This window comes from Apium graveolens, chromosome 8 (genome assembly GCF_009905375.1).
Source record: "Apium graveolens cultivar Ventura chromosome 8, ASM990537v1, whole genome shotgun sequence".
Taxonomy (NCBI): Eukaryota; Viridiplantae; Streptophyta; class Magnoliopsida; order Apiales; family Apiaceae; genus Apium; species Apium graveolens.
In genome coordinates, this window is record NC_133654.1 from 60,299,367 (window position 1) to 60,371,455 (window position 72,089).

Consider the following 72,089-nt stretch of genomic DNA (forward strand, 5'->3'; position numbering starts at 1 on the left):
CGTAGTAGTACAACCCCACCATTTTCTACATGTAGAGGAGAACCTGTCGGATTTACTTGTCAACCGAACACTGAACTCCTAAGGAATGGACCGCCTTAGCGGAACTTCCAGGCCATTTGGGCCAATAAAATAAGGCTGGGTCGGCGCTACTCGGCCACTTACGCCACTCCTAGTTCAGATGAAATCCATGACTCTGAAATATAAAGCTCGTTCCCCCTTTCCCCAAGTAGAAACTTGTTGATACGGCTTCACCAAGAAGTCGTATCTAGTTGGAAAGGAAAACTCACCGATATTTCCCAGGCGATGCCTGTTAATGGATTAACTTGTTCCAAGAATTTTACTTCCCGAATATTGGGTAAGTAATCAAAAACTCTTTTACCAAGACAGCAACCTTGTTGCGAATATAAAATACACCACAGAGCCGGATTCCCCAGGTTTTGAGCGAGTATTTAAATCCCCTTACAAAGGAAGATCTTAAATATAAAAATGAGTTTTGGGATCCGCTCTAACTTTTAAAAAATCATTTTGAAGACTCGAAAACACTTTAAAGAGTGTTTGGAGTAAAACTGATTTAATGAAGTAAATCAGTCCCCAGAATATTTAGAAAATGACTGAATGTTAATATTTAAATAATATTCTCATAAAGAATAATCTTTATAAAAATAATTGAAGTAGAAGTATTAAAACTTATACTTGAAACGAGTATTAAATAACCAAAGATATACTTATATGAAAGTACTATCTTTATTTGAATAATCGAAAATAAGTTTGATTATTGACACCTTATTCTTTAATAAAATAAAGAATATATCTCAGCAAATAATCGGAGTCATAGATCCTCAAATGAATATTCAAAAATATTCAATAAATAATATAAACTGAGTCATAAGCCTTCGAATGAATATTCAAATAATATTCAGATAAATAAACAAAAGGAGTCATACGCCTTCGAATAATATTCGAAATAATATTCAATAATAAAATAAAGTTTAAAGTTATCGAATAAACCTTATTCGATTATTAGTTTGGAAAAACTATAACCATATATATATATAAATATATATATATATATATATCCATATCCATATATACAAAAATCTACTCGGGATCCTCGACTCCCGGTTTTAGAAAATATTTTCACCTTTGGGTCCCTATACTAAGGGTATATGCAAGTTACCGCTATCCTCTAGCATAGGTATTATCAACTGAACCAACAGATATATATTTCAAGAATATGAAACAGACATGCATATATACCATATCACATGCTACAATATATCGCAAGAATTTGCTAAATAACCAATATGCATTTATCGCAAGATCATGCATATACAAATGTATACATCACAACAACAGTATAACGGATAGAATACTTGCCTGAGCGACTTGGGGGTGAGAAAGGCTCGGGACGAGTCTGGTAACCTATAAACAACAAGTAAGTTGGAATTAAACCAAAATCACTTGTAAATCTATACTTTAACTAACTTAGACTCTAACGCTTGTTTTGCGCTCACCGATTCGCTTAAGTCACTCGGGTACCCTCGGCTCCACCATTTTTAATAATTTAACCTTTACGAGTTTTAAAGCGATTCCTTCGCGAGTGTCTTACCAACTTCCTAACACACTTACCATAAATGTTTCATACATTAATTAACCCTTTTTGGTCTTTAACCTATGTTTCAAAGTAAGGCGAGGGAAAAAGTTTCGTTCGCGAAACGCCGTTACCTGAAACGGTCGTTTCTCCTAAACCGTGCATCGGAATCGAACGAACTACATATCAAAACGAAGCTCGTAACATGAGCTATCTAAACATGGCAGTGGTCATAATCTAGCATGGGGTTCTCGGGTCCTAATGCTATGCACAAAAACAGTCCAAAGAAAATCGGACGTTACGACGGCTATGTTTACGCGATTTCCCAATTTTAAACCATACAAAACCAACCACAAACCAACCTCAAATCCAACACACAACAAACATCCATCCTTATCACATCATAACAACCCCAACCAATTCAATTTAATCATTCATACTTATGCTTAAACTTAACTTTAATCATACTTAAGTTCTTTTAAATCAAAACCACAACAATTACCATTCCATTTCACTACCATTCCAAATCCCAAACTCTAAATCATAACAACAAACTACAATATCAACCCACTAATCAAAATCATCTTATAATATATAGGAATCTAGGGTTTGGAGATGGTATACCTTCCTTGAAGTGGTGGGTGGAGCTAGGAAGCCTTAAGAAGCTTTGAGAAGTCTTAAGAATGCTTGGATCTTCAAGAAAAACAAGAAAAAGTTCAAGTTAAAAACTTGAAAACACTATTCATTGTCTTCCTCTTTGATTAAATGAAGAAGATTGAGAAAGAATTAATGGTTTAAACTCATGATATAGTCCTAACTAAGCATGAAGATGATTAGGGAATTATCTTACCAATTTAGGAAGCTTGGATCTTTGATTTTGAAATTCTATGCCTTTAAAAATGCTAAAAGCCGAGAGCAAATGAAGAACTCATGCCTTGGTTGCTTTTGATTTTTGATGAGAATGATTTTTACTTGGCTTGGTTGACTTGTTTTGTATTTGATTTAGTCAATTACTTTCTTGCCCTTGAAATTGTGTGGTTACAAAGCTACCACACCTCCTTCCTTCCCATGTCATGCTTATGTCATCCTCATGATGTCATCCTCCCTTCCTTGTCCTCTTTCTATTGGTTGGATGACATCATCCCCCCTAATCCCTTTGATTAACTTCCTAATCGTTTGCCTAATGACCGCTGATCTGTTATACGGTTTGCTTAACTTTCGTTCTCGTTTATCATTTGAAGGATCATACCCGGGATCTTATTACTTAGGTTCCCTTAACCTTTCTCAATACATTATATTCCTTTTTATGATCCTCTATTATAATCCTTTAATTTAAATCCTTTTTATCCTGTTACCTTATACTCAATTCTCTCCGTATCTTGTGGATTTCCGGGAAAAACCAAAGTGTTCAGAATTGGATTCTGACGATCTTTACATACACTTATATACTTCATAGAGTACTAATAATATCCCAGAATATCCATAATAGAACCCCTACATAGTGTGGCATGAAAAGTTTCTTCATTCAGCTAAAACACTATTCACAAGGGTTACAAAAAGTTGAAAATTTTGGGGTTATTACAGTTGTCACGGTCTTTCTTTCCACAATATCACTTCACTTAATTAATAATAAATAACCTCATGCTGTGACCCCATACTAACACACACCACAACCCGTTATAGTCTCAGAGATGAAATTGAAATAAGTACAAGTCTTTGAATCCACCATTTAAAAGTTATTACAACCCAAAATGATTACTTGATAAATTTACAGTTAATTGCCATTATATGCCACAAGTTATAATTATACATAATTTGATTCTCAAAAGTAGATGGTCTGAACTACAATGGATCTACCTCTGCAGCTATAGCAGCTACAACATCATCAGGAAGATGCGGGACGCTTCCCACGCGCTTGCGCTGGGTCTGCTGGAGTCTGGCCATCTCTCCTAACTGTTGTTGTGTGATGAAGAAATAAGCAAGAGTGAGCCTTACAGCTCGCAAGATAATACATAGTGATAACAATAATATAAGTATCTAAATGGATACTTACTAGAATCTTTATCGTGTGTAAGATAATTACTTACTAGATATAAGTAAAAACAAGGAATGAAGTTACCAATACTTCACTACACTTATATCCTTTATAAAGCTACTTGAACTACCACCGTTCAAAGTACTATAAGTTTTAAAAAAAAACATCCCATAGATGAGACCACAAGTTAAGACTTGAATAGATTCAATCTTTGAAATATTATTGAATGAAAAAAGTTACGAGATACTTTATTTAGTCCCGATATATATATATCCACATATATATCTCTTTAAACATTTCCTGGAACCTCTGTTATGTAAAGTATGAACAGAGTTTGAAACATCCAATGAATTTTGGAAAGGAAAAGAATTTTGGCATAAACCAGATATCTTGCTGATCAGGCAAAGATACCAATAAGTAACCTTTTCTACTTGTAGATGGATGAATCCCCCACCGGTCATCACCCTGGCCACATAAGGACCTTGTGCTGGACCGCCACCCGGCCTCTTACGTGTTGATGGACTGCCACCCAGCCACTTACACTTTCATAGACCGTACCCCGACCTGTCGCTTATGCCGACTCAATTAGATGGGCTTACTTCCCGAACATTGGGCAAGTAATCAATTCATTTACCAAAACTGCAACCTCGTTGCGAATATAAAATACACCACAGAGTCGGATTCCCCAGGTTTTGAGCGAGTATTTAAATCCCCTTAAAAAAGGAAGATCTTAAATATAAAAATGAGTTTTGGGATCCGCTCTGACTTTAAAAATCATTTTGAAGACTCGAAAACACTTTATAGAGTGTTTGGAGTAAAGCTGATTTAATGAAGTAAATCAGTCCCCAGAATATTTAGAAAATGACTGAATATTATTATTTAAATAATATTCCCATAAAGAATAATCTTTATAAAAATAATTGAAGTAGAAGTATTAAAACTTATACTTGAAACGAGTATTAAATAACCAAAGATATACTTATATGAAAGTATTATCTTTATTTGAATAATCAAAAATAAGTTTGATTATTAACACCTTATTCTTTAATAAAATAAAGAATATATTTCAGTAATAAGCAGAGTCATAATACCTCGAATGAATATTATAAATAATATTCATTAAATAAAATAAAGGAGTCATACATCCTCAAATGAATATTCAAATAATATTCAATTAATAAAATAAAAGGAGTCATAAGCTCTCGAATGAATATTCAAGATAATATTCATTAATAAAATAAAGTTAAAGTTATCGAATAAACCTTATTCGATTAATAGTTTGGAAAACTATTACCATATATATATATAAATATATATATATATATATCCATATCCATATATATAAAATCTACTCGGGATCCTCGACTCCCGGTTTTAGAAAATATTTTCACCTTTGGGTCCCTATACTAAGGGTATATGCAAGTTACCGCTATTCTCTAGCATAGGTATTATCAACTGAACCAACAGATATATATTTCAAGAATATGAAACAGGCATGCATATACCATATCACATGCTACAATATATCGCAAGATCATGCATATACAAATGTATACATCACAACAACAGTATAACGGATAGAATACTTGCCTGAGCGACTCGGGGTGATAAAAGGCTCGGGACGAGTCTGGTAACCTATAAACAACAAGTAAGTTGGAATTAAACCAAAATCACTTGTAAATCTATACTTTAACTAACTTAGACTCTAACGCTTGTTTTGCGCTCACTGATTCGCTTAAGTCACTCGGGTACCCTCGGCTCCACCATTTTTAATAATTTAACCTTTACGAGTTTTAAAGCGATTCCTTCGCGAGTGTCTTACCAACTGCCTAACACACTTACCATAAATGTTTCATACATTAATTAACCCTTTTTGGTCTTTAACCTATGTTTCAAAGTAAGGCGAGGGGAAAAGTTTCGTTCGCGAAACGCCGTTACTTGAAACGGTCGTTTCTCCTAAACCGTTCATCGGAATCGAACGAACTACATATCAAAACGAAGCTCGTAACATGAGCTATCTAATCATGGCAGTGGTCATAATCTAGAAGGGGTTTCTCGGGTCCTAATGTTATGCACAAAAACAGTCTAAAGAAAATCGGACGTTACGAGGGCTATGTTTACGCGATTTCTAATATTTTAAACCATTCAAAACCATTCCAAATCAACCTCAAATCCAACATACAACCAACATCCATCCTTATCACATCATAACAACCCCAGCCAATTCAATTTAATCATTCATACTTATGCCTAAGCTTAACTTTAATCATACTTAAGTTCTTTTAATCAAAACCACAACATTTACCATTCCGTTTCATTACCATTTCAAATCCCAAACTCTAATCACAACAACAAGATACAATATCATCCTACTAATCAAAATCATCTTATAATATATAGGAATATAGGGTTTGGAGATGGTATACCTTCCTTGAAGTGGTGGGAGGAGCTAGGAAGCCTTAAGAAGCTTTGAGAAGTCTTAGGAAAGCTTGGATCTTCAAGGAAAACAAGAAAAACTTCATGTTAAAAACTTGAAAACACTATTCATAGCCTTCTTCTTTGATTAAATGAAGAAGATTGAGAAGGAATTAATGGCTTAAACTCATGATATAGCCCTAACTAAGCATGAAGATGATTAGGGAATTTACTCACCAATTTAGGAAGCTTGGATCTTGGATTTTGAAAAATCTTGCCTTTAAAAAGTGAAAAAGCCGAGAGCAATGAAGAACTAATGCCTTGGTTTCTTTTTTTTTTGATGAAGAATGAATTATTTGGCTTGGTTGGTTGTAGTTTTGTATTTGATTTAGTCAATTACCTTCTTGCCCTTGAATTTGTGTGGTTACAAAGCCACCACACCTCCTTCCTTCCCATGTCATGCTTATGTCATCCTCATGATGTCATCCTCCCTTCCTTGTCCTCTTTCTATTGGTTGGATGACATCATTCCCACTAATCCCTTTGATTAACTTCCTAATCGTTTACCTAATGACCGCTGATCTGTTATACGGTTCGCTTAACTTTCGTTTTCGTTTATCATTTGAAGGATCATACCCGGGATCTTATTACTTAGGTTCCTTTAACCTTTCTCAATACATTATATTCCTTTTTATGATCCTCTATTATAATCCTTTAATTTAAATCCTTTTTATCCTGTTACCTTATACTCAATTCTCTCCGTATCTTGTGGATTTCCGGGAAAAACCAAAGTGTTCGGAATTGGATTCTGACGATCTTTACATACACTTATATACTTCATAGAGTACTAATAATATCCCAGAATATCCATAACAGAACCCCTACATAGTGTGGCGTGAAAAGTTTTCTCATTCAGCTAAAACACTATTCACAAGGGTTACAAAAAGTTGAAAATTTTGGGGTTATTACAGTCTCCCCTCCTTAAAAGGATTCCGTCCCGGAATCAAACAGAAAACAAATGGGGGTACTTTTCTAGCATTGTGCTCTCTAGTTCCCAAGTTGATTCTTCCACGTTATGATTCTGCCATAGTACTCTGACTAGCTTGATCACTTTATTCCGAAGCAACAGCTCCTTCTTATCCATAATCCTTACTGGCTTCTCCACGTAAGTTAGATCTGGCTGCATATCCACCTGCTCGTACTCCACTATGTGTCTGGCATCCCGATGATACCTCCTTAGCATTGACACATGGAACACATTATGAACTTGTTGCAAATTAGGGGGTAGGGCTAGCTCGTAAGCTAACTTTCCAATCCGTCTTAATATCTCAAAAGGTCCAATGTATCTTGGGCTTAGTTTTCCTTTCTTTCCGAACCTCATTAATCCCTTCCAAGGGGATACTTTCAACAGTACTAAGTCCCCTACTTCATATTGCTTGTCCTTTCGGGCTAGGTCTGCATATTTCTTCTGTCTGTCTCGGGCTGCTACAAGTCGCCCTCTGATAAGATCTACTATATCTTTGGTCCTTTGGACCACTTCGGGTCCGAGCATCTTCCGCTCTCCTACTTCATCCCAGTATAAGGGAGATCGACACCTTCTTCCGTACAGGGCCTCATAAGGCGGCATTCCGATGCTAGCATGAAAGCTATTGTTATAAGAAAACTCGATCAACGGCAAGTGATCATCCCAACTTCCTTTAAGGTCTATTGCACAGACTCTCAACATATCTTCTAGTGTCTGGATGGTCCTTTCACTCTGTCCATCCGTCTGGGGATGGTACGCGGTACTCATATTTAACTTGGTCCCCGCACACTCCTGAAAGCTCCTCCAAAATCTGGAGTTTAACCTGGGGTCTCGGTCTGAGACAATGGACGCTGGGACTCCATGTCGTGTCACTATTTCCTTAAGGTAAATGTCCACCAGTCTATCGACTGTGTATCTTTCATTGATAGGAATGAAATGAGCTGACTTTGTCAGTCGGTCTATAATTACCCAAATGGCGTCGTGATTGGCTTTCGTCCTTGGCAAGCCTACAACAAAATCCATCGCTATCTGTTCCCATTTCCATTCGGGAATCTCCAGGGGTCGCAAAAGTCCACTGGGTCTCTGGTGCTCTGCCTTTACTCTTTGGCAAGTCAAACACTTGTTTACCCATTCTGCTACGTCCCTCTTCATGTTGGGCCACCAGTAATATTCCTTCAAATCCCTATACATCTTGGTACTTCCCGGGTGAATGGAATACCTTGAACTATGGCTTTCATCAAAAATCTCATCTTTAAGTTCTTGAACATTCGGAACCCAAATTCGGTAGGAGTACCTCATTATCCCTTTATCATCTTTCTCAGTATGGATCTCCTCTCCAGTCATTGACTCTCTGCCTTCATTCATTATTTTCTCCTGGCACAATCTGATCTTTTCCAATAACTCTGGCTGCATTGAGATCTCAAAAAGCTTTTCAGTTCCGGTTCCGGTTACCTTTACTTCTATTTCCATTCTCTCAAAATCCCTTATCAACTCTTCCGAAGTCGTTATCATTCTGAGTCTTTCCTTTCTACTAAGGGCATCAGCCACCACATTGGCTTTCCCTGGATGATAGAGAATCTCACAATCATAGTCCTTGATTAGTTCTAACCATCTCCTCTGGCGCATGTTGAGCTCTTTCTGTGTAAATATGTACTTGAGGCTCTTATGGTCTGTGAAAATCTCGCACTTCTCTCCATACAAGTAGTGCCTCCAAAATTTTAAAGCAAATACTATTGCCGCGAGCTCAAGGTCATGAGTAGGATATCTAACCTCGTATTCCTTCAGTTGTCTCGATGCATACGCAATAACTTTACCGTGCTGCATAAGCACACATCCTAATCCTTTGTGCGACGCGTCACTATATATCACAAAATCTCCTTTTCCGTCCGGCAATGCCAATACCGGAGCCGTTATCAACCTTTTCTTTAATTCCTGAAAACTGTTCTCGCATTTCTCCATCCATTCAAATTTCTCTGTCTTACGAGTAAGTCGTGTCAAAGGGGCTGCGATCTTCGCAAAGTCCTGTACAAATCTTCGATAGTAGCCGGCCAATCCTATGAAACTCCTTACCTCTGTGGGTGTAGTTGGCCTTTCCCAATTTGAGACCGCCTCTATCTTGGAGGGGTCGACCAATACTCCTTCTTTATTGATCACATGTCCTAAAAACTGTACTTCATTCCGCCAGAATTCACACTTCGAGAATTTGGCATATAACTGCTCCTCTCTGAGTATTCCTAGAGCTATCCTCAAATGCTCTGCATGTTCTGCCTCAGTCCTTGAGTAGATCAAAATATCATCGATAAAAACTATCACACACTTGTCCAAGTACTTCTTAAATACTCTATTCATTAAATCCATGAAAGCCGCTGGGGCGTTGGTTAATCCAAAGGACATTACCAAGAACTCATAATGCTCATACCTGGTACGGAACGCTGTCTTGGAAATATCTTCGGGTTTAATCTTTAGTTGGTGATATCCAGTTCTCAGGTCGATCTTGGAAAAATAAACAGCATCCTTTAGCTGGTCGAACAGATCGTCTATTCTAGGTAATGGGTACCTGTTCTTTATGGTTAGCTTGTTCAACTCTCGATAGTCTATGCACAACCTCATGCTCCCATCTTTCTTCTTAACAAATAAAACTGGTGCTCCCCACGGAGACACACTGGGTCTTATCATACCCTTATCCAAGAGTTCCTGCAATTGGATAGCTAATTCCTTCATTTCTAACGGGGCTAACCGGTAAGGTGCTTTTGAAACTGGCGCCGTCCCTGGGGCCAACTCAATAGCAAATTCAATCACTCTATCGGGTGGTAATCCCGGAAGGTCTTGTAGGAATACATCTTAAATTCGTTGACTACTGGAATATCTTGTAAGTTGGGCACCTCCTTCTGCGTGGTCACCACATAGGCTAGGTAGGCCTCACTTCCTTTTCGTAGCATCCTTTTGGCCTGAGCCATAGTCAAAAATTTCTGCGTCTGCCTCTTTCCTCTAAATATAACTTCTTTCTTCCCGGGGATATTTAACTTAACTTTCTTCCCTTTACAGTCTATCTGAGCATCGTTGCTAGATAGCCAGTCCATTCCCAAAATCACATCAAACTCCCCTAATTTAAAAGGAATCAGATCAACACTGAAAGATTGCTCCCCTATGCCTATCTCACAGGCGGGGTGAATCTGGTTAACAGGAATAATTTCATGATTGGCTATTTCTACTTGTAAGGGTTCTATCAAGGGTTCAGCCTTAAGTCTTAACTTACGCGCAAGGTCCTTTGATATAAAAGATTTAGTTGCTCCCGAATCAAATAAAACATTTGCACTGACTGAATTTAGAGAAAGGTTACCTGCTATCACATTTGAATCTTTCATAGCATCCTGGACTGTAATGTTGAAAGTCCTCGCAGTAGGTGGCTTATTGGAAGCAGCCCTGCTTGCTCCCGAAGCTGCTGGTTTGTTCATTGGGCATTCCCTCTTCCAATGACCTGGACGTCCGCACTGATGACAAGTGGCGGTTGGAACGACGGTAGGGGTTGATAATGGGCACTTATTTGAGTAGTGGCCTTCCCGACCGCACTTAAAATAGGTTACTGGCTTTCCTTTACACTCCCCAGTGTGATTCTTTCCACATATGTTACAGGATGGCAATGGGGGTCGAGACTGGTTGGAATAGGACATTCTTGACTTCTGGTCGCCCTGGCTCACACTCACACTCATTGGCCGCTTAAACCCAGTGTTCCTTCCTGGTAGGGACACTGCTCCTCGATTAAATCTAGTTGGGAAGCTCCTTCCTGCGGAACCTCCACCCATGCTCATACTTTTCCTCTTTATTCCTTTCTTCTCTCTTTTCTTCTGCATCTGTTCACTTCCGACTTCTACAATCGTTGCCTTTTGCACCAGAGTGGCATAGTCCGTAAGCTCAAGGATTGCCACCCTATTCTGAATCCACGGTTTCAGTCCCTGCTGAAACCTCCTAGCTTTCTTTTCCTCGGTGCTCACAAACTCCGGCACAAACCTTGATAACTCAGTAAATTTCGCTTCGTACTCTGCTACAGACAAGTTATTCTGCTTTAGCTCCAAGAACTTGAGCTCCATCTGGTTTTCCATAAACCTCGGGAAATACTTCCCCAGAAACAACTGACTAAATCTCTCCCAGGTTATAATAGCGTCTGTCTCCATATTTTTCTTGGCCTCCCACCAGTAGTTAGCTTCTCCTTTCAGAAGGTAGGTAGCAAATACAGTTTTCTGTGCCTCATCGATACTCAAAATCTCAAAAGATTTCTCCATCTCCTTTAACCATGCCCTTGCCTCAACTGGGTCGGCTGATCCGTGGAACTCTGGGGGCTTAAGGGACTTAAAAGCCCTGAAAGAGTTTGCCACTGCATTGTTACTTCCTTGAGGGGGTGGGTTGGGTTGACGTTCCAAATTCTGCCTTAGGAGTTGCATGAACTGGCTCATGGGATCCATGCCTGGGTTTGGTACTGGTTGCTCAACCTCGGTTTCTCCTTCTTCAGCCTCTATCTCAAATCCCTCAACATCATATGTTTCCTCTTCCTCTTCATACAGGGAGTCATCCTGTTCCACATAATCCTCATCTTCCTCTTCACTGTGTTCTTGGTTTCTATTGTCCTGATTATGGCTTCCCTGGTCCTCAGATCCAGGGTTCGCCCTAGTTCCAATCTTTCTTGGCGGCATGATTCTGATAATAATAAAAACAATTATTGGGAAAATTCAACGTTAGGTCACAATCATATACAACATTGTGCCTTGCACAGCTCTTATAATGGGGAGAACGTATATCGCAATTCTATTATTTTAAGAAAGTTCTAATACGAAGTGCAGCAATAATAATGATAAAAACAGTGATCCCGTCACTATGGAACTGAACCGAAAGGAAACAAATATATACATAATGCGAGAAATACATAGTTTGATCTGGTCAAAAGTACAACAGTGCTACAGTCATCTGTCCCAAAAGTGATACACAAGAGTCTATCTGTCTAGTCAGAAAAAGGGATGCTATATACAAGTCAACTATCCCGGAAAATTGGCTCTTACTAAGGCCTCGGCTAACTAGACAACTAGACTATTCCATCATCAATCCTGAATCACACACCGGAGCGGGTCAGCTCCCATACCCTTTCCATCGCACGACGGAAGATATAGTCGGCCTGCCGCCTGGAGATCCTACCATGCCTGTCCCCCTGGAGCGATCTGAGCCTCGCTCGGGATGTGAGCTCTATCCCCGTAAGCTCCCTTCTCAAGGATCGGGGTATAGAAGCCCTAGTCTCATAAGCTCGGGTACGCCTACCCGCCCTCTCTGCATCCAACTCCCTCATGGCCTCATCTAGTCGGCCCTCGGCAATAGCCACTCGGGTCCTCAATACATCCTGAACATATCCATGAGCTAACGAAGACTGCCTGTGGGCAGGGTCAAGAGATGGTGAATCCGGAGCCGCTGAGGGTGCCTCCTCGGTCTGCCTAGGCTCGGAAGTATGGGTCTCTGAGCTGTCATCATCAGGAATCCAAGATAGTGGTGGAGGGGTAGGGGCTCTGACCACCGGAAGTGTGGGTAATGGGATACCAGCATACACTACCATAGGTCCAACACGCTCCTCAGCTACTGGGACCTCATCCGGGTCCTCCTCATCTGGAATAGCAATAACCTCTGTCTCTGACTCCTCTGAGGGGTCCTCCTCATCTGAAATAGCAATGACCTCCGTCTCAGGCTCCTCTGAGGGGTCCTCCTCATCCTCCTCCATCTCAGGCTCCTCCTGATCCTCAACATCTAGCAATGCCTCATCATGCTCATGCTCGAACATCTCAGGGTCCTCTATCTCAGGCGCCTACACATTAAACGAGCTAAGTTACTATCATGATACTTATAAGGGTTCCCGTAAGGGTTTTAACTGTCAGCACTACTTTAATTAGTCCGACCATGAACTTGGCAAGAGTTCTTATTATCTTTGTGAGTTTGTTATTATATCGACGCATCATCTCTGAGATTTATAACGCTTAGCTCTGATACCATTTCTGTAACACCCCCAGATCCGGGGTCGGGGATCCGGGTTCTCACGGTCTTTCTTTCCACAATATCACTTCACTTAATTAATAATAAATAACCTCATGCTGTGACCCCATACTAACACACACCACAACCCGTTATAGTCTCAGAGATGAAATTGAAATAAGTACAAGTCTTTGAATCCACCATTTAAAAGTTATTACAACCCAAAATGATTACTTGATAAATTTACAGTTAATTGCCATTATCTGCCACAAGTTATAATTATACATAATTTGATTCTCAAAAGTAGATGGTCTGAACTACAATGGATCTACCTCTGCAGCTATAGCAGCTACAACATCATCGGGAAGACGCGGGACGCTTCCCACGCGCTTGCGCTGGGTCTGCTGGAGTCTGGCCATCTCTCCTAACTGTTGTTGTGTGATGAAGAAATAAGCAAGAGTGAGCCTTACAGCTCGCAAGATAATACATAGTGATAACAATAATATAAGTATCTAAATGGATACTTACTAGAATCTTTATCGTGTGTAAGATAATTACTTACTAGATATAAGTAAAAACAAGGAATGAAGTTACCAATACTTCACTACACTTATATCCTTTATAAAGCTACTTGAACTACCACCGTTCAAAGTACTATAAGTTTTAAAAAAAAACATCCCATAGATGAGACCACAAGTTAAGACTTGAATAGATTCAATCTTTGAAATATTATTGAATGAAAAAAGTTACGAGATACTTTATTTAGTCCCGATATATATATATCCACATATATATCTCTTTAAACATTTCCTGGAACCTCTGTTATGTAAAGTATGAACAGAGTTTGAAACATCCAATGAATTTTGGAAAGGAAAAGAATTTTGGCATAAACCAGATATCTTGCTGATCAGGCAAAGATACCAATAAGTAACCTTTTCTACTAGTAGATGGATGAATCCCCCACGGGTCATCACCCTGGCCACATAAGGACCTTGTGCTGGACCGCCACCCGGCCTCTTACGCGTTGATGGACTGCCACCCAGCCACTTACACTTTCATAGACCGTACCCCGGCCTGTCGCTTATGCCGACTCAATTAGATGGGCTTACTTCCCGAACATTGGGCAAGTAATCAATTCATTTACCAAAACTGCAACCTCGTTGCGAATATAAAATACACCACAGAGCCGGATTCCCCAGGTTTTGAGCGAGTATTTAAATCCCCTTAAAAAGGAAGATCTTAAATATAAAAATGAGTTTTGGGATCCGCTCTGACTTTAAAAATCATTTTGAAGACTCGAAAATACTTTATAGAGTGTTTGGAGTAAAGCTGATTTAATGAAGTAAATCAGTCCCCAGAATATTTAGAAAATGACTGAATATTATTATTTAAATAATATTCCCATAAAGAATAATCTTTATAAAAATAATTGAAGTAGAAGTATTAAAACTTATACTTGAAACGAGTATTAAATAACCAAAGATATACTTATATGAAAGTATTATCTTTATTTGAATAATCAAAAATAAGTTTGATTATTAACACCTTATTCTTTAATAAAATAAAGAATATATTTCAGTAATAAGCGGAGTCATAATACCTCGAATGAATATTATAAATAATATTCATTAAATAAAATAAAGGAGTCATACATCCTCAAATGAATATTCAAATAATATTCAATTAATAAAATAAAAGGAGTCATAAGCCCTCGAATGAATATTCAAGATAATATTCATTAATAAAATAAAGTTAAAGTTATCGAATAAACCTTATTCGATTAATAGTTTGGAAAACTATAATCATATATATATATAAATATATATATATATATATATATATATATATATATATATATATATCCATATCCATATATACAAAATCTACTCGGGATCCTCGACTCCCGGTTTTAGAAAATATTTTCACCTTTGGGTCCCTATACTAAGGGTATATGCAAGTTACCGCTATTCTCTAGCATAGGTATTATCAACTGAACCAACAGATATATATTTCAAGAATATGAAACAGGCATGCATATATACCATATCACATGCTACAATATATCGCAAGATCATGCATATACAAATGTATACATCACAACAACAGTATAACGGATAGAATACTTGCCTGAGCGACTCGGGGTGATAAAAGGCTCGGGACGAGTCTGGTAACCTATAAACAACAAGTAAGTTGGAATTAAACCAAAATCACTTGTAAATATATACTTTAACTAACTTAGACTCTAACGCTTGTTTTGCGCTCACTGATTCGCTTAAGTCACTCGAGTACCCTCGGCTCCACCATTTTTAATAATTTAACCTTTACGAGTTTTAAAGCGATTCCTTCGCGAGTGTCTTACCAACTACCTAACACACTTACCATAAATGTTTCATACATTAATTAACCCTTTTTGGTCTTTAACCTATGTTTCAAAGTAAGGCGAGGGGAAAAGTTTCGTTCGCGAAACGCCGTTACTTGAAACGGTCGTTTCTCCTAAACCGTTCATCGGAATCGAACGAACTACATATCAAAACGAAGCTCGTAACATGAGCTATCTAATCATGGCAGTGGTCATAATCTAGCAGGGGGTTCTCGGGTCCTAATGTTATGCACAAAAACAGTCTAAAGAAAATCGGACGTTACGACGGCTATGTTTACGCGATTTCCAATATTTTAAACCTTTCAAAACCATTCCAAATCAACCTCAAATCCAACATACAACCAACATCCATCCTTATCACATCATAACAACCCCAACCAATTCAATTTAATCATTCATACTTATGCCTAAGCTTAACTTTAATCATACTTAAGTTCTTTTAATCAAAACCACAACATTTACCATTCCGTTTCACTACCATTACAAATCCCAAACTCTAATCACAACAACAAGCTACAATATCATCCTACTAATCAAAATCATCTTATAATACATAGGAATCTATGGTTTGGAGATGGTATACCTTCCTTGAAGTGGTGGGAGGAGCTAGGAAGCCTTAAGAAGCTTTGAGAAGTCTTAGGAAAGCTTGGATCTTCAAGGAAAACAAGAAAAACTTCAAGTTAAAAACTTGAAAACACTATTCATAGCCTTCTTCTTTGATTAAATGAAGAAGATTGAGAAGGAATTAATGGCTTAAACTCATGATATAGCCCTAACTAAGCATGAAGATGATTAGGGAATTTACTCACCAATTTAGGAAGCTTGGATCTTGGATTTTGAAAAATCTTGCCTTTAAAAAGTGAAAAAGCCGAGAGCAATGAAGAACTAATGCCTTGGTTTCTTTTTTTTTGATGAAGAATGAATTATTTGGCTTGGTTGGTTGTAGTTTTGTATTTGATTTAGTCAATTACCTTCTTGCCCTTGAATTTGTGTGGTTACAAAGCCACCACACCTCCTTCCTTCCCATGTCATGCTTATATCATCCTCATGATGTCATCCTCCCTTCATTGTCCTCTTTCTATTGGTTGGATGACATCATTCCCACTAATCCCTTTGATTAACTTCCTAATCGTTTGCCTAATGACCGCTGATCTGTTATACGGTTCGCTTAACTTTCGTTTTCGTTTATCGTTTGAAGGATCATACCCGGGATCTTATTACTTAGGTTCCTTTAACCTTTCTCAATACATTATATTCCTTTTTATGATCCTCTATTATAATCCTTTAATTTAAATCCTTTTTATCCTGTTACCTTATACTCAATTCTCTCCGTATCTTGTGGATTTCCGGGAAAAACCAAAGTGTTCGGAATTGGATTCTGACGATCTTTACATACACTTATATACTTCATAGAGTACTAATAATATCCCAGAATATCCATAACAGAACCCCTACATAGTGTGGCGTGAAAAGTTTTCTCATTCAGCTAAAACACTATTCACAAGGGTTACAAAAAGTTGAAAATTTTGGGGTTATTACAAGAATCTTTTTAGCCTATGCAGCCCATGCCAATTTCAAAGTCTATGAAATAGATGTCAAGAGTGCATTTCTAAATGGGGAATTGGAGGAAGAAGTTTATGTAAGCCAACCTCCAGGATTTGAAGATCCAAACTTTCCAGACTATGTGTATTATCTGTTGAAAGCACTCTATGGACTAAAGCAAGCACCTAGAGCCTGGTATGAGACTTTGTCAAAATTCCTTCTAGATAATCACTTCACAAGAGGTACTGTTGACAAAACTCTCTTCTTTAGAAATGTTAATGGCTCTAAAATACTTGTTCAAATTTATGTAGATGATATTATATTTGGATCTACAGATGATAAGCTTTGTAAAAAGTTTGCTAAGTTAATGCAAAGTAAATATGAAATGAGCATGATGGGAGAGCTAACTTATTTTCTTGGTTTACAAGTTAAACAAGTTAGTGATGGAATTTTCATTAGTCAAACTAAATACATTTATGATCTTTTAAAGAAGTTTGACTTAATGGATTGTTCATCTGCAAAAACTCCCATGGCCACTACCACCAAGCTTGAATTAAACAAGGCTGAAAAGTCTGTGGATATTTCAAGTTATAGAGGCATGGTTGGCTCACTTTTATATTTAACTGCTAGTAGACCTGATATAATATTTTCTACATGTCTCTGTGCTAGATTTCAAGCTGACCCTAAAGAATCTCACTTAGTGGCTATTAAAAGAATCTTCAGATATCTGAAAGGGACTCCAAATCTAGGAATTTGGTACCCTAGAGAGTCTGATTTTGATCTAATTGGCTATTCAGATGCAGATTATGCAGGATGTAAAATAGACAGGAAAAGCACAACTGGCACCTGTCAATTTCTAGGGAACAAGCTTGTGTCATGGTTCAGCAAGAAGCAAAACTCTGTTTCTACATCAACAGCTAAAGCTGAGTACATTGCTGCTGGTAGTTGCTGTGCACAGATACTATGGATGAGGAATCAACTATTTGACTATGGTTTGACTGTTGACAAAATTCCAATATTCAGTGACAACACAAGTGCCATTGCCATTACTGAAAATCCAGTGCAGCACTCAAGAACCAAGCACATTGATATCAAGTATCATTTCATTAGGGAACATGTGATGAAAGGTACAGTGGAACTTCATTTTGTTCCAAGTGAAAAGCAGATTGCAGACATATTTACCAAGCCACTTGATGAATCAACATTCACAAGATTAGTAAGTGAGCTAGGTATGCTTAATTATTCATAAATTTATGTCTTCTACATAATCTGCATTGAAGCCTGAAATGAATTTATTGCAAGAACAAAGTTGGCTTCAAGAAAGACCTATCCTATCAACGGATATTCCCTATCCGTTGAAAGCCAAAATTGTTCTATCAACGGATGTTCATTATCCGTTGAAAGACAAATACATTTCTGGTAATTTTATCCCTCAACGGATAACTATTTGCCTTATCCGTTGAAGTGTCACATCAGTTACTTTCAGTAAATCACAGCCGTTGATTTCTTTACTTAACCGTTGATACAGATATACACTGTTGTATGTATTTGTTTTAAAGGCAGTTTAGAATTTCTACAGTTTTATTTATTCTTAAACGACTGTAATTTACTTAAAAGTATCATTTTATTTACATTTTAATTCAAGAAAGTATAAAAGCCCATTGAACTCTTATTTTTCACTTTACGCTTTCTTGCAATTTTCATTCTCCTTCTCTTCCAAAATTCTCAAGTTTTTTTCTCCGCAACCTCTACTCACAACAATGGCACCAGTAGTCAAAATTATGTCTCAAACAGGATTTGTTTATGAAAAGAATAATTTCGTAGCCTTGGTTGAAAAGAATGAAGCCCATTCTGATTATCACAAGATGATGGACTTCATCAAACACTGCAAACTGAACTATGCAATGCTGGAAGCCCCAACCATCTACTGTGAGGTGATTGAGGAGATTTGGACAACTGCAGAGTTCAACTCCACAGATATGACTATTGCCTTCTCTCTCAAAGGTAAGGATTATTGCATTAACTGTGATGATATACAGTCTTGCTTTAAGTTGCCTGAGAATAATGCCATAACACCACACACTGATAAAGATGTATCTGCTATGTTAGATTCCATAGGCTATGCTTTTGATTCTGCTAGTTTAGGTAGCATTAGAAGGAAAGGCCTTAGGAAAGAATGGAGTTTTCTTGGAGATGCCTTTATTAAGGTTTTCTCTAGGAAGATTAGCAATTTTGATGCCATAACTTCATCTCTTGTTAATATGCTTTATATGCTAGTTTCGGATAGGTACTTTAATTTAGCAACTGTGTCATGCTAGAATTAGGTTCCAGATTAGGTAACAAAGCTAATAGACCACATAACATCTACTATGCTAGATTCTTTATGTTATTGGCTAACCATGTTGCTGAAGGATTGGTTATATCAAATGAGAATAATAAACTCAAATGCTGGGCACAAGAGAAAAGGGTCCTTGCAGACCTTTTGAGAATGAACCTCAACAGCCAGGTGCCATTGGTATATTTGCCAATCATGAATGCACCACAGGTAAGTGAGGTAAACATTTCTATAACTCCTACTATCTCCAACCCCATTGTTTCTTTATCTTCCAGTGTGGCAATGGGATCTGTGTCTTTGCCCAAACAGGTTCCTACCAAAGCCACCAAAACTAAAGTCTCAAAACTCAAGTCAAAGAAAACCACCTCTGTTGTTTCTCAAAAGATAACAGTTGTAACAACTACCATAAACCCTGAAGGGAGTGAACAGGGTGTGAGTGGTGAGGGGAGGGGTGAACATCAAGAAACCCCCCAGGATAAGGTGGGAGAGGTGAGTGGTACCCAAGCCAGCCAAGCCACAGTCTCTCAAAAGACTGTGGTGGTTCAAAAGGAGTCTAACACATCCCTAGTTGCATCCTCCCAAAAGGGTGCAACTATTGAAAATAGTCCCCAACCAGAAACACAGACCAAAAGAGGGAGGGACACTGAAGCCACACATTCACCAATTAAAGCCTTTTCAAGGAAGAAGAAGGCCAAGACCCTAGTTTCCACATAAGGGGCACACACAGCACAGATACATCCACCTGTATCTGAGCCTTCTCAAATTCAGCTTGATGTGATTCCAACAAATGTGGAGTTACAGCCCCATTCTCTCATAATAGAAACACATCAATCATCAAACTCTCCATCACCCTCTCTGGATGTGGATATGATATTCACATCAATTCCTGATTCTCCCTCATTAAAACTCAGGGAGGAGCCCTACTCAAAACCTGATGATCATCATCTTTTAGATGATTTGTTGGATCATCAGCCAATTCTTTCAGATGTAGTTGAAGAATCTGTGTTACCTCACTTAAAATCAATTCACACAGACTCAACAATTATGTCACTTTCTATATCTACATCTTTTCCTTCTTCAACGGATATCTCTCATCCGTTGACAAGTGGTTGTTCTTCAACGGATAAGCTTAACAGCAGTTATCCGTTGATACCATCAGTTGCCACTTCAACGGATACTCCCTATCCGTTGATGGTCTCTACACCCATAACAGAAACAATTCCAACTGTAGAGGACATGGCTACTGTACAATCACTTTTAGGTTTGAGGGAAGGGAGTGATCTTTTGAGTGAGAGGCTGGGTTGCTCCCAGGCAAAAGGAGAGGTTGAGAGTCACCATATGCATGCTATTTCTTCCAGCATGGCAAAAGTGAGTGTGAGGAGTGCCACCTTAGAAGGTGAGGATGAGGGTGTGTGTGAGCCAGAGGGAGCCCCTGATGCAAGAAAATAGAGAAAAAGAGAGAAAGGCAGGTATAAAAGCTATAAGGGTGGATCCAGCTATTGCTAGTGAGTCAATGAAAGTGGATGATGCAGAAAAGGAAAGATAATTTCAGCAACATTACAAAGCTGTAATTGATAACATTTTCTTGGATGCTGACAGTTTTACTCATCCTGTTTCAGCCTATCAATTATTGGCTGCTCAGGGCAATGTGGAGGCAGAACAGACATTAAACATTGTACACACTTCAGAATCTCTTCTCAGAGACAAAGCTGATGTTAACAAGCTGCCTTCTTAAGCTGGTGAGCCATCTGAAGAATTTGGAGTAAATTCTAATGATGATGACTCTGATTCTTTGGATGAGAGCATGAACTTAGGGGGAGTAGCAGGCCCAAGTTCTGTTCCAGATCTTCCTGAATGGGCATGGGCAAAAGCATCAACGCCATGAGAGTTTGGTGTCACTTTGGTCAGACAAGTCATGATAATTCAGAAGGCCCTTCAGGAGACTAGAGATACTGGTACCAAGGCAATTCTTCAAGCTCATCTGGAATCTCTGCATCTCTTGCAGTTGCAGCATTTCAAACAGAATCTAAGTGTGGATGAGCTCAAGCAGGATATTCCTGATCTAAAATCCTACAATGCTGAGAAGTTGGATTTCATCATACCTTATGGTACTATGCAAGATTTGTTGGGGAGACTGAGGAAAGAATCTGATACTGACAAGAGACTGGCCAGATTGGAAACCAGAGTTCAGATCATTGAAGACTCTATGGTCACCATTCTTCAGAATCAACAAACTCAAACAAATCTACTCATGCAGCTGGAAAATGGACAAGGCTTGACCCCTACCCTTGATGATAACAAAAAGGGGGAGAATAAAGGGGAAGGGGAAGGAGAGCCATCAACAACAGTTCAAATTTCTCAAGTGCTAGTTCCTGTCATCACCACTTCTCCAATTATTCAAATCAAAGGAAAGCTTGATGGAATTGATCTAATCCAGATAGCAGCAGCTGAATTGCAAGTCAAAGAGCAAAGGAAGAAGATTGATGAAAAGATGCAACAAATATTTGGTTCTACAACTTCTCAATCACAATCTGTGAAGCATAGCACAAAAGTGGAATCAATTATTATGGAGCTCAAGCCAGTAGGGAGGAATAAGGTTGGAGAGACTTCTTCCAAGGATCTGAAACCTATGGTTCTCAAGCCCAACAACAGATCCAATAAGGACTCTACAAAGAATCCTCTGAAAGAAGTGGATTTTCCTCTTCCAAAGGCTGATGAGGACAAGCTTTTGGGTAGAAGTATCTCAAAGCTCAAAGAGACCATGGATGTGGCTGTAAGGAGGAACATGGATATTATCTTCAGAGAGGGAAAGAGCATATGTGTGATGCAAGGACATCCCAAATTCTCAATAGCCAAGAGGGAAGAAACCAGAAGGTTGAATGAAGAAGCCAAACAGCTAATGGCTGACAAAAGAGCACAAGCAAAGCTTGAAAAATAGCTAAAGTCAAGTCAGGCTGAAGAACAGAAAGAAATTGAAGATAAAAGTAAAGATGAAGCTATGGGGGACATGGTTGATACTGAGATGGAGGAAAGAAGTAAGGGAAGAGAAGAATGGCAGAAAGGGAACAGAAAGAAGGTCAATGTAAAGAGAAAGATGATAGATGAGACTGAAGAAACCCAATCAATATCCAAACCACTACCCTCTATTCCTGAACCCATTGTGCCTGACCCCTTCATGAACATTCATGGTAAAACAATCATTCCCAAGGAGGAACCAATTGATTGGGACACCATCAAATTGCCCACCTTCCTAACCTCTTCTCCACCATCAAAGAAGCAGAAAAGAAGAATCAAATCAACACCCTCTAAAGCCTCAATCAAATTCACACAGAAGCCTAAGCCTAAACCTCAAGCCTCTAAGGATGATTATGTTCACATCTGTGACATAAAAGAATTTTCAGACATTGAACTCTATCTGGATGAGCTGGAGGAAGTAAGGGGAATAGCTGTCTACAGACAGCTACCAGAAAGACTAGTGTTCAAATACAAAGGAAATGGGGAAAGAACCTGGCCTCTTTACAGAATTCTGAATGAAGGCTACTCTACCTTGATTAGAGTCTACTCAGCCATACAAAGGGATTCTGGCTTTACCAGGACTGCCAAGACTGAGATTCTCAACAAGATTGCCAACATAAGGAAAACTTGGAGGGAGCCCAATGCTTTGCCTAGAACATTACTCATTCAAGAAAGAGGAATTACAATTCACAAATCACCTCATTGGTTGATGGAGTTCAGAGACAACAAAGGAGTCAGAAGATTTTTCAGAATTGAAGATCAGCTCAAGATTGCCAGTAATGAAACTCTCAAGGATATGCAATCTAAGTTATACATCAATGAAGAAGATGAAGCTGAATTCTATAGACAATTTCAACTTCAAATAGAGGAGAATGACAGGAGGCTAGGAAAGAAAACAAGGAATCAAAGGAAAAGAAACTAATCTGCTCAGGCTAAAGGAGCACCCTTGGAAACAATGTAATTCTTCAATTCCATCTCAGCATATACATTTTTGTAGCACTTTTGAATTTCTGCTTTATTACAGTTTATATATTTGTCAAGTATTTTGTTATCATCAAGCTAAACCCAAATTTATGCCTACAGTTCTAGTAGACATAAATAGGGGGAGATTGTTAGGAATATGTGTATTAATTTGATGATAAGTTAAACAAAACACTTAAGTAGAAATCTAGTGTTTGTAGCCTCAACGGATAAGACCATCTTGGCTATCCGTTGAAGGAGTAGCTTTACTTAGCAATAAGTTTAGTATTGTAGCACATTTCATTCTCTGGTTTCAAATTGTAATTCTTAGATGTTGTAGGAAATTATCAGTCATGTTGACTACTAATGGATATATAAATAGGAGGGCTAATTGTAAATATTTCATGCCTTGTAATTTTGTATAAGTGAAGAAGTATCAACGGATATTGAAGACCTTCAACGGATAAGAAACAAAGCTTCAACGGATGTCTCTAATGCTTCAACGGATAATATCCATCAACGGATAAGTGCTTCAACGGATAAAGACTTCAACTGATAATGCATCAACGGATAAAGCTTCAACGGATAAAGCCTCAACGGATAAGGCATCAACAGATGAAAGCTCAATGGATGCTTAGTTCATTAGCAGTTGATAGTGACAATTCATAAGCTGACAAAGGCACATGGGTTCACAGAGACAAACTGGAATGTGGAAGCCTCTAGGAGGAATCAAGAAAATGCAGCATTTCCATTCTGATGCAAACAAGGAAGTATTCAAAGATTCACAGATTATCCTAGATTGCATTGGATAGAGAAATGAAGAAGAAACAAGTGAAGAATCTTTTCAATTGTATTTTACAGTTTTGTCTTCACTTGTAAACTTGGTGATATATAAACCAAGTAGCAACTAGTAATTAAAAAATAATTTTCCTGAGCTGTTTAGAAATATCCAGAGAGAAAATCATCTAGTTTGTACTAGGAAGCAGCTGTGATTTAATTCTTTGAATCACAGATTTTCTGAAATAACACATCTCGGGTGGAACAACAAATCCACCAAAAAAGTTTTTAAGTTCTTTGTATTCTTTACATTTGTGTTTGAATATATATCTGTCTGTATCAGCTTCAAGAAATTCACACACATTTGTTCACTTAAACACTTAGCCTTAGAAACTACTCAAAACTTGAAAAAGTTTTGAGATTTACATTTAACCCCCCTTCTGTAAATCTCATTGTTAGTCCACTGGGAATAACAACAGCAATGTTTACTTGTTACTTGTGCGCATTAAACCCTGACTTACACTTCCAATGACTGTTTTTCGTCTTCCTAGTCTAGGGAGACGAGGTAGAATTAATTCTACCTGTCAGCATTGAATTTCCCTGCATCTCCTGGCATTCTTTTGCCTATATAAACAATCACTTCACAATCAGCCTTCACATCAACTCTTTTATCACAAAACTCATCTCCATTTTCTTTATATCAACAACACCATGGTCAATTACAATATGTTTTTGAACTATGAAACATTAAACATGGAGCTGAGCTGTGAAGCCTGGCAGCAGGAATGGCACGTCACTGCCATTCCTGATGAGATATGGGACTCAGTTCCCCAGGAGGTACTCACCCACCTCCTGTTCTTCTACATGGATTACCATCGCCATCTGGAGCGATTGGAGGAGGAAAGGCTGGAAGCTCTCCGCCAGCAAGAGCGAATCATCCGACTCGCTATTCTGTTTGTCGAGAGTAGGAAGAAGAAATGATTTAGTTTCTTCTTCCTGTTTTTCTTCATCGTCGGCCTTGCCCTGCTTCTTGAGCTAGGACTAGGCTGTTGATGTTAGGTTTAGCAGCTTAGGATAATCTTGTAAAAGTTCTGATGTAATTTAAATTTCATGAATGTATTCTCTTAATATATTAATGAAATTTCTTTTTTTGCAAGTTCTTGTCTCTGAGATGTTCTGAAATGCATTGATAAATCCTGATAAATATTCATATTCTGATGACCATTTCAATTTTAATTTAAATTAAGTTCTGATTTTACATTATCAGTACTTGTTCCCTTGATTTATTTTGGTCATTCTCACTCGAATTTTTTTTTCCAGAATATTGGTGTTGCAGTGAAAAATAATTGAATAAGTGGAAATAGTTTCAATTTTGAATTAAAACTGATTTACCTTGATTAATGGAATTACTGGGTAAGTGGAACGGTTTTTCCTTGAAAAACTGCAAGTGGGTAAGTAATGATTATTGTTTTCCCGTGCCCATTAACTATTCATTATTACTGCATGTCTGACAGGTGTCCAACGGTTACATTTTTTTTTCAAAGTATAAGTAAGACAGAGAGAGGATTTTTTTTTATCTTTTGTTCACTTTTATACTTTATCTCTCTATTTGCTTTTACTCTCTTTCTTCTCCTGACGTTGGTTTTTCATACAGACATTTTATCAAACACCTAACAGGCATTCTTAAATCTCGATTATTTTCATGGCACCTAAGGATTTAATCATTGATGGAGCTAAATTTGTTCCAAATAACTATGCTGCAATTCTTGATCATGCTGAAGCTCCGTCTGAGTTGCATTTTATGCAAGATCTTCTTGCATACAGTGAAATTGGGTATGCATTGACCCAACCTTCAGTCTTTTCGAGCCAACAAGTTCTGACATTTTGGCAGACTGGGCACTTTGATAATGGCGGTACACATGGTACTCCCAGTAATGTTTTCGAAGTGGATGATTCTACACATGTGGTAACTCCTGGTACAATTCGAAAGGCTCTCCATTTACCAGAATGATGTACTTTTTCAACCCCAGAGGAATCAGCTCTTCAGGAGTTAATGACCAGTTTGGGGTATGAGCAGAGTTTGGCTAAGCTTGGGCAGTTGAAACGGGCTCGTATCGAAAAGGAATGGAGCTTCTTCTTCGACTACATCACTAAAGCTTTTGGAAATAAGTGTTCCAACTTTGATGCAATCCCTATAATGAGTCAGCACACCGGGTATGCAATCATTAACCAAACTCATTTCAATTTTGCAAATGCTGTGATAGGTTTCATAGGGGATAGGATGACAGAAGATAGAAATGTAGTTTATTTTGCTCGATTCTGTCAGCTTATATATAAATTTTGCTGTACTAATCCCCCTCAATTAGCCAGTACCTTAATTTCTCCATTCAAAATTGCAAAACGAGCTTTTAATGACCTGGTAAATGCTGATCTTAAGAAAAAGGTGGTTAGACCTTTACAGATTCCTCAGTCTGTAAAACAGATCTTGGTAAATGCTGATCCTGAAACCTATAGATCTGTTTATACTGATATCCAACCAACCACCACCTCCCAAACACCACAGCAACCATCAGAACATACCACTCATACTACTCAACCTACACTCAGACAATATCTCAAATCATATCTCTCCACTTCACAGACAGTTAAACCTTCATCCTCAGCACCTACTGTGAAGCCTTCATCTTCCAAGGCTAAGAGGACAAAGACTGTTTCTCAAACACCTCAGAAGAGAAGGAGGATTGTTTTAAGAGATGAATCTGATAGTGAGGAACAGGTTTCTACTTCAGAACCTGTTCATAAAGAAGCTGAGAAAGTTCCTTCTCAGAAGGATTCTGCAATTGGGGGATCTAGGCTTCTCAAAAGGCTTAGAAGAATGACTGTTGATGAAACTCCCAAGGAATCCATATCTTCAAAGAGATACAAGAAACAGAGGGAAAAAAGGCCAGTTTCAGATGATGAGGAAGCAGCAGCTAAGGAAGGGGATCAGGAATCTCTGATCTTACAAGAGCCAGAATCTGCTAAGGCCACTGCTTCTCCATTAACTTCAACTAAGGAAGCTGCTACTGATAAGGCCAACACACCATCTGTGTCTCCTAAGACTGTATCTCCTTTTAATTCAGGCACAAGTGCTGATATTGATATCCAGAACTTGGTTGTGCCTGAAGTACTTTACTTAGAAGCTCCAACAACAACTAATCCATCAACAACACCTGTTACTGATGCTGCTCAAACTCCAGAGTTATCTACTACACCTTCTCTACATCTAGATGCTGATGATCAGAATATAGGTGATCATCAGGATATGGCTGTTGATCAGAACTTGGAACCAGATCAGCAATTAGAGGATGATCCTGAAGCCTCCATTGCTACTCATACTATTGTTTTATCAGAAGATACTGATTCTGTAAGTTCTGATGCTGCCAATGCTGGAGATACGGGTGATGCTGCTCCAAATGAAGATGCTGATGAAGCAGGTCCTTCAGGACATGCTCCTCAACAAACTGTTCTTAAATCTGAACTTGTGAAGAAGTTTGTTACAAGAGAAGCACCAGTGCCTTGGAGTGAAACTCCTACAGGACAGGAGTGGACTAAGGAATGGAACTCAGTTTCCTGTGTTCCAAATGCAAAGCATCTTACTGAGCACTTGACTAAAGCTGATGAGATGTTAATTACTGATGATTTCAAAACACAGCTTAGAGTCACTGCATTGAGTACTAAACATCTACAAGGTCTTCATTCAACTACTCATGCAGAGTTACATAAGATTCAGGAAGAATTCATTAAGCAAGAACAAGTTCAGAAGATTGACAAGAAAAAATTCTTCCAACCTACCTTTGACAGAGTTGCTTATATTGAGAAGACTCAAGAGAAACAACAAGCTCAAATTGATGATATTCTGAAAAATCAAGCTTCTCAGCAATCTCAACTTAATGAAATCCAAGCCTCAGTGGAATTGCTTGTCTCTCTTCTCTTACCTGCTGATGCCAAAAAGGGGGAGAAAGTAATTAAGTCCAAATGCAAAACTAATAAGACACTGAAGGGGAAGGATGATGAAAAGGATGACCAAGGAAACTCTGGAATGGGTAGAGGTCATAGTCAAGGTAGAGGTTTTTCATCAAGAAAAGCTGAAATCACAAGTCACAGGACAAGTTCTGATGCTGGAAAAAGAATTAGTTCTGCTACTGGTAAAAGGATAAGTTCTGATGAACTTTTAGATCTTGATGAAGAAATGTCAAGACAGTTATTTCTTCAGGAAAATACAGGAATGGACTTGGAGAGTTTAATGGAAGAAGAAGCCAGACTTAAATCAGAAAAAGACACATCTAAATCTGAAGCTTCTGGTAAAAAGACACTTCCAAAACTCAAAGGCATTGTGATAAAAGAAAGGACAAATACTGAAGCAACATTGGCTAAATCACAACCGCAGATAGATCCAAGTTCCAAGGGTAAAGAAAAAGTTGGTGAACCTATCAAGGTTTATGTGCCTCTTGAGAATGAAGAAATCACTGATGAAAAGGATGATCTTGCTCTGACTTCAAGAAAAATTTCTAAGACAACCTCTGACATGGCTCAAGTTGTTCAGAGTCAAGAGACAGTAAGTTCTGATATTTCGAAGAAGCAAGTAACCTCTGACATAGCTCAAGTTAACTTGATATCAGAAGATAAATCAAAGACACTCCTACCAGGATTCACTAAAGCAAAACAGACTCAACCTTTGAAGACTGCTGCAAGTGGTTTTGAAGAAAGAGTAGTTACTGTAAAGGAAGCAAGAGATAAAACTGGACTGGGAAGTGCTGATGAAAAAAGAATACAGAACACTACCAATGATCCAACTTCCTTGAGTGAACCAGGTATTGGAGCAACTCCTGAGAGATTGAATCAACTGGAATCTGTACAAATGGTTTACCATACCTACTTGAAAGAACACATCTTGTTGTACTTCATGACAGATGTTAGGGTTTATCATATAAGGCAAAATTCCATTCCATTAAAGTATTTTGAAGAACTGGAGCATGTACTATTCTTACTTCAAGTGAATGACAGATTAACAGAAAGTGCTGCAAACTATTTGAAGGATCAGATTCAGAGACAGAAAAGGCTTTATTCTGTTAAGTCTGACAGCACATATCTTCCAAAGTACAGAGATCCCAAGGGTGATATAGTTGAAATGAAGCCCAACACTGCTAAGATTATAACTACCTTTCTGGGTTACAGGGCTGTGGAATTCAATCTTGAGTCTGATAAGGCATATTTGATCAGACTGGATCAGGATATAAGAAAAGCTAAGATTAATGATCTCAGGGCTGCAATCTTTCAAATTGGTGAAGATACTGCAGAGCTTAAAGATGCTAAAAGGAGGATGATTGATGAACTCAGATATTCTGAGAGATGTTTGTTGAAGAACTATCTCAGAACAACTCCTGACATCAAAGAGATCAGAAGATGAAGCCAAGTCAATATCTATAACTGCTTAAATTCTGATATTTGTACAGACTGAAGTTGTTATCAGAAGTTAAAGATTGGTAAAGCTTTAAGGATTGTAAGTTGTAGTTATCTAGTCTAATTCTCATGCATTTGTACTTAATGTTTTTGACATCATCAAATATCTGTTAAACTTGTATATTATGCTAATTTACAAGTTGAGGGAGATTGTTAGATATATTTGATAATGTCATGGCCAATATGATTTATGTTTAGTTTTCAGATCTTACTTAAACAGGATAAATCAGTACTTACTGGAAGTCAGGACTTAAGGATATCAGTACTTATATTATCAGGAGATAATTATCAGAAGATGGATATCAGAACTTAAGTACTGAAGGACGTTCAGATAAGGACAGCAGCTGATTAAAGGAAAGAAGATCGAGACAAACATAAGAAGAGATATGCATGAAGAAGGAATTCTATGAAGAATAGAATACTTGGAAGAAAAGATATCTGATTGATATATTTTAGGAAGCAGAATTATATTCCATATCAATTAGCGATTATCTTGTAACTGTATAGTATATAAACACATACATAGGGTTTACACTATAAGTGTTATCATATTCGAGAAGATTATTCATTGTAACCCTAGCAGCTCTCGTGATATTGGTTCATCACTGAGAGGTAACAGTTCCATACTGTAATAAAGTTTATTATTTCAATAAAGTTTGTTTTCTGTTACTTGAGTTATTAAAGTTCGATTTGATTGTTCTTTACACTGTATTCACCCCCTCTACAGTGTGTGTGTGACCCTACAAGGAAATTCTGTCAAAGGCTGGCTTGAAAAATCTGTTCTCTTCAAGTTTCACATTCATATCTTGCTGGATCAAGGTTTCTTGAATTTTATTCACCTTGGCATGAGTTGTTGAGTGTTGACGTTGAAGGTGCCTAGTACGCAATACAATAACTCTCAGTTGTGCCTTAAAATCATTATTTATCAGCATTTCATCAGCTTTTGCCAGATGCTCAGCAAGAATCTTTTCAAAAGGAACAAAACTAACTGAGTTCCATTCTTTAGTCCACTCCTTTCCTCTAGGAGTTTCACTCCAAGGTACTGGTGCTTCCCGTGTAACAAACTTCTTGACTAAATCAGCTTTATTAACTGTTTGTTGAGGTGCATGTCCTGATGGACCAGCTGCATCAGCATCTAAATTAACAGCAGCTTCACCAGTAATATCCTCATTGGCAGCATCAGAACTTGTAGATCCTGCAGGATCAGCATCCTCTGATAAAATAGCAGTATGTGAGGCTACATAGGCTTTAATATCATCCTCTAAATTCTGATCTGCAGCCAGGTTCTGATCAACATCCAAAATTGATGTTATTGGTGGAGTGAGTTGAATTGGTGGAGCTTCCAAGTACAGAACCTCAGGCACAATCAAGTTATGAATATCAATTTCAGCACTTGTACCTGGTTCTTCAGTATGTACTTGATCAACTATAGGTGACATAGGAGGTGTACGTATTCTGTCTTGAGTAGTTTCTGGTTGTGCAAAAGGAAGTGATTCAATAACAATTGGTTCTGTTGAGATCAGAGATTCCTGATCCCCTTCCTTAGCTGCTTCTACTACATCCTCTGAATCTGACTCAACTATGTCCCTGTGAGCTCTCTGTTTCTTTAATTTCTTCCAAGGTTGAGACACTGTAGGAACTTTATCATCAGAATTTAACTTTCTAAGCCTTTTGAGGGGCCTAGAACTCCCAGTTACAGTATCTTTCTGAGAAGAAACCTTCTCAGCTTCTACAACAACAGGTTCTGATATGGGAACATGTTCCTCAGTGAAATAATAACAGTCAGTAAAAGATCTAAAGCCTGAGTTAATGGGCACGTGATATAATAACAATTACTGTGCGCATGCAGTTTCTCAAAACATACACACTAACCACTAACCCATAATGATTATGACTGTTTTATCTCACATTAACCAATATTCTGTAAAAATATTATCGTTCAATTAATGACCAAAAATAAACCAAGTAAATAAATACTGCCACGTCAGTATCAGAACTTGATTATTATCAGGATTTAAAAGTCATCAGAATATGGCTCCTTAACTCAAAAAGTGAATGTTTATTCCTGTAATTCTTCACACAAATACTGATATGGTTACATCAGAACTTAATCATCAGAACTTCCATCAGAACTTGTCCTCAGAATTTATGCAATCTGACACATAAACTGTTCATCTAAAACAACATTTATCACCACAGTAATTTTCATCATTCATATGGAGTGTACGTGTGTGCATTAAACTAAATATCAGACAAAAAGTAAAGTCTGATTCACTTCAGTACATCTTAGAAATAAGGCATAACTAAGAACTTTGTTCAAAATCTGTCATTATTCTGAAGCCTACTATTGAATGAGTTCATGCATGAGTCCACCTAAACTATTTTGTGCTCATTTTATGCATCTTTTGAATTTCAATTTTACAGTGGCTTCTCAGTGTAAGTGAGTCATGACTGCTTATCAGAATTTATGTTATTATCAGAGTATTTCTCCAGTAATCATAGAGTGTGAAAAGTCACCAAGAAAATTTTATTTTGCTTTTCTAATGCATATTACTTAATACCAGCAATGCACTTGGGTCTTCCCTTCCACATTTTTACTCTAGATCTCGAAGGAGTATTTGATTTTTATTTCTTTTCTTTTCTTTTTCTTTTGATACCAAGTTCATTTACCAATCTTGTAAAAGTAACTTCATACAATGGTTTTGTGAAGATATCTGCTAGTTGTTGATCTGTTGGAACAAAATGCAATTCCACTGTACCTTCATCTACATGTTCCCTTATGAAGTGGTACCTAATGCTGATGTGCTTTGCATTGAGTGTTGAACTGGATTACCCGTCATAGCAATAGCATTTTAATTATCACGGTAAAATAGGGATTTTAGAAAATTCTAACCCATAATCCAGTAACTGATTCTTCATCCAAAGAATCTGTGCATAACAGCTTCCTATAGCAATGTATTCTGCTTCTGCAGTTGATGTGGAAATTGACTTCTGTTTCTTGCTAAACCAAGAAACCAATCTGCCTCCAAGAAATTGGCAGCTTCCACTTGTGCTTTTCCTGTCAATTTTGCATCCTGCAAAATCTGCATCTGAGTAACCTATTAGCTTAAAGTCTGATTCTCTAAGATACCACAATCCCAGATCAGCTGTACCCTTAGGGTACTTGAAAATTCTTTTCACAGCTGTTAAGTGAGGTTCTCTTGGATCTACTTGAAATCTTGCACAAAGATATGTAGCATACATGATATCAGGTCTACTTGCAGTTAGATAGAGTAGAGAGCCAAACATACCTCTGTAATCAGTAATAACTACTGATTTACCAGTATACTTATCCAACTTTGTTGCAGTGGCCATAGGAGTAGATGCATTTGAACAATCTTGCATTCCAAACTTTTTCAACAAATTTCTGGTGTACTTAGATTGACAAATAAAAGTTCCTTCTTCATTCTGCTTGACTTGAAGGCCCAGAAAATAGTTAAGTTCTCCCATCATACTCATTTAATATCTTGACTGCATCAGCTTGGCAAACTTCTTACAAAGTATGTCATTTGTAGAACCAAAAATGATATCATCAACATATATCTGCACCAAAAGTAAGTCCTTTCCATGGTTGAGGTAAAACAGTGTTTTGTCAATAGTCCCTCTGTTAAATCCACTTTCCAGAAGAAACTGAGCTAATGTCTCATACCATGCTCTTGGAGCTTGCTTAAGGCCATAAAGTGCTTTATCAAGCCTGTAGACATGATTTGGAAGTTTAGAATCTACAAAGCCTGGAGGTTGTTCAACATATACTTCCTCTTCCAATTCTCCTTTAAGAAAAACACTTTTCACATCCATTTGAAAGACTTTAAACTTCTTGTGAGCAGCATAAGCCAAAAATATCCTCATGGCTTCCAATCTAGCAACTGGTGCAAATGTTTCATCATAATCAATTCCCTCATGTTGAGAGTATCCTTTTGCAACCAACCTTGCTTTATTCCTTGTAATTATGCCATCACTGTCAGTTTTGTTTCTGAACACCCACTTTGTACCAACAACAGACCTGTTATTTGGTCTTGGCACTAGGGTCCAGACTTTATTTCTTTCAAATTCATTTAACTCTTCCTGCATTGCTTGCACCCAATCAGCATCTTGAAGAGCTTCTTCCACTTTCTTTGGTTCAGTCTGAGAAAGAAAAGAATGATAGAGACATTCATTTGATGTAGCTGTTCTAGTTCTGACACCTGCATCAGGATTTCCCATAATTAAGTCAGGTGTATGTGCTTTAGTCCACTTCCTTATAGATGGAAGGTTATCTCTAGAACTGGATGCTCCCCCATGATCCATGCTGTCTCCATCAAAATTTTCTGATGCCCCCCCTGAAATTATTCTCTCTGAGTTGGATCCTTCAGAATTTGAGTCTCCAGAAATATCAGAACATGTGTTTCCAGAATTATCAGAACTTGGCCCATCAGAACTTGAAGAGCCTGTTGTAGGTTCTGATGCTTCTTGAGATGTGGTTGGATCTTCAGTATGCTCCCCCTGCACAGGTGCATTTTCCTTAGGCGTAGTCATCATAGTTTCAATAACATCAGAGTTAAATTCATCAGAGTTTGCAGTATTAGGATTTAGACTGTCAGGATTTACAGAATCAGAATTTAACACTTCATTTTCGAATCTCAGCTGATCTTGATCATTGAAATCTTCAAGTCCAGTAATCTTCTTATTATCAAAAGATACATTGATAGATTCCATGACAACCCTTGTTCTTAAATTGTACACTCTGAAGGCTTTTGTGGAAAGTGGATATCCAACAAAAATTCCTTCATCAGCTTTTAGATCAAATTTGGATAGTTGTTCGGGATGAGTCTTAAGAACAAAACACTTGCATCCAAATACATGAAAATACTTCAGATTTGGCTTCTTTTTCTTCACCATCTCATATGGTGTCTTTTCATGCTTGTTAATGAGTGTAGCATTCTGAGTAAAACAAGCAGTCTGCACAGCTTCAGCCCAAAAGTAGGTTGGTAACTTTGCTTCATCAAGCATATATTGTGCAGCTTCAATAAGAGTTCTATTCTTTATTTCAACAACTCCATTTTGCTGTGGAGTTCAAGGAGCTGAAAATTCCTGATTTATTCCATGGTCTTTGCAGAACTCTTCCATGATCAAATTCTTGAACTCAGTGCCATTATCACTTCTTATGATCTTCACAGAATCTTTGACCAATTTATCCAGTTGCTTGACATGATCAATCAAGATAGATGCAGTTTTAGTTTTTGTGTGCAAGAAATACACCCATGTGTATCTGGTGAACTCATCCACTATGACCATAGCATATTTCTTCTTTGCAATAGACATGACATTCACTGGACCAAATAGATCAACATGTAGTAGGTGATAAGGCTCAAGAATTGATGATTCAGTCTTGCTCTTGAATAAAGATTTTCTTTATTTTGCCTTCTGACAAGAATCACAAAGGCCATCAGGAGCAAATACTGATTTTGGCAGTCCTCTCACAAGATCTTTCTTGACTAGTTCATTTATATTGTTGAAATTTAAATGAGAGAGTTTCTTGTGCCAATCCCAGCTTTCTTCAATTGAGGCTCTACTTAACAGACAGATTGCAGAACCATATGTACTTGTTGAAAACTTGGCTTCATAAATGTTACCATGCCTGTATCCTTTCTGAACAACTTTGCCTGTAGATTTGCTTACAACTTCATAGTGTTCTTCAAAGAAATCCACATGATAACCTCTGTCATAAATTTGACTAACACTCAGCAGATTGTGTATAAGTCCTGAGACCGGAGCTACTTTTTCAATGATGACATTCCCAAGATTGATATTGCCATATCCCAGAGTTTTTCCAATGTTGCCATCTCCATAGGAAACACCTGGGCCAGCTTTCTCCACAAAGTCTGATAGCAGGGCTTTATTTCCAGTCATATGTCCTGCACATCCACTGTCCAGAACTAGGATGTTCTTTCTGTTGCCCTGCAATCACAAAGACCACTAATGATTAGTTTTAAGGACCCAGACTTGCTTGGATCCTTTGGCCTTATCAAGTTTGTTAACATTTGCAGCGGATTTAGCATCAGAGTTTATGTTAACAGTTTTCTTATCAGAATTTGCAATATCAGACTTTGCATCAGAACTTACACTAGAAGGAATAATGCTAAATTTCTTTAAAGAAGGTTTTTTTGATAATAATCCTAGTATAAACTATGATATTCCTTAAAAGTATAAATGGAATGCCATAAACTACTACAATGAAAACAAGGATTTTGTGGCTTATATCTAACAGACTAACTCTGAACTCCTGATTTTGAAGGTAAGGAGTTTATGTTCTTATTCTTCCTGTAAAAAGAAGCCAGATGGTTAGAGTTTCCACAGTTATGACATGTTTTTCTAGGAGCATTAGGAACAGGCTTATAATTGTTACTTTTGTTCACACCTTCCTTTGCATTCTTATTTTTCCTAGGTGGCTTTACCTTGTTTACATTTTTAACCTGTTTCAGCTTATGCTTAAGCTGCTTCTTGGTCATTAAGCCTATGTTAACTTCAGTTGGCTTATCCAGTTTAGGTTTGTCAAAAGTTACTTTCTCCTTAACTTCTGATTTCTCAATATCGGACTTTGCAGTTACAAACTTAACAGGATTTACCTTTGGTTTTTGTATAACAACTATAGGCTCAGTTTCTACAGTTCCCTTACTGTTCTTATCATCTCCATAACCTAAGCCCTCTTTCCAGTTTCCACTACTAAGAATATCCTGAGTTGCTCTACCAGAGTTAGTCCAAGTCCTGATAATCTCTCTTTCCTTTTCTAACTAAGTTTTTAGAGATTCATTCATTTTTAGCACTTCATCCCTAACATAAAAGACATCACCTCTATCTTTCTGAGTTTGATGGAACATGACTAATTCTTTTTTTAAATAATCATTCCTCTTTTTGTAAGCAAGATTTTCAGAAGTTAATCTTTCACATGTTAAAGTTTGATCTTTATAACTAATGAACATGGTTTTAAGATATCTTCTCAACTCAATAATATCATCAGTATGAAAGGCATAAGTAGTTTGAGTTACCTTTAAGTCAGCAGTATCAGAACTGCTATCAGCATTTGCCATCAAGGCATAGTTTACCTCTTTTTTAGAATCTGAAGTGTCTGAATGGTTTTTCTTGCAATCAGGAGAGATATGGCCTTTGTCAGACTTTCCTCCTTTGACTTCCGTCTTTCTGAGCCCTTTCTTTTTAGGACTTCGACCTTTCCTGGAAAGCTTCTTCTCGAAATCTTGTGACTTGGTGGGCATGGATGGAGTTTGTGTTCCTTCAGACATGATTGTTTTGGATCTTTACTGTTTGTGTGTTAACAGATAGGCTCTGATACCACTTGTTAGGTCACACACACTGTAGAAGGGGGTTGAATACAGTATTTACTACAATCAAATCGAATATAAGAACTCAAGTAACAGAAAACATATTTTATTCAACACAATAAACTCTGTTACAATATGGAACTGTTCTCTCTCAGTGATGAACAAATTATCACGAGAGTTATTAGGGTTACAATGAATAATAACTTCGATAATGATAACACATATAGTGTAAACCCTATATTTGTGTTTATATACTACACAGTTATAAGATAATGTTCTAATTGATATGGAATATAATTCTGCTTCCTAAAATATATCAACTAGTTATCTTTTCTTCCAAGTATTCTATTCTTCATAGAATTCCTTCTTCATGCATATTTCTTCCTGTCTTAGTCTCGTTCTTCTTTCCTTTCAATCAGCCGCCTACCTTATCTGAAAGTCACCTTAAGTCATGATATTATCTCCTGATAAATATCTTCTAATAACTTAAGTTCTGATAACTTAAGTTCTAATATCTTAAGTTCTGTCTTCAGTATAAGTGCTGATTTCCAGTTAAGTACTGATTTGTCCTGTTAGTTAAGATCTGAAAACTAAACACAAATCATATTACACATGACATCACAAATATATCTAACAAAGTGAGTTTTGAAGATCTGTGTTCTTTATTTTGTGCAAGTTTAATTTCTGCATTAACACATTTTTATACAAGATTTAATTTACTTTGTTGAACCATTATCTTTCAAGAAAATCCTAAAATCAGAAAAACACATTCACCCCCCCTGTGTGTGATTCATTACCTAACAAGTGGTATCAGAGCAAAATCTGAAAGAAAACAGATTCAAGATCTTGGAAGAATGAATACACAGAAAATCAGTAGCATCAAAATTTCTACCTTTGACAAAGCTAACTACACTCTTTGGAAAAAGAAAATGATGCTGTTTATCAGGATGGCAAATTCATTCTACATTCAGATCCTCAAGAATGGACCGTTCATTACTATGGTAAGGGTTGAGGAATCTACAGATGTAAACATTGTCATACCAGCTCATTATGTCCCAAAAGATCCTGCTGAGTATACAGATCCTGAAAAGGAAAAGGTTTCTCTGGATAGCAGCTTGCAAATGATATTGATTGAGTCACTTGACAATGTGATGTACAACAATATTATCAACTATGACACTGCCAAACATATATGGGAAAAGATTGAGATACTATGTGAAGGAACTGAGGAGGTTAGATCTAATCAAAGAAGGATACTTATTTCACAGTATGAGGGTTTCATGGCTAAGCCTAAGGAAAGCATTACTGATGTGTTTGAAAGATTCAACAAGCTAATAAATGACTTGCAGCTTCATGACAAATACTATAAAGCTGAAGAAGTGAATCTAAAGTTCTTGATTACTCTCCCTGACCATTTGGAATAGAAAATTCAGCAATCAGAGAAGGAAGAGACTTGAGCAGAATAACTCTGGAAGTTCTGTATGGGATTCTCAAAACATATGAACTAGAGATGATTTAAAGACAATCGTTGAGGTCTAGTCAAGGACATGTTGTGGATGGCTCAAGTGCTTTAATTGTCAATGAAAGCCACTCATTCAATAATGAACTAAGATACCAAACTTCAGATGCCTCATCAAGTGAGCAGAGAACAAATGATTCATAGGAGCAAGTCATATTAGAGTTGGAAAAGGATGAGTTTTACACTCTTGAAGAACTGGATGAGCTAGATCAGTCTATGGCCTATCTAGCTAGAAAATTCTCTAACATTAGAGTAAAGAAGACAAGGTACTTCAGGAATAAAGGACAATCCTTCAATAAAGACAACAACTGGAAAGAGAAAGGAAGTACAATTCTGACTGCAAGAGTGGTTACAAAACTGGATCTGTTGACAGATCTAATATAAGGTGCTTTAATTATGATGAACTAGGCCACTTTGCTACAAAATGCAGGAAACCCAAGAAGGCAAAGAAAGAAAAAGCTTATCTTGAACTGGAAGTAAAGTATGAAGCTCTTCTGAAAAAGCAACAGAACAAAGCTTACATTGCAGAGGGAAAGAGTTGGAATGACTCAGATAATGATGAACATGAGGAAGTTGGAAACTATGCTCTAATGGCCTTGGAGCAAGGTGAATTATCCTCATCAAAAGGTCAAACACCAATTCTTACCACTATTGATTTAAATGTAAATCAATACAAGGAAACTGTTGAAAAGATGAGCACAGAAATATTTCACATTCACACAAGCATGGTTGCTGCTAATGAAGAAGTTAGCAGATTAACAAAGATAAATAAGAAGCTTGCGAGTGAGAAGCAAGAAACTGAATTATTGCTGGTTGACCTTGAAGCTTTAAAACAAGAAAATGTTTATCTCAAGAACAAGCTCAAGTGTGCAAATGAAATTGAAGCAGTGTTAAGGGAGAAGCTAGAAAAAAATGAAGTAAAATGAAATCTTTCAAAAATGCATCTGAACTGGTTGAATAGTATCATGAGAAGAATAAGCCATGTGCAAATATTTCTATTGGCCTTGACTATGAAGACATGAGTGACAAAAAGATGACTGTAGGTGATAAAGGGAAAGCCAAGAAGACTGAGAATGCTCCAACCTTTTTGAAAGAGGTTAATGCACCTATATTCAAAGCATGCGTAGTCAACTTCAGTGAAGAAGAATTGATAATCAAGCAAGAAATTGATGATGTAGATAAGGAAAAGAAAACTGAAGAATCAGTTCAGTCTTCAAAAACTGAAGAGAATCTCATGAACAAACACAGTCCCAAGACTCCTGTTCAAGAAACCAAAGCTGAAGATAAAAGAAAAAGAGAAATAGAAATGGAAAAATAGGGATAAACAAAAGTAATAATTTTGCTTATGTTGCAAATGCTCCTAGAAAGAAGTGTGAAAAATATGGCTCTTCAAATCATCTAACTCACCTTTGTAAAAAGGTTGTTAGCAAGCCAGCTGAAGGAGCTTGCATATACAATGAAGCTAATTCTAATGATCCCTATTCATTCTGTGACAAGTCTGACTGCATTCCTTACAACATGAATTTAATGAAGAGTTGCCATAAACTGAGAGTAGATCTTAAAGAATTAAGAAATGAGTCTACATTAGAAGGAAAATATGCACAACAATCACTAAATTTTGTTTCTTGTAAAATTACTCATTCTACTTCTCCTGAAAAAGTTATCAAGAAGAAACTACCCAACACTGCGTGGGTTTCCAAACACACTTAAGACTTATTGTGTGCAGGGCAAGTGAAGTAAGTCATCTGGATCATAGATAGTGGGTGTTCCAGGCATATGACCGGTGGTAAAGCCCTGCTATCATAATTTGAGGAGAAAGCTGGCCCATTTGTGACCTTTGGAGACAACATCAAAGGATTCAAAATGGGATATGGCAAGGATGTTTTGAAAAATGTTATCTTTGATTAATGTAGAAATGGTAGCTGATCTAGAAGTGAGTCTTTTCAGAATTATCATATTGTAGACAATGGTCTCAAGTCTTATTCTATAAGGAGAATGCATTGTTATCAGCAAGAAAACTGGTGAAGTTGCTCTTACGGGAGCAAGGAAAGGAAGCTTGTTTGTTGAAGATTTTGACTCAACAAATAAGAATGGTATTTGTTTCTTCTACACCAAGGTATCAGGAGAAAGGAACAAGCTTGCTCAAGTTGAGGTTTATAAAGTTTATCATACTAAGGAAATGAAGAAACTACTCAACAAGAGAAATATGGCAATGGAAGCTCATCTCACACACCTGAGTTTGATTGCACAACCTCAGGGGAATAAATAGGATCTTCAGATTCTGGAAGAAAGCTCAACTTGGGATTATGGCATTCCAAGGGAATCGGTTTTGGAGCTGTTGGTTTCACAGATACAAATTCTGTCTTTCTAAGACCTGTATCCTGATTTAGCATTAAAACTATTTTTGTACCAACAGGAAAACAACTATCTGACATTTTTACTAAACCTTTGGATGAAGAAACTTTCACTAGACTTGTAAGTGAAATTGGATTGCTCAATTCTTCATCCTAAGGCAAGAACTCAGCTAATGTTTTGCAGCATATTAATCTCTAGTAAATCAAAATATATTTGATTAAATTGGAAATTAACTGAAATATGAATTATAAATATTTCAGAAATCTCTGCATATTTGTATTTCAAATTCAACTAACTTGGAATTTTTCAAATTCTAAGTAAACTGCCTTGTTGTTAATTTACATCCTTAATATGTAAAATTAACTCAAGGCAGAACTACAATAACCAAAAGTATCTAGAGAACCGAGTTCTCGATAAGTATAAATTGACTTCTCGACAAGTCATCTTAGGACTTCTCAAGTGAGTCTTCGATAAGTCAACTTACTGACTTCTCGAGTGACTTCTCGATAGGTTTAAAATGACTTATCGATTAGTCCTTGTAGAGTTCTCTAATAATGTTCATTCACAGAGTTCTCTACAAGTATAATTCTTGACATATCAATAACTCACAACTAAGATAATTTAAATTGATAAATTATTTTGGTAAATTACTTTTGGAAAATTTATTCTAAATTTATTTTGAATTTATTCAAATAATAGTTAGAATTAATTCAGTCCTTTTTGGACAAACTGGGCATTTATCTGACATTTCGATAAGTCGTTCTTGAGTGCTCTATAAGAGTAATTTAAAATGACTTCTCGATATGTACTTCACTTCTCTAAATGACTTCTCGATTGACAAACTCCAAATGTCTATTTTTGAGTTCTCGATAAGTCATCTTCTTTTACTATAAATACCTAGACTTCTCAATACATAACCGTTTTCTCTCTCGTTTTTCATCCTTTCTCAGAGTTCCTTCCTACCCATTCATTCTCATCAATCAACTATGGCTCAAAATGTAGCCAGGGCATCTATCCCGGAGAAAGGAACTAACTATCTTGCTTTCACTTATGCAAACCAAGCTCTTGATAGTTTTAAGGGGTTTGTAAAACTGCTGTCTGAATCCTATTTTGCAGGTGCTTTGACTGCAAATCCAGTACTGTATCTAGATGTGCTGTATGATTTCTGGACTACAGCTATAGTGAGGACTGATGTTAACAACAACTCTCTCTCTCTCTCTCTGTGGTGGTGACATGCACAATTGGAGGCCAACAAATAGAATTCAATGATCAAGATGTGAATAGAGCTTTAGGGCTGCCAACTGAGAATTTGGTGAAGGTACCAACTCCTGATGAGCTGATTGAGTTTATGGACTTCATCAATTATGGTGGGAGAATAAACCTGTCAAGCTTAAACATAAACAATCTAAGGAAAGAGTGGTCATTCATCTTTGACTTTGTAGTAAGGGCCTTTACTTATAGAAAAACTGGATATGACAATATCTCAAGTGTTGTGCAAAACCTGGTGTATTCAATTGCCCACAACAGACACTTGAATGTTGGTCTACTAATCCTGGAAGAACTTGCAACCAGGATGGTTATGCCTCTAACAGCTAGAGGTAAGGAAATCTTATTTCCTAGGTTTATTATGTCCACTTTAAATAATAAAGTAGCTGACATACATCTGTTGAATGGTATAGATAGTACTAAGATAGGCAACTGTAAGCAAGTGTCCAAGATAATATTTGGCTCATTTACTACAAAGAATAAGGTGAATGTAAGTCTGAAAATCACTCCATTTATGTTGGAAAGATTTAGGACTTATCCTTATCATATGGTTGATATGAGATCTAATGCACAATCTAGTATAACTATGATTCCTGAACCTGTGGAAGTACAAACACAGGATCACCAACAGGGATCTTCCCAAGCTGTAACCATTCTTTCACAACCTTTGGAAGCTAGGAAACCAATTACCTCATCTTCTCAAAAAGGTGAGGTCAGTAAAAAGAAGAGAAAGGGGATAAACCTAGCTGTGTTAAATGAGAGTGGTGAGGAGAAAGCTGAAAGAGTACCACCTCTGGTCAAAAGATCCAAAAGAAGTAAACAAACTGAGCTGACCACTCTATCTTCCTCTACATCCTCTCAATAAGATGCAGTTGTAAAAACAACCAGGAGTGAGTCTGCACAGCCTGCAGAAGAAGTAATTCAAGTGTTTGGTAGGAGAAACAAGGAAGGCACTCACTGTGAGAGCACATCTCTTGAAGCTCCCTCATTTATTCAGGGGGAGCTGCCAACACTCACAACTGAGCAACAATCTCTTCTATCTAATATTTCTTCTATTTTAACTTCACTTGAATACATTTCTCAAGTGCACCAAAAATCAAGTGACTTAGTTCAAGAAGCTTTGCTCACCACCCAGACACCTCATTTAGATGGTGAGAGGCTACATGCTGAGGTAGACCTTGATGACACCATCACAAATATGGGGGATTCATCAGTCTTTACTAAAGACCCCATAATTACCTCTAATGCACCTTCATGTGCAAAACAGTCTTCACAAACTGAAAGGTTTGAGGGTAGTACTCCTGAGGGGGAGCTATCTAAATCCTCTCCAATTCAAATGGAGGTTCCTCAATAAAGAACAACTCCCCTCATAACTCTAGCAGAAATTGCCTCTAAAGTTGAAGCTAGGAGTACAATTTCCCATGATCCTGTCATAGGAGAGACAAGCTTAGCATATTCAAGTACCAGTGTGTTGCAAGACATACAAGGGTTTGAGGCTGGTGCACATGGTAGTAACCCAGTTAAATCCCCTCTAATTCAATTGGAGGTTCCCACTACAAGTGGAGGACAACACACTGTCATAACCACAGAGAAATCTATGAGTCAAACTGTGATTTCAGTCACAGGAGTTTCTGATGAACCATCAAGCTCCCAATCTCAACAGCCTCACATACTCTCTCAGTGGCTACAAGAATCTGCTTCTCAACCAACTCCTGTAGATGATCTACTAGTAGAGCAGATCTTTGGACTGGCTAACATCTCACAACATCTTTTCACTTCAAACATGAGCAATCAAGATTATCAAGCCATTATGCTTGCTTATAATGAAGAAGTTAAGGAAAAAAAGGAGAAAATTGTCAATGATGCTGAGCTAGATGGGAATGTGGATGCATGGTTTTCTGAGGACTTTGCCTTGGAGATGAATCAAGTTTTGGTCAGATTTAGAGAAGAGTATGTTACTATTCTAGGCAGCAATGCAAAAGATTTGAGTCCAGAAGCTGTTTATGATGCCATTACAGATGTATACAAAGCTCAGCTCAAAGCATTTCATCTGTTTGGTAAGGCTCTTGAAATCAAGCTCACTGGTCATGAAAACAAAATCAGAAAACTGGTGAATGAGAATATAGACAAGATCATACCATCCTAAGAGCAGATCTCTTCAAAATTCAAGCATTTTTCTAAGCAAATGACTAGGATGGATCTTGCCTCTATTTAGAAGAAAGTCAAAAATCTCAAACTATCCTTCACAAATCTCCATACAATGATCCAACAACAAATTACTCACTCAAATGAGACCAAGGTCCAGCTGGATCAACTTCACCAGAGCAGATATAAGCCTTTAGCATTGCTGATGGAAGGGATCAAAGAGGCTGTAGAAGAACACCTTGGCACATTTAGCAGCTTTTATCAACCTGGATCCACCTCAACAAATCTGCAAATTCAGTCTCTACAGGATCAAGTCACAGCATTACAAGACTCCAACTCTTCTCTCACTGCACAAGTTCAGGCTTTGACATCTCCTGTCAAGAGCCAACAAACAGACATCCAAACTCTGGTGGACTCCCATAAGCATCTTCAAATGCAAAATTCCATAGCTTTAGGAGCCATCATGGGTAAACTCAACATACCACTACCTTCTTTGCCTGAACAAGTAAGACCTGAAATCCCTACTCCCCTTCTCATGCCTGTCAACAAGACTAAGGGGGAGATAGAGGCTAGGTTGGCACATTCAAGGTCATCTCAACAACAAGTCCAAAGTGTTGAAGAGAGTTTAAATCGAAAAATTGATATTGGAATGGAGAGACTTTTTAAAGCAGCTGAGGGTCCCAGTCAAAGCAGAGAATTTGATGAACTGCTTAAGGCACTCAGAGTTTCTCTCAATAACAATTTCTTCACCTACAAGAAAGCATTGGACAAGATAATAAACTCAATAAGAGTGATCTTGGTAACTAAAGACAATTTCAAGGAAAGAAGGATATTGGTCAACATCAATGACTCAGGGGTAGACAGATGTATGCAGGTGTCCCGTAACTATCTTATCTCTAGGAGGGCATCTGAATTAGATGTTTTGATAAGCAAAGTCAAAATTGTGATTCATGAAGATACTCTATTGCTAATAGAATTGAAGAATACACAAGTAGCTGCTCTCCCAGAAGCTTATCTACAGCCTAGCAAGGGAGTGGCATACATTTGTTCTACTACCAAACATTTCAAACATTTTCAAGTTCCTAAACAGTGTGTCATGGCAAACAAAAGGCTCATTATGACTCTTGAAGCTGAGCCGAAAGTAAAAAGGACTAAAACTGTTGAAGATGAGGAGATGATAAAACTGTTGAGAAAATATCTGGATAATGCAGAAGTAAACTTGCCCAAAACAAAAATCAACAAAGATGATTTGTTGATGATGAGCAGAAGAAAGATGATCAAAATCCTTCTAGCTTAAATTCAAGTCAGTCTACTAAGCCATCTGGAAGCAGGGGTGGAGAGAAGAAGAAGGAGGATGACAAGAAAGATGAAGACACGAGGAGAAGAGGGGAAAGGAAGATCAGAAAACCTCATGATGATTCAGGAACTCAAACAACCCTAAAAATTCAAACACAGCCACCTCAAAGCTCAGCTCAGCTCACAACATCAACTATCTTTAACATTGAATCTTCTCAAACACCTAAGCCAAAATTTCTTTACAAACAAACTACCAACTCCTACCTAAAAATTCCAATCACCTCAAGCCTCACAAATCTCAAGAAAATAACAACCCTACCTTTAGCCAAACCTTCACTAAAATTTAATCTCAAATCTGTGGGGAGAAAGCCTGAAAAAGTCAAGCCTGTAAAGGAAGAGGAAGTCGTTAAAAGGGCCATCTGTAATTGCTTTAAAGAATCTGACTTTCTACCTCTAAATTGGTGCATCTCAGATGAAGACCATTTCCAAAATTCAGCTGAGGAAATTGTCAAAGTCTGGGTTGTATCACTGAGAGAAGTTAGAGTCTATCTTTGGCTGAATGGTTGATTGAAAGGGAGGAAACAAAGAAAAGAGATAAGGTTGAAGCTGAAGAAAGAAGAAGGAAACATGATGAAAAAATAGATATGTTTATAAAAAGATCAGAAGAGTTGAAAGCAAAAGAAATGAGCAGAATTTCTAAAGATGGTAGATTTCTAAACATCAAAGTTGGTGGATTCTCAAGATTCAATTTAGAGTATCTAGACCAGGGGTACCCTAAGGCAGCAAGGCAAAAACTTGTGGAAGCTCTAAGTGGAACACTCATCATAGAAGAACTTGAAATTCTTGATCACTTGAAGGATAAACTTAGAGAAGAAGTAGATGTAAAAATTGTCTTTACCTGATTCCTGTAATCTTGGAACTTGGTGAATCTTATGTTGTACAAGTTGTAATTCTATCAAGCTTTATGTTTTAATCTTATCTTCCATCAGTTTTAAACTTGGGGTTAGTCTTGTTAACAGGCATGAATTTGTGTGAAGCAATCTTCTCACAAATTGGGGGAGATTGTTGTAAAAGACATGATTGTACTTTAACAAGACTAAGACTAATTGTCAACCCTAAGTAAGTTGTATTGTTATCTAAATTTTTATTATGTACTTGTAACACTTAAAGTCTGTAAAATTGCAAAGGAGCAGACTGGAATCTTTTTCCTAAAACAGTATCAAGCCTAAGGATTCTATCTGGAAGAAGATCAAGAAGATCATGCCTCAGAAGAATTTTGAAGAAGCTTGGAGTTGAATAAATCTGTTTGGAGAAAAATGTTCTAAGTCAAGACCTCTACAAGTCACGGATTTAATGTTATAGAGAAGTCATTCGAGAACTCTAGAATGACTTATCGAGAAGTCATTCAAACTCTAGAGAGTACCGATGGATAAGCAATATCTACTCAACGGATGAGCAATATCTACTCGACAGATGAGCTATATATATACTCGATGGATGAACAACATCTACTCGACGGATGAGCAATATCTACTCGACGGATGAGCTATATATCTACTCGATGGATGAGCTATATATCTACTCAACGGATAAGCAATATCCACTGGGAGTAGAGAAGTCAGGAAAGCTACTCGAGAACTCAAGAAGATATCGAAAAGTCATTCTTTCACTAGAGAACTCAGAGTTATGGACAAGTCTATATCCATTCGAGAACTCAGAGATATCTACAAGTCAAGTTAAGTTATGAAGACTCGAGATCTCGATGAGTTGAAGACCTCTACAAGCCAAACTCATTATATAGTACTAGAGATCTCGATAAGCCTTTATACTTATCGAGATATCAAGTGTTCTAATAATTCAAACTGGAGATCTCGAAGTACAGTCTCAAAGTACAGAATTGCAGATCAGTTTAATATCCAAGATAAACAATCAACAAACAATCCAACAGCTGGATTGACAAGTCTACAAAAAGCATCTTGAAGTGTGTGCAAGATCAATGGCAAAGATTAACTGACAGAGGAAGATTAAAGTAAACACGGGATGCTAAAGATATGCTAAGACAGAAATGGAAGATTTGCATTTCTATAAATAGAAATGACAAGTGACAATTTAGAAAGGTTAATAGCATGTTTATTATCCACTGTGTAAACCAGCAGTTAACGGAGCTATAAAGTTAACACTAGTCCTCTAGTTAGTTATAACAATTTAGATCAAAATTCTTGTAACACTCTCGAGAAGAAGCTGAGCTCTTTAACTTCGAAGAGCTTAGAAATTTTGTAGCAAAACATCTTAATTTTTAATACAAAAATTAAGTGAGTTTTGAAGATCTGTGTTCTTTATTTTGTGCAAGTTTAATTTCTGTATGAACACTTTTCTATACAAGATTTAATTAACTTTGTTCAACCATTATCTTTCAAGAAAAGCTTAAAATCAAAAAAACACATTCACCCCCCATGTGTGATTCATTACCTAACATCCTTTTTAATTCATGGAAGCTTTCTTCACACTTCTCTGTCCAGATGAATTTCTCATTCTTCCTGATTAACTTGGTTAATGGAGATGCAATCTTAGAGAAATCCTTTACAAACCTTCGGTACTAACCTGCTAGTCCAAGAAAACTTTTTATTTCCGTCAGAGTCTTCGGTTGCTCCCACTTGGATACGGCTTCAATCTTCACAGGGTCCACCTTGATGCCTTCCTTACTTACCACATGTCCAAGAAACTGTACCTTTGTTAACCAAAATTCACACTTGGAGAACTTTGCATATAATTGCTTTTCTCTTAACCTCTGAAGGGTAATCCATAGATGCGTTGTGTGATCTTCTGGAGTCTTTGAATATATGAGGATGTCATTAATAAATACAATAACAAACTTATCCAAGTACTCCTTATACACCCGGTTCATTAAATCCATAAAAGCCGCTGGTGCATTAGTCAATCCAAACGACATCACTAAGAACTCATAATGGTCATACCTTGTTCTGAATGCACTATTGGGGATATCTTCGGGCTTTATCTTCAATTGGTGGTAGCCAGATCTGAAGTCAATCTTTGAGAAACAGCATGCTCCTTTCAGCTGGTCAAAGAAATCATCAATCCTCGGCAAAGGATACTTGTTCTTTATCGTCAACTTGTTCAGCTCTCTATAGTAAATGCATAACCTCATGCTTCCATCCTTCTTCATTACGAATAACACTAAAGCACCCCATGGAGAAATATTGGGTCGAATAACTCCCTTATTCAATAGTTCCTGAAGTTGCTTGGCCAATTCTTTCATTTCCACTGGAGTCTATATGGAGCCTTAAAAACTGGTTCGGCTCCGGGTATCAAATCAATGAAGAACTCTATCTCTCGATCAGGTGATAATCCTGGCAATTCTTCTAGGAAGACGCCGGGAAATTCTCTTATTATGGGGATCTCATCCAAGGTAGGGGTATCTTTATTCGTATCCACCACATGAGCCAAATATGCTTCACACCCTTGCTGCAACAATTTCTTTACTTGCAGTACCGAAAGAAACTTCTTATCCTACCTCTGCCCTTGGTAGCTGATCCTTTTATTATCTGTGGTATACATAACAACTCTCTTTTTCTTGCAGTCAATATTTTCCTTATACAGAGACAACCAATCCATGCCTAGAATAACATCGAATTCTCCGAACTCAAAAGGTATTAGGTCCGTAGGGAAAGTATGTCTTGATATCTCTATAGAGCACTTAGGACAAAATTGACTTACGGGCACTTTATCTTTATTAGCCACCTCTATGGTCAAAGGTTCATCTAAGTCTTCCAACATTAATTGCATTTTATTCACAAAATTCATGGATGTAAAATATTTGGACGCTCCCGAATCAAATAGAACGTTAACAGGTACGGAATTAAGAGAAAGCATACCTGCAACTACATCGGAAACATGAGCCGAAGATTTTTTAGTCATCTTAAAGGTTCTAGCTCTGGAGGTACTTGTTGCTGGTCCTTGGGACACACTCCTTCCAACACTTCCCTGGGTCATTGATCTGCAATTCCTAGCAATATGCCCCACTTTGCCGGAACTAAAACATGTTACTCCCTGGGTCTCAAATTTGCACTCAGTGGAATAATGACCCTTCTGGCCACACTTGAAACAGTTGACATTTTCTTTGCACTGACCACTGTGCTTCTTTCCGCATGCCTTATAGTCGATCACTGGCTTGTTGAACTTTGTTGGGGTAGAACTGACTGAAGTGGTACTAGGCCTAGCCTGGGGGAAATTTTGTCTCCTGAACTTCCTATCCTTATTCTTTCCAAACCGGCTCTGAAATTTCTGAATCACTCCTCCTAGTTCTGACCTAGCAGGTCCACCTTCAAGCTTCCTTTTATTCTCACCCTGCTCCTTAGCAGCTAACCTTTGGTCATTTTCTATTACTAAGGCAGCCTGAACTACCGAACTATACGTCTTGAGTTGAAAGGCTACAACTCTACTCCTAGTCTCTGGTTTCAACCCTTGTTAAAACCGCTTCACTCGCTGAGCTTTCAAACTCACATATTCTGGTGCTATATGAGCCAACTCCGTGAACTTAGCTTCATACTCTGTGACACTCCTGTCTTTTTGCTTTAACTCTAGAAACTCCATCTCCATCTGACTCTGGAGACAATCTGGAAAATATTTTCCAAGAACAGTTCTATGAATCAGGTCCATGGGATAGGACCTTCTCCTTCTAATGCTCGCGTAGACTCCCACCTATAGTTTGAATCATACTTCAAGAAATAACTAGCATAATATGTCTTTAAATCCTTACTCACCTTGGTGAGTTCAAAAGCCTTCTCCATTTCCTTCAACCAGATCCTGGTAGCAACAGGATCCACTTCACCTTTAAATTCTGGGGGTTTCACATCTTGGAAAGACTTAAAACTAACAACTTGGGTTGTCCCCTCATCTCATGCTGTTGTTGGATCTACAGCTGCTGTTGTTGGATTTGCTGTTGTTGTTGCTGTATGAGCTGCTGATGTTGTTGTTGTTGTTGTTGGAATTGTTGTTGCTGCTATAATTGTTGTTGTTGTTGGGCCAGCTGAGTAGAATGCTGACGTAACAAATCTATCAATTCACTCATGGAGCGGTCCCCAGCAGATCCATGGTTGGGTTGAGAATTCTTCTTTGGTGGCATTTTCCTGAAACATAACAGTCATTTATAAGAAAATGGATTGCTCCAAGCAGTTTATACATATGTATCAGGAGAGTGTTGCCACTAAGACAATATCCTCATCCTCAGATAATTGGATCCATCTTGAGTGAATGATCATAATCTGGAATACCAGCAACAGAAGCAACAATATTAGTAACAACAATAATAACAATACACAAGTATATATAAAAACTATACAACATAATAAAGCAGCTACTATATAACAACCAACATAATCCAACTGAAATCCAACTGAAAAGAAACCATCCAAATACACAACAAACTGGCTGTCATAGTAGCCTCCGCCTACTACAAACTACAGCAATATAATGTACATATATTAAGAAAACAACTACAGAACTCTTGGAAGTCAACTCTGACCTCTGTATCTCACTGATGCGGTCCTGGTCTAACCACTGCCACTGCCACTGATAGAACCTAACTCAAATACCAACCAGTTCACCAGGTCCTGGTACTAAATGGCCCTGAACTTTGAGCTAATAAAATGGTCAATAGATCTAGCTCTCTCAACAGTAGTCTGGGTCAAAGATCGCACATGGGCCTGCACATCAGGGGAAGGGGCAAGGATGCCCTAGAAAGGTCCAACTGGTATCTGGTCAAGCTGTGCAGCCAACTTCAGGCTCTGCTCTCTAATGAAAGAACTATTCACCGCTTGGTGAACATGGTAGGAAATCGGGGAAGAGGTACCGGTAGGGGAAGATGGAAGAACCAAAGATCTCGAAGAAGAAGAACTAGGACCACAACCGAGAGGAAAGTCTCTAACTGCAGACACTGACCTACGTACCCAGCGAGGACGTGCACTAGGTCCAGGGATATCCCTCAATACGAATGAAGGAACTGGTGGGGGAGGCAAATGAGTCTCCTCACCTATAACGTCCATGGTCCTCTCAGAGTCGGAACTGTTCGTGTCTAATGAGTTCTCCCAGAATGGAGAACTAGAGATCACAATAGGCCACTGCCAACAAGATAAATACAAGAAAGACATAACAAAGTCAAAGCAATTCTATCAAAGCATTAATAGATGTCAGGGTAACTCCGTTGGAACCCTCGACTGATTCTAAGGGTTTGCTCCTCTATATGAGTTGCTGACTCACACCTTAAGACATAGTTTCTACTCTTTTTGACTAAATCCCTTACCTGAATCAGGGTCTTGAACCTGTAGCACTGATACCAACTATGACGGCCTCAACCCCGGGGTCAGGAGTTGACATCACTAAACACAACTAACAGAAATATAAACAACAAGATTATTATTAGTATTAAACTACTACGACCCCAAACCAAGATCCGATCCAGCTTCAAGTATGATCCAATCTACACATTATTACAAACCATTTATTTAAAAAGTCTGACTCACTAACTTATTCAGCAATGCATCAGACCGCACATGGTCTGATACTAACTACCTCTGAGGAGCCGGGTCCTGAAGGGGCTGAGACACGGTTCTGCCAAGGTTTGATCGGTCTTCTAGGCATCTGTGATATATATATATATAACAGGTTTCAAGGGTGAGCATAATCGCTCAGCAGTGCCAATATATGAATATCAATAAAAAAACAGTAATGTAAATAGTTATAGGAACAAAACTATAATCCACATAAAATCCGAAATCTGTAGATCTCCGAACAACAGTATATAAAGAAAAGCTAAGTTAACTGGATATCACTGACTAGCATGCTTTTAACAAAACAATGTAGTAGTGTGCTGTGTAAGTACCAGAGTCCAATTTTAGCATGCTATTCACATTTATAACTCCACTGTATTAATTACTTATTCCCTTACAGGAATCACAAAGCCAAATCGGATACGTAACGGATATGTGTAGACAGCTGATCAGGCTATCAACGCCAGACGTGTAACAACCCAAATCCGGGGTCAAGATTTGGTGTCACAAAATAATCGTTACATAAAATAAAAGAATATTCAATTAACCCCTTGAATCTGGATCATTTACAGGTTATGGTATGAAACAAGAATCTAACCTTTTATAACTCACAATAACTAGAATACAAGTGTAAATACCTTTGTACTAATGTTCTTGTCAAATTCTTTTAACATCTTCAACCTCTCGCAGCGGAGATTTCTCTAACTCCTGCTGTCTATTAAAGCTATTCACTTTTATCCTTATCTGTTTCTGGAAGAAATAAGAATTTACAAAGCAAGAGTGAGCCAAAAATGCCCAGCAAGTATATAATTTGAGTTTCAAGCATTAGTATCAAAGGAACATTTCTGGACAAAATCTTTAAACAATTTTAAACAATTCTATTTATTTGAGTGATTTGAGCGACTAAACCTTGGTTGTTACCAGCCTCTAATTTAAATCCAAAAGTGACAAGCGATTCCCGGATCCATCTCCTGAATTAGGGTTTTGTCCGGTTTTTGGAATCATAAAACCTTTCGAGAGAGAAGGTCGTTAATGGCGATCAACAACAAATTAGACTGGACACTAGTTCACACTTATAACCTGCTGATCAGTCAGGATATAGTGTAGATCTTACCTAACCGTATAGATCCATTCAGGTGCCTAGGCTCTATCGCCCAAGGGTCCGGTCCATCCCCGGCCCATAGGATTCAGCTCATCACCGGTCCTCACAATAAACATCCAGCCCGTAGAGTGTTTTGATGTCAAATCATTTTGAATTCAAAACATCACAATTCATGGTTCGCAAATAACCCGAAAGAATGGGTATTTGCTCAAGAGAGCAATCGAATTATAAGAACAATAATGAAAAGAACATGCATAATCAGAGTAATTGCAGCGAAATGTAAAACATTTAACTATTCTGAACTTAGAATAGGAACGAAGAAATCATTGCTGTATTTTAAAAGAAAAATCAGGAATACTTGCCTCAATAAGCTTTAATCGCTACTACTAGTTGACTTTGGTTCGATTTGGATGTTCGTCTTTATCGTTAAATTGCTATTCCATTCTGGATACGATCCCAACATTCAGGCCCTTCGATTGGAACTTCGTTGATCTCGACGTCTAATCACTAGATCATTCCTAGTCCAACATCAAATCTCGGGTCTTCCGACTAGGACCTACAGGGTTAAAATATCCTAATTCAGATAATCGTATCGCTTAACATCACACCACTATCTTATTCTACCCATACGATTTCATAACCCAACTCATATTTTATATATTATTGAAATATACATAACAATTATGGTTCACATATTTGAAACTCGGTTCGATATTTATTTATGGAAAGTATATATACTCGTCATTTTGAAAACCAGGGTAATCGATTATTCACAAAATATTTGGTCACGCCATGTAATTAGGTTTCGTATAATATAATTATATATTTTTGTTCGACGTCTCCGATAATCGTGGGTTACGCTCCCGTATTTTCGGAATTAATTTCCCGAAAATCGGGCGGCGTTTCCTTTGTTTATCGGCCTACCCGTCGAAATCAAATCGACGTCAAATCACAACAACAACCAACCACCATTTGTCATCCCAATCACCGATATAATTCAGTTATTAATTATTATTATTCGTATTTTTATGTTAATGATAACCACACAAAATCAAGGTTAATTAGGTAATTAACCTAAAACAAATCAAAATTCAACCAACCAAGCCAAACATTTCATTTTTCACCAAAAAACACAAAACCCTCCATTTATTCAAGGAAGCTCTCGGCTTCTTTTATCAAAAATGAAGATCCAAGCTCCACCACTTACTATTTGGCAAGGTATTTATCTAAGCTTCCCCATGGATAGTTACATACTTCCTATAAGTTTAAGCTTCTAATTCCAAGCCAATCTTTTTTTATAAATCAAGGAAAAAGATGGTGAATAGTACTTTCTTGAAATTAATTTTTGTGTTCTTGATTTCTTTGAAAGAACAAGCTTGTAGGAGGTTAGATTAAGGCTTCCATGGGCATTCCAAGGATCTTTTATGGATTAAAAGCTTCAAGGAAGGTATAACTCTTCATGATCTTAGTTTTAAGTTTTGTTGTTTAGATGATGGGTTAGTATAATGGGTGTGTAATCATGTTTAAAGCTTGTTATGAGTAGTTTAGTTGGTGAGAGGCATGATTATGGTGTGTTTAGAGATTGGTTGATTTTGTGATATTTTTGGAGTTGGAAATCTTGGTTATTAGTCAATGAACTTAAGTAAACTCTTAGTTCATAATTCAGAAATAAGTATGAATTGGTAATATTGATTTGTTGGGGCTGTTGTAGTATGGTATGGATGGAGTTTTGATTGGGTTGTGAATTGGGATTGATTGGTGGTTGAATTGGAATGGTATAAAATTGGGAAATCGTGTAAACATTGTCGTCGTAATGTCCGATTTACTTTAGACTGCTTTTGTTCATAACATTAGGACCCGAGAACTCCCTGCTAGGTTTTGACCATTGTCATGTTTAGATAGTTCATGTTAGGAGCTTCGTTTTGATATGTGGATCGTTTGATTCCGATGTACGGTTTAGGAGAAACGGCCGTTTTAAGTAACGACGTTTCGCGAACGAATCATTACCCCTTGCCTTACTTTGAAACATAGGTTAAAGACCTTAAAGGACTAATTGAAGTATGAAACAATTATGCAAAGTGGATTAGGCAGTTGGTAAGATACTCGCGAAAGAATTGCCTTAAAACCCTTAGTGGTTAAATTATTAAAAATGGTGGAGCCGAAGGTACTCGAGCGACTTAAGTAAATCGTTAAGCGCGAAAGCGAACGTTAGGACTCTAAATGGTTAAAGTCTAGTTTCTTAAGCGATCGGGGTTTAATTCCGACTTATGTTGTTGTTTATAGGTTATCGGACCCACTCTAAGCTTAAGCCTATCCGGGAGCACTCAGGCAAGTTTTCTATCCGTTATACTGTTGTTGTGATGTATACACTTGTATATGCATGGTCTTGTGATAGATGCATGATGGTTAAATTAGCAAATTCTTGTGATATATTGTAGCATGTGATATGGTACATATGCATGCCTGTTTCGTATTCTTGCCATATATATCTGTTGGTTCAGTTGATAATACCTATGCTAGAGAATAGCGGTAATTTGCATATACCCTTAGTATAGGGACCCAAAGGTGAAAACATTTTCTAAAACCGGGAGTCGAGGATCCCGAGTAGATTTTATATATATATATTTATATATATATGGTTATAGTTTTCAAAACTATTAATCGAATAAGGTTTATTCGATAACTTTATATTATTTAATGAATATTATTTCGAATATTCAGTCGAGGGCTTATGACTTAGCTTATTTTATTTATTGAATATTATTTCGAATATTCATTCGAGGGCTTATGACTCAGCTTATTTATTTATTGAATATTATTTCGAATATTCATTCGAGGATTCATGACTCTTTTATTTTATTTAATGAATATTACTTGAATATTCATTCGAGGACTTATGACTCACTTTATATTATTTATTGAATATTATTTGAATATTCATTTGAGGACCTATGACTCCGATAATTTACTGAAATATATTCTTTATTTTATTAAAGAATAAGGTGTCGATAATCAAACTTATTTTTGATTATTCAAATAAAGATAGTACTTTCGTATAAGTATATCTTTGGTTATTTAATACTCATTTCAAGTATAAGTTTTACAACATCTACTTTAAATAATAATATTAAGATATTTTCTAATATTGGGACTGATTTATTAAATCAGCATCACTCCAAACATTCTTAAAAATGTTTTGCGAGTATTCAAAGTGATTTTTAAAAGTTAGAGCGGATCCCAAAACTCATTTTTATATTTAAGATTCTCCTTTCGAAGGGGATTTAAATACTCGCTCAAAACCTGAGGGATCCGGTTCTGTGGTGTGTTTTATATTCGCAACAAGGTTGTTGTCTTGATAAAAGAATTTTGATTACTTACCCAACACTCGGGAAGTAAAATTCTTGGAACAAGTTAATCCATTAACAGGCATCGCCTGGGAAATATCGGTGAGTTTTCCTTTCCAACTAGATACGACTTCTCGGTGGAGCCGTATCAACAAGTTTCTACTTGGGGAAAGTGGGGACGAGCTTTACGTTTCAGAGTCATGGATTTCATCTGAACTAGGAGTGGCGTAAGTGGTCGAGTAGCGCCGGCCCAGCCTTATTATATTGGCCCAAATGGCCTGGAAGTTCCACTAAGGCGGTCCATTCCTTAGGAGTTCAGTGTTCGGTTGACAAGTAAATCCGACAGGTTCTCCTCTACATGTAGAAAATGGTGGGGTTGTACTACTACGACTGATCATCGTAAGTGGTTTTCCTGGAGCGGCAAACTCCCGTAATGAGTTCATCATCCAATTGGATATTTCTGCAACACTACCCAGAGCACTTCGATAGAAAGGCTACGGTTGGGCGATTGTTGAGTGTTGGCAGGGTCAAGTTTTCAAAATGATGTTTGCATCAAATGAAGTATCTTATAACTTCATTTTATTTTGATGATATTTTAAAGATTGAATCTATTCAAGTATTATCTTGTAGTCTCATCTATGTGATGAACTTTTGAACTAATTATAACTTGAACGGTGGTAGTTCAAGTAGTATTTGGAAAAAAGATATAAGTATATTGGAGTATCTTGTAACTTCATTATCTAGTAAATGATTATCTTATGCATGTCAAAGATTTTCAGAAAAACGTTGAGACAGGGTTAGATAAATGAGATCACCTTGCAACGATAGTTTTATACAGTTATAAACTGGAACTCTGTGTATATTATGCATGGAGGAGGACTTCCAAGATTTTGAAAAGTATATATGTATATATACTGAATATTTTGCGACTTCATCACATTAAGATATCAAACTTGGTTCATTTCTTTTGACCAAGACTTTCATGAGTACTATGAGAAGGCTCATATACTGTAAATCATTATACATATTATTTTGGTGGGCTTGTTGCTCACCCTTGCTTTTTTCTTTCATCACACAATAACAGATAGAAAAGATGAACATGACCAAGCTCCCAATTCGTGAGCGGATAGGAAACGTTCCGCAGTTTCCTATAGGCATTGATGTCATTGTTGCTGAGGTAGGAACTACCAATAGGCTAGGCTTCAACTTTTGATGTACCAGATTTATGTATATTTATGAATTGTAATAATGGCAAAGAAATGTAAATTTATTCAGAAACCCTTTTAAGGTGTATTGGCATATAATTGTGGAATAAAATGACTTGTGATTATATTTGGATATTCATCTCTGAGACTATAACTTGTGGTGTGTGTGTTTATTATGGGGTCACAGTACAGAGTAGTTGATTATTTATTAAGATTGGGTGTTATTAAGGGAAATGGAACTCGTGACAGCCCGGATCCCCGACCCCGGATTTGGGGGTGTTACAGAAATGGTATCAGAGCTAAGCGTTATAAACCTCAGAGATGAAGTGACGTTAAGATAATAAGTTCACTAAGATAAATAAGAACTCTTGCCAAGTTCATAGTCGGACTACCTAATGTAGTACTGACAGTTAAAACCCTTAGGGGAACCCTTATAAATATCGTGATAGAAGCGTAGTTCGTTATCGTAGATGGTAGCGGGACTCCGAACCCTGAGGTTGAGGAGCAACAGCGCGATGATGTTTTATTACTAATTGGAGATCAGATTGTGGATCCGATAGAGCATCCTAACGCAGGACCAGATGATGTTGATATTGAGGATGTAGCGGTTGAGGATGTTGTCCTAGAAGGGATTGTTGCTGAGGAGGATCCCGTGAAGGATCCTGACAAGAATGAATAAAGGACCACTGAGGAATCGATGACCATGGTTAGGGAAACTCCCAGAGGTAGGATTAGCCGGTCACTACCAGAGGTTCGTTCAAGTTTGTAAAGATAGTAGCCCCTTTAACGCGGCTTACTCGTAAGACTGAGAGGTTCGAATGGACAGAGAAATGCGAGAACAACTTTTAAGAACCGAAGCAAAGGTTGGTGACGTTCCCTATGTTGGCGTTGCCGGATGGAAAATGAGATTTGGTGAAGTGTAGTGACGCTTCGCATAAGGAATTAGGGTGCTTCTTATACAGCACAGCAAGGTAATCGCGTACGCGTTAAGACAATTAAGGGAATATAAAATTCGATATCCCCACCCATGAGCTTGGGCTCGTGGCAATAGTTTTGCCCTAAAGATTGGAGGCACTACTTGTATGGAGAAAAGTGCGAGATTTACACAAGCCATAAGTGCTCTAGTACATTTTCACGCAGAAAGAGCTCAACATGTGCCAAATGAGGTGGTTAGAGCTAATCAAGAATTATGATTGGGAGATTCTTTATCATTCAGGGAAAGCCAATGTGGTGGCTGATGCCCTTAGTAAAAAGGAGAGACTCAAGATAATAATGTCTTTGGGAGAGTTTATAAGAGATTATGAGAAAATGGAAATAGAAGTGAAGGTAACCGGAGCCGGTACCGAAAAGCTGTTTGAGATTGCAATACAGACCGAATTTTTGGAACAGAACATATTGTGCTAGAAAAAGTGATGAATGAAGGCAGAGAGTCAATGACTGGAGAAGAGATCCATACCGAGAAAGATGATAAGGGGATAGTGAGGTGTTCCTACAGAAATTGGCTTCCAAAAGTTCAAGAGCTTAAGGAAGAGAACTTAGATGAGAGCCATAGTTTGAGGAATAAGATTTAGGGCAAACCCTGAATGTGATAGTCAGGGAGGTTGCCATCAAGAAAGAAAGAACCCATAACATAATAGAGTGGAAAACAAAGTTTTTAATGTATAAGATAACCCCGATTATGGGAGAAGGTTGAAACATTTCATACTAAGGAAACAGAAAGTCGAGTAAGGAAAGGAGACCCGAGACAGTACTCCTATACGGAAATTTATGGACCTGTCTAGACAGAACTTAGACTATTATCCCCAACCACCACCTTGAGGAAACAATGCGGTAGGCAATTCTTTCAGGACCTTTAAGTCTCTAAGCTCTCAGAGTTCCAAGGAACAGGTTGACCTAGTCGAGGCAAGAGCCTGGCTAAAGGAAATAGAGGAATCATTTGAGATTTGTTTTTGTCACTTACCCTCCTAAGAGAGAGACCACCCACTGGTGAAAAACCAAGGAAGGCACGGAGCAAGAGATTATAATAAACTGATTTAAGTTCAGTCAATTGTTTTTAGGAAAGTACTTCCCAAGGTTATGGAGATAGTGTAAAAGCTTTAGAGACAGAACAAAGGCAGAAGAGTATGATGAATTATGAATCTAAGTGGTAAAAGTTGTCAAGATTCGTTCTGAGGACACGAATCCAGAATGACGAGATGTTTGAAATCGATGCTTATGTTGGGTTGGATCATGAAATAATGATAAGAGAAAGGAAAATAAAAAGAAACTGAAGTGGAAAGGAATATAAAGGCAAGAGAGTTTGAGGAATGATAAGGGAGTTGGGTATGAGGAAACCCTAAAGACTCGTAGTAATAGAAATAGAAAAGTATGTAATCGTCAGGATGAGGGTGATTCACCATGAGTTAAATTGATGGTTGAAGGTATAAGAGATACATATATTTCATCCAAGGATTCGAGGAAACCTTGAGATAATTTGAAGGATAAATAATGAGACGCGGATAGACTGAGGAGACAAGGAAGTAAGAAATTAGGAAAATTGGATGAAGGAAGTGACCTTCAAGAATGTGAAGTGTAAGACCGGTGGCTTGATACCTAGGAAGGGAGACACCAAGTATGAAAGATATCCCAATATTGAGGTGACTGTTGAGAAAAACAACAAAAGTAAATACGGAATTATTAAGAAGAAGTTCACGTTGAACACGACCAATATCTTCCAGAACATCCCTGTTGACATTACCAAATTAGGAAAGAAAAGCAGATAACCGTTGTTATCTTTTGAAGGCCATAATTGATTGACCTCATTTTGAATACAGATGTTATTGTGAAATTAGGCATATACTATCGAGGTGGGAATGATTGAATAAGACACCCTTATCAGGGATATATGACTTGATTTATCCATGGAAGGATGCATGTATTTTTTTTAAAGGTGGAATTAAGGATAGAACATCGGTAACTTAAAATGAATCCTAGGGGAATGCATAAAGGTTGGCATTTCACCCTTAATAGGGATAGTATGAGTTTTGACAGTATGAATTGGAAAGGATTAAGGTAATTACAACCTTTAAGAATCAGTGGAGAATTTTTTTTTTCCAGAAGTATATAGACAATGATTCTGGTATTAATAAATGGTATCTTGATATGCCCTGTATCTAGGGAATACAGGAGGAACGATTCAAGGATAACCTTAGAGGTTTTACAAGGAGAAAGGTAATATTCAAAATTCTCAAGAATAGAAATGTTGATAAAGGAAATATGACGTAATTATAATGATGCCAAGTGAGGCACGTGTTAAACCACGAGAAGGTATGGATCGAACCAGTAATGGTCGAAATTGTTCAGGGCAATTAGGACTTAAGATAAAAGATGTTCTAATTATGATTGAGAGTCAGTCATGGCAGTGATTAACCTCTAAAGACTGAGGCAATAACTTATGGAAAAATGGTGATTTTTTTTTACTCATCAGATTTTAAGGGAAACATCTTCACATAAGCTGTGATTGAAATAAGGTAGAAAATTTATTTGGAGGTGGTTAAAATGACATTGACTGTAAGGAAATTTTACTATCACGAAAGGCCAAAGAGGTGGCCGACACTTTAAAGGTAAGAGGATAATTATAGGCGCTTGTGCCAAAGGAATACAGTGATGATGGTTAAAGCTATGAAGGTTGTATTATGGTTTGGAAGATTGACATTCCTTCTGATGACTGTGCAATACTCAACCGTAATAGTAGTTGGGTAAAGGTTTAATTCGTGTAATCGCCATGAGCGGGCTATCTATCTTAGAAGGTACTATCTTGAGATAAGCCAGGACCATGTTTCAAGAAGGACTAAACGAACCTTTGAGTTAAGTCTTCTATTGAAGGCATATGATTAAGAAGGGTATTAACCTGCTATCGTTGCTTTGATTGAAACTCTTCTGCAATTTTATCTACTTCATGTCATGAAAGTACGTCAGAGTTTGGAGTGTTCTTCAAGAATTATGATTGGTGGTTATGTTAACTCCTTAAAAGTATTCTATACGACATGTATGGACTCCGCATGGTTAGATATTAAGATTTCATGGAAAGTGAATGACGACAGTAGGTCAGTGGTGGACCATAGTAATGCAGCAATGATTCTGCGGGTAATGAGCTGATTACAACCGTGAGAGTTGTATTGGAATGGATGTTGAGATTGAGGACCACTAATCGGGTCGTGGTATTGTATAAGTTATCATTGATAGACTAATTAAGTAGAGTATCTACCTATTGAATATTTATTCCCTCTTATGAAAAGAGAGTCGTATTACTATATGAGGAAGGTTGCGGTGCAAGCATAGAATGCTAGTAACGATGATGTCTAGAATGAGATCCAGATTCGATTTTCGATATCGAGGGAGTTTCAAAGGTGATTGTGTATAAGCTCGAGGAAGAGCATGGGTCCATAGAATGATGGACGGAATGGCAAAAATATTTAGGCATGTGAAATATGATGCGATAATACTTGATGTTGATATATATACACATATGTTTTGTTCTCCTATGACAAACCTCTATAATTCAGAGGTAGGTTCCAAGCCAGATATTTGATGGCAGTATATTTTTTTTCATATATACAATTCTCTTCAATTCGTTCTTTTCTCTTCTTTTCATTTTGTATAAGCTGAGAAGAACAACCCTTCCAGAAGGGGAGGTATTGCCGAATGACTATCTATCTGTGTGATAGAAGCCTAGTAGGATACCAGCTATTGTTTAATTGCTTGTCAAGTACTAAAGGCTGGCCACCTTCTGTACTAACTATGCAATGTAACAAGTGTTCATGATCATAGTGATCTCTCAATGAATTCTTTTACTTCTATATGATGGATCAAACTTTCAAAGATAGAAGCAGCTGAAAAAGGAGTAGTAAAGTTGTGGTGGTATTCGGAATGGAAACACATTCGTGATACTAAGGTTGACGAGGTTATTAAAAGGTTATAGAATGCTAACGAGCAAAAGTATAACCAGTATAATATTAGGAACGGAAGGTACTAGCGATTACGAACTGGAAAAGAATGGGTATTGAGAAGCAAAAGCTCTAATGCTAAAAGCTATAATGAGAGTCTGTGCAATAGACTTGAAAGAAATTGGAATGATCACTTAACACAGATTGAGTTTTCTTACGACAATAGATCATATGTCAGTATTGAGATATCGCCTTATGAGATCCTTGAGGGAAGACAATGTCGATCTCCCTTATGTTAGGATGAAGTTGTAGAGCGCAAGATGCTCGGACCAGCAGTGGTCCAAAGGACCAAGGATATGATAGATCTAATCAGAGGACGGCTGGTAGTAGCCAAAGATGGACATGATAAGTATGTTGATTTGACACGAAAGGACAAATAGTATGAAATAGGGGACCTAGTAATGTTATAGGTATCCCTTGGAAAGGATTGATGAGGTTCGGAAAGAAAGGAAAGCTAAGTCTACAATTTGTTGGTCCCTTAGATATATTAAGACATTTTGGGAAGTTAGCATATGAGCTAGCCCTACCCCCGAACCTGTAGCAAGTTCATAACGTGTTCCACGTATCAATGTTAAGGAAGTGTAATTCGGATGCCAGATAAATAAGGGCATATGAGCGCATAGACATGCAACCCGACGTAACCTATATGGAGCAACCAGGAAGGGTTATAGAGTGAAAAGGAACAAGTGCTTAGGAGAAAGGTTATCAAACTAGGCAGAGTTTGGTGGTAGGACCACAATGTGGGAAAAAATTACTCGAGAGTTAGAAAGTTCAATGCTAAGAGAGTATCCCTATTCATTTTTATCTGATTCCGGGACGGAATCCTTTTAAGGAGGGGAGACTGTAATAACCCCAATTTTTGGAAATTTTTGAAACCCTTATGAATAGTGATTTTGCAGATTATGCTGAATGAGAAAACTTTTCATGCCAGACTATATAGGGGTTCTGTTATTGATCTTCTGGGATATTATTAGTACTCTATGTGGTATATAAGTGTATGTAAAGATCGTCAGAATCCAAATTCGAACACTTTGATTTTTCCCGGAAATCCACTAGATACGGAAAGAATTGAGTATAAGGTAACAGGATAAAAAGGATTTAAATTAAAGGATTATAAGAGAGGATCATAAAAAGAATATAATGTATTGAGAAAGGTTAAGGAAACCCAAGTAATAAGATCCCGGGTATGATCCCTCAAACGAGAAACGAGAACGAAAGTTAAGCGAACTGTATAACAGATCAGCGGTCATTAGGCAAACAATTAGAAGCTAATCAAAGGGATTAGTGGGGATGATGTCATCAAACCAATAGGAAGAGGACAAAGGAGGGAGGGTGACATCACTTGATGATGTAAGCATGACATGGGGGGGAGGAAGTGTGGTTGAATGATAACCACACAAAATCAAGGTTAATTAGGTAATTAACCTAAAACAAATCAAAATTCAACCAACCAAGCCAAACATTTCATTTTTCACCAAAAAACACAAAACCCTCCATTTATTCAAGGAAGCTCTCGGCTTCTTTTATCAAAAATGAAGATCCAAGCTCCACCACTTACTATTTGGCAAGGTATTTATCTAAGCTTCCCCATGGATAGTTACATACTTCCTATAAGTTTAAGCTTCTAATTCCAAGCCAATCTTTTTTTATAAATCAAGGAAGAAGATGGTGAATAGTACTTTCTTGAAATTAATTTTTGTGTTCTTGATTTCTTTGAAAGAACAAGCTTGTAGGAGGTTAGATTAAGGCTTCCATGGGCATTCCAAGGATCTTTCATGGATTAAAAGCTTCAAGGAAGGTATAACTCTTCATGATCTTAGTTTTAAGTTTTGTTGTTTAGATGATGGGTTAGTATATTGGGTGTGTAATCATGTTTAAAGCTTGTTATGAGTAGTTTAGTTGGTGAGAGGCATGATTATGATGTGTTTAGAGATTGGTTGATTTTGTGATATTTTTGGAGTTGGAAATCTTGGTTATTAGTCAATGAACTTAAGTAAACTCTTAGTTCATAATTCAGAAATAAGTATGAATTGGTAATATTGATTTGTTGGGGCTGTTGTAGTATGGTATGGATGGAGTTTTGATTGGGTTGTGAATTGGGATTGATTGGTGGTTAAATTGGAATGGTATAAAATTTGGAAATCGCGTAAACATAGCCGTCGTAATGTCCGATTTACTTTAGACTGCTTTTGTTCATAACATTAGGACCCGAGAACTCCCTGCTAGTTTTTGACCATTGCCATGTTTAGATAGTTCATGTTACGAGCTTTGTTTTGATATGTGGATCGTTTGATTCCGATGTACGGTTTAGGAGAAACGGCCGTTTTAAGTAACGACGTTTCGCGAATGAATCATTACCCCTTGCCTTACTTTGAAATATAGGTTAAAGACCTTAAAGGACTAATTGAAGTATGAAACAATTATGCAAAGTGGTTAGGTAGTTGGTAAGATACTCGCGAAAGAATCGCCTTAAAACCCTTAGTGGTTAAATTATTAAAAATGGTGGAGCCGAGGGTACTCGAGCGACTTAAGTAAATCGTTAAGCGCGAAAGCAAACGTTAGGACTCTAAATGGTTAAAGTCTAGTTTCTTAAGCGACCGGGGTTTAATTCCGACTTATGTTGTTGTTCATAGGTTATCGGACCCACTCTAAGCTTAAGCCTATCCGGGAGCACTCAGACAAGTTTTCTATCCGTTATACTGTTGTTGTGATGTATACACTTGTATATGCATGATCTTGTGATAGATGCATGATGGTTAAATTAGCAAATTCTTGCGATATATTGTAGCATGTGATATGGTACATATGCATCCTGTTTCGTATTCTTGCCATATATATCTGTTGGTTCAGTTGATAATACCTATGCTAGAGAATAGCGGTAATTTGCATATACCCTTAGTATAGGGACCCAAAGGTGAAAACATTTTCTAAAACCGGGAGTCGAGGATCCCGAGTAGATTTTATATATATATATATATTTATATATATATGGTTATAGTTTTCAAAACTATTAATCGAATAAGGTTTATTCGATAACTTTATATTATTTAATGAATATTATTTCGAATATTCATTCGAGGGCTTATGACTCAGCTTATTTTATTTATTGAATATTATTTTGAATATTCATTCGAGGGCTTATGACTCAGCTTATTTATTTATTGAATATTATTTCGAATATTCATTCGAGGATTTATGACTCTTTTATTTTATTTAATGAATATTACTTGAATATTCATTCGAGGACTTATGACTCACTTTATATTATTTATTGAATATTATTTGAATATTCATTTGAGGACCTATGACTCCGATTATTTACTGAAATATATTCTTTATTTTATTAAAGAATAAGGTGTCGATAATTAAACTTATTTTTGATTATTCAAATAAAGATAGTACTTTCGTATAAGTATATCTTTGGTTATTTAATACTCATTTCAAGTATAAGTTTTACAACATCTACTTTAATTATTTTTATAAAGATTATTCTTTATGGGAATATTATTTAAATAATAATATTCAGATATTTTCTAATATTGGGACTGATTTATTAAATCAGCATCACTCCAAACATTCTTAAAAATATTTTGCGAGTATTCAAAGTGATTTTTAAAAGTTAGAGCAGATCCCAAAACTCATTTTTATATTTAAGATCCTCCTTTCGAAGGGGATTTAAATACTCGCTCAAAACCTGAGGGATCCGGTTCTGTGGTGTGTTTTATATTCGCAACAAGGTTGCTGTCTTGATAAAAGAATTTTGATTACTTACCCAACACTCGGGAAGTAAAATTCTTGGAACAAGTTAATCCATTAACAGGCATCGCCTGGGAAATATCGGTGAGTTTTCCTTTCCAACTAGATACGACTTCTTGGTGGAGCCGTATCAATAAGTTTCTACTTGGGGAAAGTGGGGACGAGCTTTATGTTGCAGAGTCATGGATTTCATCTGAACTAGGAGTGGCATAAGTGGTCGAGTAGCGTCGGCCCAGCCTTATTATATTGGCCCAAATGGCCTGGAAGTTCCGCTAAGGCGGTCCATTCCTTAGGAGTTCAGTGCTCGGTTGACAAATAAATCCGACAGGTTCTCCTCTACATGTAGAAAATGGTGGGGTTGTACTACTATGACTGATCATCGTAAGTGGTCTTCCTTGCGCGGCAAACTCCCGTAATGAGTTCATCATCCAATTGGATATTTCTGCAACACTACCCAGAGCACTTCGATAGAAAGGCTACGGTTGGGCGATTGTTGAGTGTTGGCAGGGTCAAGTTTTCAAAATGATGTTTGCATCAAATGAAGTATCTTATAACTTCATTTAATTTTGATGATATTTTAAAGATTGAATCTATTCAAGTATTATCTTGTAGTCTCATCTATGTGATGAACTTTTGAACTAATTATAACTTGAACGGTGGTAGTTCAAGTAGTATTTGGAAAAAAGATATAAGTATATTGGAGTATCTTGTAACTTCATCTTTTAAACTTATATCTAGTAAATGATTATCTTATGCATGTCAAAGATTTTCAGAATAACGTTGAGACAAGGTTAGATATATGAGATCACCTTGCAACGATAGTTTTATACAGTTATAGACTGGAACTCTGTGTATATTATGCATGGAAGAGGACTTCCAAGATTTTGAAAAGTATATATGTATATATACTGAATATTTTGCGACTTCATCGCATTAATATATCAAACTTGGTTCATTTCTTTTGACCAAGACTTTCATGAGTACTATGAGAAGGCTCATATACTGTAAATCATTATACATATTATTTTGGTGGGCTTGTTGCTCACCCTTGCTTTCTTCTTTCATCACACAACAACAGATAGAAAAGATGAACAGGACCAAGCTCCTAATTCGCGAGCGGATAGGAAACGTTCTGCAGTTTCCTATAGGCATTGATGTCGTTGTAGCTGAGGTAGAAACTACCAATAGGCTAGGCTTCAACTTTTGATGTACCAGATTTATGTATATTTATGAATTATAATAATGGCAAAGAAATGTAAATTTATTCAGAAACCCTTTTAAGGTGTATTGGCATATAATTGTGGAATAAAACGACTTGTGATTATTTTTGGATATTCATCTCTGAGACTATAACTTGTGGTGTGTGTGTTTATTGTAGGGTCACAGTACAGAGTAGTTGATTATTTATTAAGATTGGGTGTTATTAAGGAAAATGGAACTCGTGACAGCCCGGATCCCCGACCCCGGATTTGGGGGTGTTAAAGAAGCTCATCGCCGACGGCGATAAAATTCACGGGTTTTTGATTATATCGAACATCCTTCGCGAATTTCATCGATGATTAACAATTAACTCTCGCAACATCTATTGATCAATTTATATCACGAAACATTAATCAATTATTATTTCCTACAAAAATAAATAAATATAATAAAAGTCAGTCCAAAATAATATGGCCACAACACAGCATAATCGAAACTGTCACAGGTACACGTGCGGAGGCACGCAGCTACACGCACAAAGAACAGCCGGCTGCCATGCCGGAAAAACAGGCGGCAACCGGAGATGAAGGCGGCACAGGCAACTAAAACCACAACACACACGAGACACACACACATACATATACACACCCACATAGACTCACGCACACACGCAGGCATAACAACCATATACAGATGCACGCACCGCCACTCCCTCGCTGGAAAACGGAGAGGGCGGCGATGGAACAGAGGGGACAACAGTACAGAGAAATTACCGAGAGAGCAGAGCGAACAGGGTGGAGAAAAGAGAAGGAAGAGAGATTCAGAGAGAAAGGAATCGAGATACAGGGGAATCGATTGAGAGAGAGGAAAAGAGGCGGTGATGCTGTGAAGGAACAGGGTTAAAAGAAAGTAATTGATAGAATATAATCCCAATCTATTTCCAGTCTGCTTTTATCCGAATACAACACCGACAGTTATTATTTTAACGAACAATCCTCAGCAATATAAACTGAAATAACTCCAATTAAACTACAAAATTCCTGAAATACACACCAATAAAATATAAAAAATTTATAATTATCTAAAGCATTTTTGAAACACTCAAAGTACTTGCATGTTGTAATTTAACGAACAAACATGCGATTAAATAAAAGCTAAATTTTTTTTGAAATAATTTTAAAATTCTCAAAAAATTCTAAACTTAATAAAATGTGTGTTTTATAATTTTTGAATAATTCTAGAATTAAATATTAATTTTACAATTAAATACAATCAGAAAATCATTTAAAGATAAATAATTAATAAAATGTTGATTTCTAAAATTTATAAATTCCTAAAAATAACAATTAAAATTATGAAATAATAAAAATAATTTTAGAAACAATTTTAGAATTTATAAGAATAAATATTCAGTAAAATTACTTTAAAAATGAATTAAATTCATACAGCTCGATAATTAATTATAAAATTAATCTTCGCATCCAACAAATCACAAATAATTAATAATACAGCAAAACATAGCTGACAGAACCATCACATATTTCATTTATTTCATAGTTCGATAAATACATTTACAAATCGGATCCGAAAATAGGTTACTTAGCCGCTAAGTAACTAAAAAGACGATACGATTTTAATATCAAATTTGGATAATTATCAAAACAAAGCTTCCTATAAAATACTTCATACGAATATGAGGTAACAATGTCTCGCCTTTTGAGAATACGATTATTTATTGATATATAAAATGATTTGCATATCGAAAACTTTACGCCGGGACTCATACGGGTCAAACCGTATCCCGGATCGAAAAAGTCGAAACACAAAAAGTGTTCAGAATTATCAGATTAGGTTAGAAAGGAGTTTTCGGAAGTGTTTCGGGTTGTTAAAATGCAAAAAGGCTGAAGTGGGACGATTTCTGATTCTAAAAAGTAATTTTTATAATCACGTAAAAATAATCATTATTGATTCTATAAATCCTTATAAAATCACATAACCCTCCAAAAATTACCTGAAAATACCAAAGCAATCTATATTTTATTCTGGATAAGTAAAGATTAAAATATCTAATTTTTTTTATCAAAAATAAACATCCAAATATTAATATCAATCATCAAATAATTCACCAAAATTCACATAAAATCACATAACAATTATTTATTAATAAAATAATTACATAATATTTCTCAGACGTTACAAGAAGGCTCCAACTGCTATCCCATATACTTGTTTCGGAACTCAGAGACTAGCTAGGTCTGTGACCTACTGGACTTCGGCTATGAATTGCGCGCAACCGAATTAGCCTCTTACGCCACCTCAATAGGCCTACACTGGCCCCTATGTATCCCATATCTGATCGTTTTATCCAGTTTTCAAAACACTTGTACCTATCTCATTTCAAACGCATTCATTTTAAACAGCACACGTAAAAATTAATTCACAAATCATTTTCATTCGAGATAGGTACCTTTTGAAGTTACTTTTCCCCAAAATAGGTTTAAAACAGTTATTTATAACTACAGGGGATACGCAACTTAAAACGTTTTTGTTCCATTACGAGATTAAAACATTAGCTATTCATTAACAGAATACCCTAATCAGTTATACCGACATGCTTGATATCCTCAAATCCTAATAACCCTATTCGATAACCTGACTCATATAATAATTATACACGTAGTCACATAACATGTATTCACATAAGGTTAAAATGTTTTATATAATAAACTATGTTTCTCGTATATAAAACAAATTTTAGAAAAATTTCTACAGCGACTCCTCTATTTATAAGCCTTCCTGTCGAAACATAATCGAAGTCAATATTCACAACAATCAACAATCCACAATTCATAATTCCATATGACTCGCATTTCGATACAACTAGTAATACAAATATTTATTTAGTTTCGAAAATACTTTATATAAATCATTTTATTTATTTATAAAAATTAGGACTCAGATAGCGATCATCACAGTCCACGGTTGACTCACCGAAGTTCATTGTCAACGGTGGTAAAATTTACGGATAGCCGATAAATTTCGGGTTTCCAACGTAAATTTCATCGATTACGAAATAAATTCCAGCACGAATTATATTATCACGAATACTTATTCAAATAATTCCTGCAATAAAAAGAATCAAATCAGAAATAAATAATCAGACCAACGAAATAAATTCCAGCACGAATTATATTATCACAAATATATATACACACAACCAACAACAGGAACAAACCGGAGAAAGCACCGAAACTAACCGGAAACAAAACTACAGAGGCACAGCCGAGAACAGGGAAGAAATGAGGCGAGGAAAAGAGACAGCGGGGGAGACTGAGAGAAGGAAAGAGAGTGATTGAGAGGAAGAGAGAAAGAGATTCGAGACAGAGAGATTGAGAGATGAGAGTTCAGAGTGAGGATGATGAGTTGTATGAATAAAAAAAAATTAATCTGTTGAATTTGTTTCAGGCAGCCACGTATCAACAAAATTTTTGGGTACGTGTCATTTATTTTATAAGATTTTGATACGTATCACTCAAATACCCGGGAACCTAATATTTACCCCGAAATCCGAAATTAACGAACCAAGTCACCTTTAAAACAATTTCGAAAAATCGCCAAAATAGTCTTAAAATATTAGAAATATCCCGAAGTTTATTAAAACATAAATTTTGTAGTTTTAAAATAATTTTTGAAACGTGATTTAGACCCGCTTTTAACAATTAAACGAATCAACGCGCGGGTGAAAATAATCCTGAAAATTTCCAAATCAATTTTAAAGTTCTCAAAATATTAAGAACTTAATAAAATATGAGTTTCATGATTTTTGAAAAATTCTAGAATTAAATATGGATTCTGCAAATAAATGCAATCAGAAAATCATTTAAGGATAAATAATTAATGAAATATTGATTTCTCAATTTTATAAAATCCTAAAAATCATTATTGAAATTATAAAATTATAAAACCAATTTTAGAGACAATCAAAATATTAATGAGAATAAAACTGTAAATAAATCACTTTTAAAAGCCAAACAAAATAATATAACTCAATAATAAATTACACAATTCCAACCTATTCACCAATAAATCATAGATAAATAATAAAAATAACACACCGCTGTCAAAACTAATACATATATTTTATTTAATTAATTATTCAATAATTACACCTTTTAAAATAATATAAAATATACGAGTCGTTATACTTAAGGGCTGAATCATGGTCATGGTTTATTTGTTTGTCGAGGTTTAATCTCGTGTTTATATTTAGAATTTAAGATATTCTCTTAATGATAAACTAACATGGATATTTAAAAACCGGAGTAAAAAATTGTGGATTTCATTGCTAGTTGTTATGGCTAGGTGTCAAATGGCTAGTAGCCGGCTCATTTTATATGAGTAGTCTAGGGTTGAACGA